The 67,643-nt window shown below is 31.6% G+C and overlaps 5 protein-coding genes and 1 non-coding gene across 11 annotated transcripts; 4 read left to right on the top strand and 2 right to left on the bottom strand.

Moving 5' to 3' along the window:
- Positions 1–2,927: 2,927 nt before the first annotated feature.
- On the top strand, positions 2,928–5,610 carry LOC107462681 (30S ribosomal protein 2, chloroplastic). The gene is made up of 4 exons (XM_016081309.3): positions 2,928–3,350; positions 4,405–4,506; positions 4,595–4,894; positions 5,281–5,610. The coding sequence occupies exons 1-4, from the start codon at positions 3,042–3,044 to the stop codon at positions 5,317–5,319; spliced, it is 750 nt and encodes a 249-aa protein (XP_015936795.1). The 5' UTR covers positions 2,928–3,041; the 3' UTR covers positions 5,320–5,610.
- A 6,846-nt stretch (positions 5,611–12,456) lies between these two features.
- LOC107462683 (uncharacterized) lies at positions 12,457–14,911 on the top strand. Its single transcript, XM_016081311.3, has 7 exons — positions 12,457–12,577; positions 12,728–12,797; positions 13,937–14,003; positions 14,124–14,246; positions 14,322–14,405; positions 14,487–14,573; positions 14,659–14,911. Exons 2-7 carry the CDS (start codon positions 12,730–12,732, stop codon positions 14,743–14,745), a joined length of 516 nt encoding a protein of 171 aa, XP_015936797.1. The 5' UTR covers positions 12,457–12,577; positions 12,728–12,729; the 3' UTR covers positions 14,746–14,911.
- Positions 14,912–19,893: 4,982 nt separating this feature from the next.
- LOC127741269 (photosystem II protein D1-like) lies at positions 19,894–20,271 on the bottom strand. The gene has a single exon (XM_052253392.1). The coding sequence runs from the start codon at positions 20,269–20,271 to the stop codon at positions 19,894–19,896; it is 378 nt and encodes a 125-aa protein (XP_052109352.1).
- A 5,215-nt stretch (positions 20,272–25,486) lies between these two features.
- On the top strand, positions 25,487–39,057 carry LOC107462662 (ABC transporter C family member 13). 6 transcript variants are annotated; one of them, XM_016081284.3, is made up of 32 exons: positions 25,487–25,571; positions 25,731–25,886; positions 25,980–26,111; positions 26,235–26,335; positions 26,645–26,708; positions 27,046–27,297; positions 28,202–28,271; positions 28,749–28,809; positions 29,597–29,684; positions 30,255–30,373; positions 31,596–31,713; positions 31,864–31,980; positions 32,104–32,184; positions 32,283–32,531; positions 32,771–32,872; positions 32,954–33,021; positions 33,127–33,258; positions 33,364–33,514; positions 33,722–34,005; positions 34,138–34,294; positions 34,675–34,850; positions 34,940–35,051; positions 35,157–35,210; positions 35,435–35,557; positions 36,111–36,209; positions 36,633–36,725; positions 36,812–36,922; positions 37,002–37,163; positions 37,252–37,439; positions 37,541–37,730; positions 37,892–38,059; positions 38,437–39,057. In XM_016081284.3, exons 2-32 carry the CDS (start codon positions 25,731–25,733, stop codon positions 38,515–38,517), a joined length of 4,059 nt encoding a protein of 1,352 aa, XP_015936770.3. In that variant the 5' UTR covers positions 25,487–25,571; the 3' UTR covers positions 38,518–39,057. The 6 variants fall into 6 exon arrangements, with proteins under 6 accessions (XP_015936770.3, XP_052108531.1, XP_052108534.1 ...); XM_052252571.1 differs by lacking the exons at positions 25,487–25,571; positions 25,731–25,886; positions 25,980–26,111; ... (3 more) ...; positions 28,202–28,271; positions 28,749–28,809 and adding exons at positions 30,744–30,841; positions 31,252–31,318 and having other exon boundaries at positions 28,816–29,684; XM_052252572.1 differs by lacking the exons at positions 25,487–25,571; positions 25,731–25,886; positions 25,980–26,111; ... (4 more) ...; positions 28,749–28,809; positions 29,597–29,684 and adding exons at positions 29,812–29,825; positions 30,744–30,841; positions 31,252–31,318.
- Positions 39,058–40,448: 1,391 nt separating this feature from the next.
- TRNAS-AGA (transfer RNA serine (anticodon AGA)) lies at positions 40,449–40,530 on the bottom strand. Its single transcript has one exon. It is a non-coding gene; the product is annotated as a tRNA-Ser (tRNA).
- Positions 40,531–43,559: 3,029 nt separating this feature from the next.
- LOC107462678 (protein SAWADEE HOMEODOMAIN HOMOLOG 2) lies at positions 43,560–47,912 on the top strand. Its single transcript, XM_016081306.3, has 9 exons — positions 43,560–43,877; positions 44,934–45,019; positions 45,147–45,195; positions 45,267–45,420; positions 45,851–45,914; positions 46,061–46,112; positions 46,603–46,746; positions 46,888–47,007; positions 47,465–47,912. Exons 1-9 carry the CDS (start codon positions 43,824–43,826, stop codon positions 47,786–47,788), a joined length of 1,047 nt encoding a protein of 348 aa, XP_015936792.1. The 5' UTR covers positions 43,560–43,823; the 3' UTR covers positions 47,789–47,912.
- The last annotated feature ends 19,731 nt before the right edge of the window (positions 47,913–67,643 follow it).

Below are 67,643 nucleotides of genomic sequence, written 5' to 3'. Positions count from 1 at the left end.
AGCACTTCTAAACCACTTATCCACAAGCTCTCAAGGCTTCAACACCTCCAAGAACAGATTTTTCACCACCAAATCCTTTTTCAAGCTTTTCAAAATCACCAATCAAGCTCCAATATTCACATATACACAACCTAAGCCACAATCATCATACCCATACACAACATCTCAAAACCCAAGCATCATAAAACAACAAAATACACTAGGGTTGAGAACCTTACCACACCCAAGATCCAAGGAGACAAGATTAACCTTCTCCTTCAAGAGAGTTGGGTCCTATAACATCAAAGAACCCAAAATCTCAACATTTCACCCATGAAACTCGAAAATAAGGGCTGAGATTTCGAACAGCAACACGTGGCTTACCTCAAGATTGGTTGTATGGGTTTTGTAGAGCTCTCCGCAGTGAACGCGTGGCCGCAAACGGAGCGGCAATCGGAGCTCTAGATCAAAAGTTATGGTGGTTTGAAGATCAACCAAGGGAGAGAACTTGGGAGAGTGTTCTTCCTCCCTTTCTCTCTAATTTCAGCTTGTGTGTGTAACAAATGAGGAGAGAGAGTGCTGAAAACTAGGGTTTTGGTTAAGTTATGTTGAGCCAAGGGCCCACTTTGGGTCCGTTTGGCCCGGTTTGGCCCGTTTGGTCCAATCTTGGTCCGAATTCTATAAAATTGGTACCAAAATTCTCGTCTCAATCTCCTCTATCATATTTAGCCATAAAAATCACATTTTAGACTTTCTAGAATAAATTCTCATTTATGAATTAATTAGCTGTTAATTAACTGGGTTTTACACGATCAGATGTCATTATTACAACTATGATAGCGTTGCACATGAATAATATCTTCTGATTTATTCACATGACATGAGAGCAATTTTTAATTTTTAAATTCAAATTTTTACTTATTAGTTCATTCTTTCTGTCTACTACTCTTCCTCTCCCATCCCTCTTCGTTACAAACTCAAATTTTAACTGTTTAAACAAATGAATAAGTGTGTATTGATTAGACGATTGTAAGACCCAAACTTTTTTAGGTTAGATTAGGAACTAGTTTTAATATATTTTAATGGACTAAAGTTTGATTTTCAAAAATTTTATTAAGAGTGATTTAATGAATCAGGTTTTGATAAACCAAATTTGAAATAAATTAAGATTTTATTTAATTTTATAATTATAAAGTATTTATCCAATTTATAAATTAAAGTTTTAGAAATTTAAAAATAACGAAGTTTTGACTATTTAAATTTAAATAATTGAAATTTTAGTTTGATTTTATGAATTGAAAGTGAATTAATTTATTTATCTCTAATTTTAAATTAGAATACTCAATTGAAAAAAACTTACAAGGTAACAAATAAATAGTATTTTTTCAAAGATAAGTAAATTGTATTATATTTGGTTTTCAATTACTAACCATATCCCTAATTTCATTGAAAATATCTACACTATCTTTTTTTCCAAAAAATTAAAATCTTAACTCTAACTTCGCTGTAAACACACACATCCACCGCTGAAAGAAAGAAAAGAAGAGGGGGAATTAGAAACTAGAAAGAGAGGAGAGTGGAAGGAAGAGGACGACGTCAGCGGAACTCGGTACCACCATCGCTGTCACTGTCGCGAAAGGGAGAGGGAGACACGTGAGAGAGACCGAACGCGAGGAGGGAGAAGCCTTCATCATTGCCGTTCTGTCGTGTCCTGTTTCATATCGTCGTCGTCGTGAGGTCTGTGTTGACGTCGCCGAAAGGAGATGCTAAGTGTCGCTTTTGTCGCCATTTCACCGTCGCCGTCGCGGAGGAAGAAGACACGTGAGAAGGAAAACGACGCTGAGCCGCTATCGCCGTTGCCATTCAAGCCACTGCTGCCGGAGGAGAGCAAGACGACGCAACGGGAAAGGAAGGAAGCCACCTGCGTTGCTGCCAAAGCCCCTGTAACACCGCCTAGGTAAGAAGCAAGGGTTGAGATTGTCCCACTTATTCCAGATTACGGGGGTAGGATGCAAAGGTTACGGTTTGGTCCCACTTGCTCCGTATTGTGGTGTTCTTGTCCAGGATTCGCTACCGACATATCGGATTTGGTTGTATAACCGACAGGTGATATCATCTGCCATAAGGCAGTCATGCATCATTTACATTTGTTTGACTTGTTTAGTTTTGCTACTTGTCATGGCTTGCTTAGTTGTGCATATTAAATGCCTATGTGCTAATTAAGTTGCTTGAATATACTTGTGTTTTATTTGCTTGTCTCTCTTGTATTTGAATTAGTGAGAAATCCTTCATACTGGTGGTAGTGACGCTAAGAGTTGTTTCTGATATGTACTGATGGATGTTGAGGTAGGATAGACTAAGTATTGTCTTATTTCTCTAAATTATGTATTGGATGAAAAGCAACGAGCGATATAAGTTTTTGGGTAGGAAGTCCTTAGGCAGATCTTTGGTCATTTTCATTTCTTTAAACTATTCAACTTATTGATTTGTAAATTAGAGGAGTTTTTTTATGAGCTTTTAAAGTAAATTTTCTCATAAAAATTTTTCAAAAGAATATTTTAAAGATAAACTGTTTTTAATTTTTTATAATGAAATTCTTTTTATTTGCAAGTATTTTTTTATTTTGATAATATTTTTTTCCATACTGAGAATCTACAAAAACGTGTTCTCACCTTTTTTTGAAGATATTGAGAGAGCGATTAAATTAAAATAGGAAATAATTTCAGAAATTTAGATAAATTTTTAATATTTGGGTTGTTTTATCTATAAAACCTCATCTTTAATAATTACAAATTAATTTTAATTTTTTTATGATTAAATTTATTGACATTATAATCTTTCATGGTCAGTTTTGTATTTTACTCTCTACTCTCAAATATTATTCACTTATTTATTTGAGTCTATATGGGTTAACCCGACTCAATTTTATGCTCCAGTACTCCACCAATAATCATTTCCGATACTAGAAGGATAAAAGGATAAAACCTCTGATGACGCTGCAAACAGCAAAAACCTCCATTCCTTCTTTGCTTTCCTAATTTCTTTTCATAATTCACACAACAATGGCTACCTCTATGCTCTCACCACCGAACCTTCTGTCCCTGGCAGCCCCATCACCAAGTTCCTCGTCCTCAACCTTATACTTTAAACCCGCCACCCATCTCTCGCAGCCATTTTCTCTGAAGTTGGTGCCTTCTAAACGCAATCGGAGACCCTTTGCGGTGGCCGCAGAGGAAGCCGCGGTCACTACATCGGTGGACCCTAAATCGGAGGCTGCAAGGAGGCTCTATGTTGGCAACATTCCTCGTACTGTCACCAACGATGAGCTCAAGAACATCGTTGAAGAGCATGGCGCTGTTGAGAAAGCTGAGGTATTTTCGTCTTTTCTTCACGGCTCAAGCATTCTTCATCTTTGTGAGCCAACTCGTGCATTCATAAATCTTTCCTGAGCTAAAATTGTCTACATTCTTTGAATTTACCTTTCCGTCATTTTGCATGTGAAGATTTACACTAACGAAATTGCAGTTATAGTCGAATATAGATTTCAGTTGTGTGTGATATGTTTATTGTTGGATATCATTTCGTTCAACTAAAATTCATACTTTCAATTGAATCGATTTTGAAGATATATAGTCCAAATAATTTATCTTATCAAGGTATTTGTCGGATCTAATTATCTTATAATAAAATTTGTAGGGACTTATTTATTCAATACACATTAAAAATTTTATTGAAAATGATAGAGGACCAATTTATCCGACAAGAGTACTTCTCAGGACTTCCAAAGTAATAAAATTTTGTTTACTCTTTATAGTAATCATTTTTGCTTTTGTGTATACACTTTTTTGGTTAGGAACTTCATATTTCTTGGTAATGTATGACTTCATATTTCTTGTTCAACATTTTTGTTGACTCCATGCTCATTTGCTTATTCAAATGAATCTGAAAATGGGGTAGCTTCTTTTTCTATTCAGTTTTAGGAGATAGACTTCTTTTACAAGATATAGATATTGTGAATTCTAATTGCAGGATTCAGATCCATATTGGTTTATTAAGTGTGACTTGAAGATTAAAAACAGATATTGTCAATTTGTGAGTAGTACTAGTAAGTAGTAACTAACAAGTCTCTAGAATAAAAACAATGAGACATCAACCATATGTTAAGCTTCTCAACAGAATGACTGTAAATTCATATTGACAATATGAATATAACATAACAATGCAATGAAGGACTTGCACTAAATCCGTGCTATCAAAATACTCAAAATTGTATGTTTATAGGTGCAATGTTCATGTATCCGTATGAAGTAATTTAAGAGCTTCATTTACATAGCCAGTTATTATATATATGGAGTCATTTGTCTCTGCATCACACCATGTGGGATTGCTCAGGTATGTCATTAACTTTCCGTGTCTTGTTCATAGGTTATGTATGATAAATACTCTGGACGGAGTCGTCGCTTTGCATTTGTTACGATGAAAACTGTTGAGGACGCAAATGCAGTTGTTGAGAAACTTAATGGCACTGTAAGTTATATTGCAGAATCCTTTTACCTTTTAAGGGAAAAAATCTCAAAAGACGCTGATTTCTTAAAGGACTCGTGTACTTTTACAGGAAATCGGAGGACGTGAGGTCAAGGTAAATATAACCGAAAAACCTTTATCAACAGTAGATACATCTTTCCTTCAGGCCGAGGAGTCCAACTTTGTTGACAGCCCCCACAAGGTATATGTGGGAAATCTGGCCAAGACAGTAACATCAGATACGCTTAAAACTTTTTTCTCTGAGAAGGGAAAAGTTCTTAGCGCCAAGGTCTCACGGGTTCCGGGGACCTCAAAATCGAGTGGCTATGGTTTTGTTAGTTTTTCTTCTGATGAAGATGTTGAAGCAGCAATCTTGTCTTTCAACAATGCCGTAAGTTTTTACTGCTTTTTTCTTTTATTTGCAAGCTGAATCATCCAAAAATGCTTTGCATATGCCATCTTAATAAAATGTAGAGGTTGAGTTCCTTCATCAAAAAATTCTACTAGTTGCATCTAACTAGAATTTTCTTTTCAGTTCATTGTATTCCCGAGTTATTGCATAAACAATACTAATCCTGTTCCTTTATCTGGTTATCTGTTACAATACAAGTTCTTTTCTCTTATTATCTTAAGATGACTTAATATCCTACCATGCTTTGATCTGGTCATTGGATTGGGTTTTGTAGATTGACATTAATGTGAATAGGTGATTATTTTGCTTCTAAATACTATAACTGACAGTGATTTGCTATTTGTCTAATGACCTGTTGAATGCAGTCACTAGAAGGGCAAAAAATTCGTGTGAATAAGGCTTAGAGAATTAATCAGCAGTGTTTTGATCCCAGGCAAGTACAGAGTATGTTGTTGTGTTAAGCTGAAGTCACAGAAGAATTCTATTATTTCCCCATCTTGTATAGCATAGACCTCATCATCTTCAGTTGTTAAGGTTCTCATAAGACATGAGAGTAGCGTAGCGGTCAAAATTTTCATTGCAGGTGGTGCGCCTTTACTCCTATGTATTGCAATCTCACTACTTTTTCATGATTTATGTTGCTCCTCCTTTATCTATGGGAAAAAAGAAAAATGTTGCTCCTTTCTCTGATTTAATATGGCTAGTCTTGACTCTTGATGATGATATATGCGCTTGGCTTATCCAGTTTCGTGCTTCCTGTCTGAGTTTGAATCCATTTGAAGATCTATATGCAAATGAAGAGTCCTTTATGTTGAACCATCCATAGGGATTTTTAAGTAATCCATATTATATTTTTACAAGGTTTGAAAATTGAACAGGTTGTTGAACCGATGCAGTTAAAGATTTAAAAATTTAAAGGTTAAATTGAGGTTTAATCAGGTCGAATCAAATATAATAAAATAATATATTAAAATATAAAGAACTTTGCTAGGTAGACAATGGCTTTTGTGACTCTAAAATTGATCCAATGAAATAAAAATATATTACACCTCAAATTACTTACCTAAATTTTAATATTAGGATAATCATTCGCATAATTAGTAAATTGAATATTTGATATATCAATTGTTCACATTGTTTATTTTTTTTCTCTACTTATACTTTTCTAAATATAAAATATATTTTAAAAAAAAATAATTGTATTTTATTATTTAAAACTTATTAGCTGTCAAACGATTGGATCGGTTAGACTAATTTATTGGTTTTTTTAAACTAATTTTTTAGTTTTTGACTGATTTATTCACAAATGGCTTTTTTCTTTGGAGTCCTGACTCCTGAATTAAACAGGTCAATTCGGTTTCATTCTTAAAGTTATGTATTTTTAAGTAGATTTTGATGGATGTGAACAAAAGATATTTAAATATAATTTGTTAATGAGTTATAACTCAAATGACATCAGTTTTCATATTTACTTAAAAGTTGTGGGTTTTAGTTTCTTTATTTTTTATAAAAAAAAGAAAGAGCTAATTTCAAATGAGTGGAGGAATAAACTAATTACTTAATCATTTTTGTTAAACTGTTAGTGGAGAAGAAGGAAAATGAATTTTTCTACTAAATCGTCTTTCATAATTTTTTAAACAAAGAAAAAAAATATATACATTCATTTTCAAAAATACAAAATACACTTAAAATTTTTGCTTTTGGGGAATTACCAGAATTATTAAGGTTACCATTAGAAGACCTCGTCACTATTTGAAAAGTAAAATAATGACTTCATTAAACCCATTATTTTGTGCCTAATAAACATCGATAGCAAAACCATTCTACGGAAAAAGATGACTTGAAAATATGACATATTAGGTTACGTTTGGTTCGTATTTTTATTTATTATTTTTATTTTAAGTAGTATTTTCTATTCAAGAATTTTGTAAAGAAAAAAAGGATAAGCATATAAAATAAAATGTTATTATTTTTACTTTTTTTTCTTACAAAACTTTAAAATCTTAAAATAAAAAAATATTGATAATGATAACAAAAAATAAAAAATAAATCAAATCGCCAAAAAATTTGATTATGGTTGTTTTAAGAGAGTAATCCTCCAAAATAGGTTTGGTGCGCAAATTCACAGCTAGGGCTATCCCGCCCCATGCAAGAACTACGCAAATTCGCAAAAATAAATAAATAAATATTTTTTATATTTTATTTTAACTAATAATTATCGTATATGTTGTATTATTTTTTTATTATTTAAGAAAATATGTTTAATATTATTTTAAAAATAAATATGTTTAAAAGAATAAAAAAAGATTTTATTGATTTTTTAAATAAAAATAAATTTTTAAAAATATATTTAATATTTAATCCGATCTGATTGGCAAATATGTGGATCGGATCGAATCGAATCGAAATTTTAGTTATATCCGATCCGATCAACATTCACCCCTAAATGTATTTTAAATTAAAAGCTTTTTCACGATACTTTCTTTTTTTTTCTTTACTCTAGAAGGTGAAAAAAGATTTAACCTCTATTGGCATTCTAACTCGGAATCGCCAAAAATCTTTCCTAATCAATTATCCTAAGATGAAAAATATACCATCAATATCTTGATTTCTATATAGGGACCTAAAAACTTAGACTTGAAACTTGTCATTAGTGATGAATGCTCGACTAGATGAAACATCGATAAATATTATTATTATTATGTTCAATTATTATATCGGTCTCTATAGTTTCACCAAATTTTTAACTAAATTTTATATTTTTTTTAATTAGTCCTTATACCATATTAGATTTTGTAATTAAATTTTTACTGTGATAAAAATATTGAAAGGGACGAAGAAGAAGAGAAAAAGAAGTGACAATGACAACCAACTTTGAGAGGCGCGTGAAGGCGCATTTCAGCTCTCAATGACCATAATTTTGGTTCCGTTGGACTCAGAAGGACAAGACAAAAAGAATAGATTATTTGGTGAGGTAAGAAAGTATTAAATCAGTCACAAGAACAAAAAAAAATTATGGATGAAAAATATTTGAATAAAAAAAAAGTATGATAATTTTTCCCGAAAAACTAATAGTTTATTCTTCTCAAGGAGGCTACCATGTTAAATTTCTGGGAGAAGAGTAAAATAAGAAGATAATATTATGTGTGAAGTTGTTGTGTTAGAGTTGTGACATGATACAAGTAGGGATATTACCAACTAATCTCATAAATATCCATCTACTAACTATTAGCCATTATTAACTTAACTCCCAACTACTAACGACTCTAATAATATTTTCATAATTATAATATTATCAACAATGCTAAGGAACCAAGAGGGTATCAGCCAAAAACCAGCCAAATGCCTCTGGGTGAATCCAAAACCTCTACGTGGATGGTACTTATGCTAGGCATTAGGATGTTTCTTCTACTAAGTATCAAAATATTTCTTTTTCATACTAAATGGATGTTCTTTTATATATTTTTTGAATTTTTTTGTATTGCAAATATGAATATTTCTATTTCTTTAAGAATTTCATAAATTTTTTTTTTAATTTTTATAGATATCTAATTATTTTTGTCAAAATATAATTGGATATTTCTTTTGTTAAACATTAGGATGTTTTTTTTCATATTAAATAAATATTTTTTTTATATTTTTATAATTGTTCATGATCTAAAATCTTCATTCACTTGAAACTATGGTAGATTATTTCGGCTGCTTGAAACCTTCACTCGCCATGGAGGAATCAACGCCTTTACTATGAAGTCTTTTATATTTCAACCTATCCGCAATGATGTATCTTCTAACTAGTTTCAAGCAAACAATTCCTGTAAATATGTGAAGAGAATAAGGTTGAATAAATACAAAATAACCTTCATTGTTGCAAATGAACATAGGTATATGATGCGATCAAGTACGATCAAGAAAAAGACAACCTGCAGGTTAAGTTCGTTCCCCGAGTAAATAGATAGATGTGAATTTATATAAATATGAGAGACTGAAAAAAGTGAGTCTCAATGAAAAAAAATACCATCAAAACTAAAACAAAATCTTCTGGAAACTAATCTTCAAGCTGATAGACTTCAAGAAACTCACTGTTAACTTTCATCATTAACTGATAAAAAATAGCAACTAAGAAAAAAATAACCAAATCAGCTCCAAAGATATAGGTATACAGATCAATTTCCCTTTTTCCACCACCAATGATAGAAACTACCGATATGGAAAATCAATTTCATTAAAAATGCTCACTTCTAACGAAGAGGGTCTGACGAGATGAGAGAGAGGAGTTTTATGTGTATGGTTGTTGGAAGTAGATATGTTAATATGAGAGAAAAAAAAGGTTTTATAGGTTTTAATTAAGTTTATTTAATTAATTTTAAATTTTTTAAATTTAAAATTAATTAATATAATTATAATTAATTAAGTTGTTTCATTTTTAGTTGATTAGGAGTTAGTTTCATGTACTTTTCCTAATATTATTCTATAGTTAATTTTGTGATGGAAATATACACATATATGTTATAATCTACTTAGAACTAATTTCATAGTATTTTTAGTAAAAATAAAAGAAAAATAATTTGTACGTAAGTTATTAGATATCTAAGTTGTAACTTCTATATGAGAGTATTTAGTGACATTTGTGTCGAGCATGTGAACGGATCCTTCATAATTTTGTCTACCATCATGTTTCGCCTTATCATCTTGGTGTCTAGGTAGCAAAGTATTATTTTTTCTTGCTGTCTTCTTGCACGTAGCCACTTTTACATATAAAAGAAAATATTTACTTTTCCTCTAACACTATAATATTGAAAAGCACCCACCAAAAGTTAAAATTTTTCAAAGTCAAGCATATATAAATAAAATTTAAACTTCTGCTACTTACCTAAATGGATAAGTGAATTGATCATTCGATCAATCTAAATTGACACACATTGTAAAGCTCTTCAATCACAACCAATGAGCCAGTTAGTAGCAATGTTTTAAAAATTGGACCAGATCGATCGATCGAACCAATTTAATTAGAAAACAATTCGATCCTCCTGTTAAAACCGTTGATGACAAAACCGCTAGAAAATTACTGAACCGGCCGATAACTTGCCGGTTGGACTGGTTTGAAAATCGAATGATTCATATGAAACGTTGTCGTTTTGATTTGTTAAGGGAAAAAAAATCTCCCACCCCCACTCGAGTTACCCCCTCAGTCCCTCACGCCACCAACACACTCAGGCTTCGTTTGGTTAGTGGGTGGCGATAAATAAGACACAGACACAAATACACAAAATGACATAGACACAATGACACATAAAATTTGAGAACTTGTTTGGTACTCAAGGACATAACACTATTTGTAATTTATCGTTTTAATAAAATGACAATGTTATCCCTGCCACAAACCATCAACACCACCTCTTTACCATTATTTCAGTTCAAATTACCAAGAATAAAACCACCATAACCACCTCTCTACCACTATTTCAATACAAATTACAACTATTAATAATAATAAACACATAATAAATTAAAAATTCAGATCCAATCTAATTTAATATATAAACACAATTTTCAATCAACATTTAAATGAAAAATAAATAAATAATATATGAATTAAAAAAATAGAGAACTAAATGGATCTGGCAACGTGAAAGAGAGGCGGAAGAATTGTAGAAGAGAAGCGGAGGCGAAATTGGAAGAGCCGGAGAGACCAAGGTAGATCTATGAGGCAGATTGAGAGAGAGAGAGAGGGAGGCACGACAGAGACGGCGACAGTGGATTTAGTAAAGGCAGTGGAGAGGAGGAGGAGGAGGAAGAGGAAGAGGAGAAGAGGCGGCAAGAAAGGACAAAGGAATGGAGGCGGTGGAGAGGGACAGAGAAGGTGAGACGGTGGTTGGGGTGGGAGGCATGGAGGAAGAAAGGAGGCAATGAGGAAGAAGGTGAGAAAGAAGAGAAAAAGAAGCGAATTAGGGTTAAAAGGAGAAGGGTATAAATGAAAATAAAAAAAGATAACAAGGATAAAAGTGAAAATAAAAAACCGTGTCTATATCTCAAATCTATGTCACAAGTTAAAGGTGAGACACAAAAAATATGTATTTTGTGTCCATGTGTGTGTCACCGTGTCTATGATAATTTTGTGTCTCATTAAACAAACAATATACATGTATCACCGTGTCCATGTCTCTGATGGACATGGACACCAACCAAACGGGCCGCCGGCTCATTCCAGCTTCCTGGACGAAACACACAGTAAGAGCAAGCCCTAGCTCCTTCCCAACCCAAAAATCCAGCTTCCTGGACGGAACCGTTTTCGCCGTTCGTCTCTGTCAGTGTCTCCGCGGCCTCTTCCTTCTCCTTCTCCGTGGCGTCTCCCCTTTCTAGCTCGGCACATCTTCTATTCCCAGGTGAAATCGCTGCTCGAGGCCTCCAGCTGGTGCCCGTGGTGTCTTCGTCGTCCCACCGTCGTGTCTTCGTCGTCCTGCCGGCGTCTTCCTGCTGCCAGTGGAAGGTTAGTGAAAATGTGATTTACTGATTTGAAGTTAGTGAAAAGTTGAGTCTGTTACTTTGTTTCAGGGATTTGAGGTTGAATTTGTGATTTGTGATTTCTTAGGTCTTTTGTAATGCTGCTGATTTGAGTTTGGAATTTGTGATTACTGATTTGAGGTTAGTGGAAAGTTGAGTCTGTGTTACTCTGTTTTAGGGATTTGAGGTTGAATTTGTGATTTGTGATTTCTTAGGTCTTTTGTAATGCTGCTGATTTGAGTTTGGAATTTGTGATTACTGATTTACTGATTTTAGGTTAGTGAAAAGTTAAGTTTGTGTTACTTTGTTTCAGGAATTTGAAGTTGAATTTGTAATTTGTGATTTTTTGGGGCTTTTGTAATACTGCTTATTTGAGTTTGGAATTTGTGATTACTGATTAGTGATTTGTTAAGCTGTTGTTGTTAACTTGCTATGCACTTATGCTGCTGTTTTGTTATGGACTTATGGCGCTGAGTGTTTTGAATTTTGAGTGATAAGTGATTTTTTATGCTGCTGTTTTGAATTAATTTAGGGGTGATTATTTGTTATGCTTCTGTTTTGAATTAATCTAGGAGTGATTAATGATTATTTCTAGTTGTACTGTTGCTATTTGCACCATTGGTCTTTTTACTATTTAACTTTTGAAACTGTATTTTGATAAGATCATATGAATTTAGTTGACATTTCATGTAATGTTTTAAATTTAGAAGATATTTAAGATTTATATTAGATTATAATTATATTTTATAATATTATTTATAATTTATTTATTATTTTGTTATGAAATGATTTTTTTGATTGAACCACTGATTGAATTGGTTGGATCAATAAACCAATAAACCAGTAGCTAGAATGATTTGATGACCGGTTTAGTTTTTCAAACCACTAGTATGGGTTTTTAATTTTTGGGACATGAAGTAGTGAGTTTTGTCAGTTGCCAATTGGATAAGATTTCGGAAAGCCCATTATACAAAAAATCAAATTAATGAAAAAAAAAAGTTAAATTACCAAAACACCCAATTTGAAAGTCTAGTTAGTACTGTAGTTTCTCAATGTGAAAGAACCTCAACAAAACGTCACTCTTATCGTTCGCAGCATCGGGTACGGCAGCCACAAGAGCCACGCCACCGTCACCGCCGGAGTCACCCTCACTGGAAGAAGGTATTATTACACTTTCTTCATTCTTTTATATTGGTTAAGAAGTTTTGGATTTTGAGCAGAGAGAATCTCACTTGACAGTTCTATAGCTGAAGCTTAATGGTCGTAACTTTTTGTGGCCTTCATTGCTCTCTCGTTCCAATTTCTTTGCAGATATGAAGGTGTTTAATATAAATGAAGCCACACTTTCTCTTGCACTTTACACCGATGTCACCAATTCCAAGTTAGTCTTTTTCTCTGGTTTTCTCTCTTATTCTAAAAACAATTATAAATTATGGAATATTAGCAACTTGTTATTGGAAAATTTTACTTGTTAGTTGTTAATGAAAGAAAGATATTATTGCATTTTTGACTTGTTTGACATTTGTATTTGTTCAAGTTATTGAGACTTTTCGTCACCCAACTATCAGAGAGGCATTGTTGTCTAAAAATACCATTTTGTTCCTTTATCTATTTAATTAGGTTAAATGGTTATTGGAGGTGCATGATTGGTCCAGTAAACATCATAGTAGCTATGATCGAATAGATCATAAGGGGCTTTGTTTTTATTTTTATTTTTTGGGTCTTGATTTCGCAGTGATATGTTTTCTTTGATAATTACAAAAACGATATCTTGTTTTCATTTGTATAAGGAAGAGTAATGTAACTTAGCACACAAGAGATAGAATTTGTTAGTTGTTAGGTAGTTAGTAATTTTCAGTTTGATGTTTCATACTAGATCAGTATATATAAGGCTGGTACTCTTATCTATGAGTACTTCCTTTCGATTTCCTTAGAACTCATTTCACATTTTGGGAACAAGAAGGAAAGTAATTAGTACAATGTAACAATTTTGTAATTAATAATGAAAACTTATCAACTTAAAAGAAAGCAACCCAAACCACATATCATAAGGTTGTGTTTGGATTTTCCTTTGAGACTAAAATACGCAATGGCAAGTCGAAGACAGAAAAATTGTGTGTCTCTCTTCACAACCAAATGAGCTTTTGTATTCTCTTTGTTTTTGTGTCAGAGGCAGTATTCAGACGCAGCCTAAGGAATAACTTCAACTGAAAGTTATAATTCATAGTAGTTAGAGTTCAATTTTCCACTTTTTCTTGTGATAGTAAGAGCGTTTAGTGAAACTAGTGTTGCGGCAGTTAGAAATGGTAATTTATAGACTAGTTGCTCCATTCTAACTGTTTTAGAATGGTACTTGCAATTTTTTTCTTATTTATTTCATACAATCAATCTGTAAAAGACTAAAAGTAAATATATGGAACACATTGTAAAATATTGCTATTTGTAATTCATTCTAAGGATTGGGATCCTGCTTCCCTTCCCTTCGATAAATTATATGATGGAATTCTTGTTTTCTCGTAGGGAGCTCTTGGAAAGTATGCAAGCTGGGACATTGGAGCCAGAAGTTGCATTCCTCAATGCTTTACTTGTATTGTTTCTTATATTTGTGCTTTATGTCATACCCAGCTCCATTTATAACCATGACTCTAGTGCTTTTATGTGCCATTTTACATCATTCTAATGTTCCAATTATTATCAACTGAACCAGATTCCAGATGTTTTTCCTCTTCTAGCTGCTGCGCACAAGACGCTTGTAGCTAAGTCACGGGATTCTTTGACCACACGCACTCTTCACTCAGAGCTTGTTTACAATTACTCAGGGTCCAAGCATGTAAGTATGCATTTGTATTTGATTCTGGTTCATTTTCCAATTAAGTAGGCTAACTTATGCTTGTATTGTTGATAGATTAGTGAATCTTTGAAACGATGTGGTATCTCAGATAACACGACGTACATCCTTGCTGCTAGATTTGATGCTACTCCTGATGAGGTCAGACAATTCTAAAATAACGTAGGACACCTTTTTTTTTCCTTTTAAGTGTAACTTTAGTGATCTCCGTGTCATCACTAGATAAAAGCCATTGAGAAGCTCATTAATGGAAAAGAGATTGAACTGGAGGAGCTGGAAGGAAGAGCAAACCAATCCCAGATACAAAAGGTTTGGCAGGGCACTGATTCTAATTTCTAATGGCTTTGTATCGTTTTCTTCAGACTATATGATATTCTAATTCGTTCCTTTTCAGCATTACAAGCTATCTGCCCCCGAACTTGGAGTTTCATCACTTGCAGATGCGATAACTTGCCGAATTGCTTCTCGTGATGCCTTGTGAGAACAATGACTGCGATCTCCATGTATGTTACAAGTTTTATGATCTCTCATTGATCTATTGTAGAATATTTAAAAGAAAGCTTTTAGCTTCGAATAGGTACCTTACCTCTCGATGTTTCCTACATTTGATATTTATTTTAATCAATCTTACTCGAGTTTCAGTAACATTTCTTATGGAAAATGGGAAATCCAAAGTAAGCTAGTTCAGCAATATAACCATTGGTTTGCACGCCTTAAATTTAAAACCATGATGACTAAAACGAATTTCTTGCATCAATCTCTTAGTTTATGCCCAGAATCCCCAGATAAGCATCCCGTGTATAATGTTACAGGCTATATATCCCTTGCAATGGAGTGTACCCCCTGAAACCATGGAACAATAGAAATGTCATTCTTACCTAAAATAGCTCCACACTAGTAATTATTATTACTTTCAAAATGGGAACCCACGTTTCATTGCTCAAAGTAGAAAGCGTTACTCATTTTTAAAGCTTTTGCTTATTGTGAAAGACTGGAAACGTGACAGACTGACAGTATTACATTCCTCTTACATTGAGTCTTGAAACTATATACATGAACATGATACATTAAACTATGCTTATATCGATCTTAGAGTCTTGTATATTCGTGCATTATAGGTTAAAAAAATAGGTTAAATTACATAGTTGGTCCCTACACTTTAAAAGTTTATAATTAGGTCTTTAAAGAGAATTAAAATTTGCAATTTAGTCCCCACCGTTTAAAAAATGTTTGATTTAACAGAATATTTTCAGTATATTCTCTATTTTAAACATGTGAGCTGCACATGTTTAACAATAGGGACTAATTTGTAATTTTAGTGAAAATATGAGAACCAACGGTGTAATTTAAACATTTGAAAATGACTAAAAACTTCCTAGGCTATCTGAATCCACCTCACCCCTCCCTAGTTCTCTCACTCTCACATTTTCACTTTTCAAAATGGAACTCCAATCTCAGCGTTCTCTATCTCTCACCTAGACTCACCATCGCGGTGCCTCTCGTCTCTGTCGTCGCGTCGAATCCCCTGATAAATTGAGTTGCTATTTTTATGTTGATTTGTTACTATTTTTTTCTTAGACATTGAATTGTTTGCTTTGAGCATGTTTGGGATTGGAAATGTTCTCTTCCATTTATTGGTGTTCAGTATTGGGATTGGAAGAGAAGAAAAAATCGCTGGATGAGAGAGGCGAGATGGAGGAAGGAGGCGAGATCCAACTTGTGAGCACAAATATGGTGGATTCAGCGCAGCGACAATGAACTGAGGTGAGAGACAGAGAGCGCTGGGGGTTGGGATGTCGTTTTGGAAAGTGAGAAAGTGAGAGTGAGAGAGCTGGAAAAGGGCGGGGTGGGTTCAAATAGCCTAGAAAATTTTTTGTCATTTTCAAATGGTTAAATTACACAGTTGGTCCCATACTTTCACTAAAATTGCAAATTGGTCCCTGTTGTCAAATATGTGCAGCTCACATGTTTAAAATAGAGAATATGCTGAGAATATTTTGTTAAATGAATACTTTTTGAACGGCGAAGACTAAATTACAAATTTTAATTCTCTTTAGAGACTCAATTATAAACTTTTAAAGTGTAGGGACCAATTTAGTCACCAAAAAAAAAAAGTGTAGGGACCAATTTACAATTTCACTGAAAGTATAGAGAACAACTGTGTAATTTAACCAAAAAAATATAAATATTAGATATGTATTTTCAAAAATATTTGAGATTAAATTTTGATGCGGTTCTTTATAAACATGATTAAAAAAATTAAAAAATAAGGTATTTTCATATTTGAAATTGATAATTTTTTACCAAGTGAATTTTTATGCAATTACTTTTTTGAATAGCTCTAGAAATTAAATTTTGTTCCAATTTTTTAGATCTATTTTTAAAATAATTATCAAATTATTTTAAAAAGGTTTAAATTCAATACACAAATTGTTCATCAAATATAAAAATTATTAGCCACTTATATAAGAAATGATGTTTTTATTTTTGTTATGTTTTGAAAATTTTGAAAATATTTTTATCTTTGTGATGTTTTCAAAGTAATTTTATCATCGCAAAAATCTTTGGAGAAGAATGAATGCTAGTTTTAGATATTCATTCATTCATTCAAGTTCAGAAGATTGTGTTGGAGTTATCACATATCAAACTTTTCCTTTATAGGTGCAAGTGGAACCGTGACATGGATGGCATGTGTGAGGCCATTTCATTGCCACTATTTACTAAAAGAAAGACAGCTCTGATTAACATGTGCATAGATTCATGAAACTTAACCTTATCTCATGTTTCAGGTTGCTTTAATTCTTTTTGTGTTATTGCAATACACATGATTCACTATGAATCTAGTTGTGGATGGTGTTGGAGTATCTCTATTGCTTGTCATCTTGTATAAAGTGAAAGAATTAAAGTAGTTGTTGTAGTGTTGTAGCACTTGTCCTCTATCTCCTTTTCTTCTTTTAACATAATGTTTCCGTCCGTTAAATCATGAACTAAGCTATTTTAAAAGTAATTCGTTAAAGATCTAAATTTTTTTATCGATATTAATTTGGGTTGGTTTAGTGGCATGCAATAATTTATTGGCCAATCACAAATTCTTAAATAGAGTTTAATACCGCGATAAATTAGTTTTTGGCCTGTCGGGTTAAAAAATACCGTGAGAAACAAAAAAAAAATCTTTAAAAATTTTTCATAGACTAATAAATTTCACACAAAGCGAAATTTAAATTATTAATATTTAAGTAGTTGAATAAATTTTTCTTTGACTAATTTGAATTAGTTTCTCTCTCCTTTCTATTGTAAATTCATGAGGAAAAATCATGATTATCTTATTATTTCTTCAACAAAAATATTTATTATGAACTAATTAACAAGAAGAATTTAATTTTAATGTGTTATCAGTATAATATGATTTTACACGTGCATCTAATTATATAATGTTAATCAATAAAAATATTTTTTATATATTAATTACGTGAATAGTTAGCCAAAAGAATGACTATAATTATACAAATATATAAAATATTTTATATTATCAGTGTATCAAAATTAAACTCCTAAAAATAATATCAATCTGCTGAAATAACAATGTCAAGGGTATCTTTGGTTTGAGATACATGTAAGAGGAGCTGGTCCATGAAAATCGATTGTCATTGTTACCCTCAAATCAAATACATTTCAAGAAAATAAAAGATTAAATGTGGGAGAAATATAATTTGTATAGTAATATTTTATTTTTATTTTTAGTATCTATTTATATTAAATTACAACAAGGTTGGGTTTATTTCAAAATTTTCAAAAGGCATTTTTATAACATCATTTTTTATGTAATTGTAGACTTTTTTTGGCAATTATTGTATGTCAAAAAATAGTTGTCAATTAAGAAAAAAATATGATGTTTGCCAAGTAAAAATTGGAACAAACCTACCCAATGAAGTTCGAATCAAATTAAGCTTTCTGGCCAATTATTTAAGTTGCGATTCTTTTTGGGTGAAATTATTATTAATTATATTTTTGTTTATAAAAATCAAATTAGATTGGTCTAGTGGTTAATTTATTAGTATCACTAATTGTATAATTGACAGCATTAATTTCTGTTAAACTATTTCCTCCTATTATAGTGCTAAGTGTTAAATATTTATTTATTTAATTTATACTGCAAAATTAATATTTTATTTTATTTAATATACTTGATAAATTAAGAGGGATATAAAAATTTGGTGTCCAATTCTTTTTTCCATTTTATCCCATTACTATAATCTAAGTTATCATTATTTTTACTATCATAAAACAGTTTATATGTGAAATTATTATTATTTCTATTATCTCATATATATTATTGGTACTCTTTTATCATATTATTATCATTATCTCCCCTTTTTTTTCATTCTCACTCTTTTCTGATTTTTTTTCCATTTATATTGACACGGATATTTACTATAAAATCCTATACGTGCTACAACAAACAAAAAAACATGCATACCAAACTTTCTTCTGTCAATTATTTACTTTTATTTTACTATTATATGTTACGTTTTATTTTTTAGGGTTAAATATTTTTTTATTTAATTTATACTATAAAAATAATATTTTATTTTATTTAATATACTTGATAAACGGACCCACTCTGTAATCAGTTGTTAGAATCAATAGGTCTTCAAATCGTTTATTTGAAAAAATTAAAACCCTTCTTATTGGATGGCTGTGATACTTTCAATCAATTGATTTGGGATGTCCCAGATCTGACGTGTCTCTGGAAGTGAGTAACAAACTTAGAATTTTGGGTATAGGGAATATTTCCCAACATATCTTCACAGACCAAGAACTACGAGATCGTCCCTTTCAATCTGGGGTGACGGCGGGATCGTACCATTCGAGCCTTTTTTTCATGCTTTTCCGGGGGTCTGGAGAACGAATGGATCGAATCGAATTGGAAAATGGAAAGATTTGTACAAGTTATACCCTTCGTCACCAATTAATGTTTGTATCAAAATTCTTTCTGGCATTATTTCATTCTGGGTATTTATAGAAATTCCTCGAAAGGTAATGGCATGATGAATCTATTTTGTCGCCTTTTTGCCTGTTAGACCACAAAGAAGCTATAATATCGCATTTAAGTTGGGCCAGCCTGTTTATGGGGTTCCATACTTTGGGATTTTATGTCCATAATGATGTCATGCTTGCTTTCACTCTACCGCTGAGTTATACCCCTTCCCTTGCCCCTATCGAGAAATAGAACTAACTAATCCTAAGGCAAAGGGTCGAGAAACTCAACGCCACTATTCTTGAACAACTTGGAGTCGGACCTTCTTTTCACACTATTACGGATATCATTCTAATGAATAATAATCAAATTTTAGTAAACAATTTCTACATAGTCTATTTAGTACTTAGTCTATTTATAAAGTATAACATTTTTATCAGTCTCTTTTTTTTATTTAATGAATAATGATATCTTCATTATATTGCTATTTTCGATTATTCCAATAATAAAATTTCGAAACATTAAAAAAAAGTAAGTGGACCTAACCCATTGAATCAGAACTATATCTACTATTCTGATATTCAAATTCGATATAAATGATATTTATCTTTTTTTTAAAAAAAAAACAAACTATCGAATCGAATATGAATCTCATTCATACAATATCGAAGGAATTTGCGGTTTTTTACTTAGATTAGCTCGGTTAATAATATCAGCCCATGTGTTAATTACACGACCTTGACTATCAACTACAGATTGGTTGAAATTGAAACCATTTAAATTGAAAGTCATAGTGCTAATGCCTAACGCAGTAAACCAGATACTTACTACAGGCCAAGCAGCTAGGAAGAAATGTAAAGAACGAGAATTGTTGAAACTAGCATATTGGAAGATCAATCGTCCAAAATAACCATGAGCAGCCACAATATTATAGGTTTCTTCCTCTTGACCGAATCTGTAACCTTCATTAGCAGATTCATTTTCTGTGGTTTCCCTAATCAAACTAGAAGTTACCAAGGAACCGTGCATTGTATTGAATAGGGTAAGAGGAATATAAAAATTTAGTGTCCAATTCTTTTTTTCATTTTATTCCATGTCCAATTCTTTTTTTCATTTTATTCCATCACTATAATCTAAGTTATCATTATTTTTAGAATTAAGTACAATTTTAGTCTTTAAAGTATAGACAAAAAATTTTATTTATTTTCATTTTTTTATATAAAATCATCCCTAAGGTTTAGCTTGATTTTTAAGTCATCCTTTTAAACAAAAATACTCTTTTATCCCCAATTTATCCCAATCTTCATCTTCTCCATTCACGGCAACGAAAAGGGTGCAGAAAGTAGACTAAGCAGGCTGGTAACAGTGACGCGGACAAACAAAGACGCAGACAAGAACAACGAGACGAAAAGACACATGGACGGCAGCAACCTAGGCGGAAAGAGACGCATGCGCCAGCGACACAGGCCGGCACATACGCTCGCGACAGCAACCTATGCCGTAATGTGTACATTTGACATAAAATGTCATAAATTTTGATTCATACACTCGAAAATCTACACTTTTACTGTTTTATGAATGGTATAATTTTTTATTACCGTAATGACTACCTCTCTAATACTGAATTACATTCTCATGACGAATTCACGACAGGAGGCTTTGCTACAACAATACTTAGAAATAATTTAAAAAAGGACAATGGTCTTAACATATAAATATACAAGTTATAAATTTGTAACAAATACATAAATATTAGGGTTAAATACTTTTTTCGTTCTTCAAGTTTGGGATGAAATCAAAATCACTCCTAATCTTTTTTTTGTTTGTTTGAATGATCTTCAATGTTAAATTTAGTATTAAAATGATCATTTTGAACATAATAAATTTTTTAAATGATACAAATAATATTTCTCTATTATCACCACCACCACCTCATCCGCTACTCCAAACTCCTCCCACTTGAAATAGAAACAAAAGAAAGGAAGAGAATAAAAGAAACACAGGCAACAAAAGAAGAGAGAAACAGAGAAGGAAAGAAAGATAAAAAAAAGGAAGAAGAGGGAGGTGATAACAGAAAAGAATGCGGCTGCCATCTCGCCTCGTGACTGTGAGAGAGAGACAAGACGAGAAAATGAGAGAGAGAGAACGAGAGAAGAGAAAAACAAAGAGGGAAAGAATGAAAAGGAAAGGAAGAAGAGGAAGGTGATGACGTAAAAGAGTGCAACTGCCGCCATCGCATCGTGACTGAGGTTGGAGCTACTCCTATCGACGTCGAGCTCCATCATCGTTGTCAAGCTCCTAATGGTGAGGGGCTCTGTTCTTCCCCCCTCTCTCTATGGTCTATTCCGTTGTTCCTCTCCTCATTAGCCACAATTGCTATAGCAACAACGACAGTGGCTTTGTCATTGCTTCTTTCTTATCTTTTTTCTCTTTTGTTCTTCTCTCTTCCCCACAACTTCTGTTTTTCACTCTCTTTCTATCTCTGCTTCTTTCTTAGACCAACTCACACTTTCTTCTTTTTTCGAGTTTTTTTTCTTTGTTTCTCTTGCTTTCTTCGTGTATTGTGTATGTTGGGTGTGAATTTAATAGATTATGGCAATATAAATGTACAATGACAATGATGAGATGAGAGGTGTGGTAGTGGATGCAGGGTAAAAGGTGGAGGGAGGTGGTGATGGTGTGAATAGTTGGAGTGAGGAGGATGAGAAAGATGTGATGATGAAGGATATTTTTGTTTGAAAATAAAAAAATGATGATTTTAAAATAAAATTCAACGTTAGAGACGATTTTGAATACAAAAAAAATTTCGAAGAAGATGAGAAAGATGTGATGATGAAGGATATTTTTGTTTGAAAATTAAAAAAAATGATGATTTTAAAATAAAATTCAACGTTAGAGACGATTTTGAATATAAAAAAATCTTAGAGATAATTTTAATTTTCACCCCAAATTTTAAGAACGAAAAAAATACTTAATTCTAAATAATATATATATATATGTGTATAAAGATGTCTATTAATAACAATTTTACATTTTACAAATCACATTATTAATTTATCTACAATATAAATAATGACAAGATTTCATTCTTTGTCGTATTAATCAAGTAATCCTTCCAAATTTAACTAAATTTACAATATTAATCTACTATATAAATGTCCAAATTATATATATGTCTTCATATATTTAAAAAAATTTGGTACTTGCATAATTTTCAAATTCAACACATACATAAAAGATGACTTTTTAAATAGATGTTAATTTATTAGTATATTTACTATCTTCGCAATATCTATTTCTATAGTGTCATCAACTTGTTCTTCGCCTTCATTTAGATCAATTACCTCATAATTGATTTTAAACTCCTACTCGTTATCATTATTGTAATCTTTTCATTTGAGTTTCAGTTGGTTTGAAATTGTTTAAATTTAATATATAGTTTGATGAATGACATTTGTGAGCGAGTTTTAATATAAATTAAAAATATCTCTTGCATATTGTTTCATCGGTTACATATATGGTTTGAAATAAAACAAACCCACCAAATACTGTGATAGAATATTTGTACAAAATACATGACACTCTTTTTAATATTTGAGAATCTATCTTTTCACAAATCACATATTTTAGTTCTTCAAATAAAAATGTAAAAAAAATATCAATATCATATGAATTTTGATATATAATATTTACTCCCCAAACATTTATAACAAACATGACCATCATAATATACTTTTAACATAACTTTATTGTCTATTTTAATTTTTTTATCCACGTTGAGAAAATTTTTCACTCGAACTTTTCTCTTCTCTTCTCTTCTCTGGAAGTAAAGGAAGAGAGCGTGAGGTGAGGCCAAGAAGAAGAGAGTTTTGTGCGATTGACAAAAGTGCTACCTATATATCTATAAATTAGACTGTTTAATTTGTGATTTTTTATTTAAATATTTTTTTAATTTCAAATTGAATCTACCGATTTCGTATTTTTAAAATAAAAAATAATTGTAAAATCGAACCTACCAATATCTGTACTTCAGAAATTTTAATTTTTTTATGTTAAAAAAATCAGACCGTCCGATTTTTCCTTTGAGTTTGTGCAGAGCAAAATTCTCTGATTTTATGATTTTAAATTAAAAGAATTCCAGTACACCTTGTTTTGTTTATGGATTGGATCCGATTCGCATATCTGCAGTGTTTATTCGAATCTGATTCGGAAATTACGGATATCGATCTAATACGCAAGACTTTTCGAATCGAATATGCACACTAATAGGATTGGATTGCGGATTTTAGATAGGTATTCGCATATCCGATCCGTATATATGCGGATCTGCAAAAATAAATAAATAAGTAAATAATTTTTTTATATTTTATTTTAACTAATAATTATCATATATATCATATTATTTTATTTTTATTATTTAAGAAAAAGTATGTTTAATAATATTTTAAGAATAAATATATTTAAAAGAATAAAAAAAAGATTTTATTGTTATTTTTTAATAAAAATAAAATTTTAAAAATATTTTTATGTTTTACAGATATATTCAAGATCCGATCCGATTTGATCGGCAAATATGCGGATCAAATTCAAGATAAAAAAATCGCACATATTAGATCCAATCATTTTAATGTTAATTAAATCAAAATCAAATAGAGAGATTTTGAATATATTCGAATCCGTGTTTACCCCTAGGTGTATCACACTCCTCCTCCGTGCAAGTGTATTAGGGGTGGAAACAGGACAGGCCAGGCCAGACTTTGTTCTTAACAGGTGTCTGGCCTGTCATATAGTTAATTGGTCCGAGTCTGGCCTGTAATCTGCTATAGTTTTTTTTTTTAAAGTACTAAGTTTAGTCTGTTATTCAGCCTGGTTTAGCTTGAAGCCTGTTAAAAAGTCTGATAAGTTTTTTTTTTTTACAAAAATAAAAATATCATTTAAAAAAATTATTTTTTAATAAACATATTTATATGTAATATGTGATATTTAATATTTATAAAAAATTTAAATTTTAAAGTATTTAAAATATAAAAAACTATTTATAATTAAATATAATAAATTTAAAATATCTCATAATTTTTTTAATAATAAAAAATTATTTATATATGTAATTATGTATTAACAGGTCCAAGCAAGTCTGACAGGTCTACAAGGCTAATTAGTGAGTTTGGACCTGACCTATTGATATAATAACACTTTTATAAGAATTTAAGGTTGTGCCTATTTTATAACAGATCAGGTCAGGTTAGACTACAGATTCTTGGTAGGTCGCCTAGCCTTTTTCCACTCTTAGAGTGCACAACTCACTAACTAAATTCATATAAAAAAAAAAACCGAAATTCAAAAAGTGATTGCACCAAAATTATTTATTGTAAAAAAAATAATTTCATTATGAAAAAGAGAAAAAGAAAAAGCTGTCAACTTTTTTTTTTTTTCATAGTTGCATGGCAACGATATAATGTCATACTAAAATGCAGGAAAGACACTTCGCTGTAGGAGAGGGTGAGTGAGCGATTCAATGATTCATTCAAAGTTCAAAGTTCAAACAAACAATCGGTGACTCTTCTCTTTCTACAATTCTGTGTTCTCTTCCATTCCATGGACGACTTCCTCGCTCTTATTTGCCCTAATTCTCCATTCGTACGCTTCTCTTTTCTCTTCACTCATTTCCCCTCTTAATTTTGCCCTTTTATCAAGGAACCAACGCTATTCCAATTCTGATGTTTAACAAGTAGCACCAGTGTGTGCCACATGCGTTTATTTTTCATTCTGAAGTCAACCCCCAAGTGACTGTGACTAGTTATTGCATCTACACTTTCAAATATACAAACTTTTTGTTTTGGTTTATTTTTCATAAAGGAACAATTTGAATCAGAGTTATAATATTCTGCGTCTTGCTATATCCTTATCTGATGCGAGGTTATAGAATTGAGGAATTATGTGCTTCTGAACATGTTTCTGTTCTGTAATTGAGCTTAGAATTAAGTTTCCTGTTGTGAAGACTGTGCAACTAGAGCAGCTTTTTTATTATTTTTTATTGGAGAAATGATTCCACTGTTAACGAACAATAGATTATGGATTAAAGATTGCAACTTTTTAAGATTATAATGGTTCATGCACTCATGACTTGCACTTTTTCCCTGTTTAACAGATATGGAATGGAAAGAGATACTCAGACTGTTTTGAAGACATATATCCTTATTTAGAAATTTCAGTTTTTTTTTTGTCCCTTAGCGATATTCGTTGGATTGAATATAGTGACTACTATTATTATTGTTGTGCTTGGATTTAAGCAGAAGAGTGGTCGAGGAGTTCAGGGATCAGATGTGCAGGTAATAGTTAAAAGTTGATTAGAAGTCACCTGAAGCTACCACCAAAAAAGAAAAGAGGATAAATCAATAAATCTTCATACTTATGATTTTTGTATTTTAACTTTTAAGGATGTACATAAGATATCTTCTTACGTTGATGTTTTTGCAATGAGTAAACAGATGACTGTTCCAGAGAAATCGGTTCTTTATTTTGTACCAGCTATTGGAGCATGCCTTTCAGTCCTGGAAATAATTTTTGTGTGGAAGAAAGAACATAATAGTCAGTTTGTTGGATATCATAAGTGGTTTTATAGCTGTTCTGAATTGATTGTGTGGGTAAGTTTGTTAGAGTTAAACTAGAGTGTTCTGTATAGTATAAGGCATGTGGTTTTATGCGATCTAAAACTTCACTTACAATCCTATATGTAGACAAATATCATTCTCTTCTCAAAGTGTGGCAGCAGTCATTACATAATCTTCAGTCGTGTTTTATGCTTCTGGTGGATTCTGAAACCAATTTTGGGGGTCTTCCGTTTGGTGACTACATTCCCATCATTGGAGGTACTATTAATTGATGCCATAGAATCTTCCGGGCATGTCAACTTTCTTTATTACTTTTGTTCCTTTAACAATGAATATTGCCAGTTGACTGCATGTGGAAATTTGGCTTAAATTTCGTTGCAGGTTTCAGTTTGCATCGTGGAAAGCTTAGTTGTTCTCTTGAGTATCACGTATGGCACAGCTATAAATGTGATTAGGGTGAAGAGAGAGTCTTTCAAAAGAAGGTATATACCTTCCTGTCATTCTTATCATAGTCGCTTTCTATTTTATATTTTTGATAAGCATTCAACATCAGATAAAATTTTGAAAGCGGGCATAATTGATTCTCTCTCTCTCTCTCTCTCTCACACACATTATGCCTTGCTGTCCTTGGTTATGAACATAGGTTGGATTGCATATTTGATCTAACTGTGGTAACAAGCAAAGGGATCACATTTGATTGACTATGTATTTATTCATATAGGAAGGATAGTTGAGTTCTGTTGCAAGAAGATATTGATATGTCTTTACTGAACCTAATATCATAATTTCAGTTTATTGGGAGATCCACTTCTTTCCTATGACTCGAGCCTTGAGGAGGGTGGCCATCATGACCTTGTGAGTTGATAGTTGAAAACTTTTAACTTAAGAGTTGTGTCATGTGAAGAGGAATATACTAGATAAATTGGACCACTTGTGTCTACTACCTCCAAACACTCTTTGCAGGACAGTGGAATGCATTTCATGCTCTAGACAATTTGCCTAAGACTTAGTTGGAACATTAATAAGATTTTAAAATTTTTGTTTTTGTATAGATAATTAAATTTATGGTTATGTTCAAATGAGATTTCACTTTTTTTGTTTGATCATCTGCTTTATTAATTTTATTTTCATATATTTAAAGGTTCATATGATCTTACTAATTTACTTTTGTTTTTATAATTCTCTCTTAAAGGAAACTAATGAGAGCATTTGGGATTTGATGACTTTCAAATTCATAGCGCCAGTAATGAACCGGGGGGTGGTAAAGCAATTAGACTCTGAAGATCTGCTGCAGATACCTACTAATATGGCTCCATCTTCTTGTCATGATATAATTTCATCCTGCTGGCGAGCTCAATTGACTAATGATGCTTCAAAGCCATCCTTGTTTAGAGCACTCTGTAGTGCCTATGGATGGTCATATCTCTACCTTGGTTTGTTAAAGGTAGTTTTTCGATAACAGAGTGTTTTCTTCTATGTTCGACATAAATCTAAGTTGTACAAAATTGATGCTTGTGCATTAGTATTTACGTACAACATTTACTCAAATAGGTTTAAGCTTCTTTAGACTGGTAACTGTGTAATCTAATTCTTCTAGCGAATGCTATCTTAAAATTGTCTGAAATTTTGAATGCCACCATAGTTTCTGTCTAGAGTACTTGTTTTGTCTGCTCTTCCGTAAAGATTTTCTTTAATAGAAGAGCAATGGTCATGACTTTGTGGGTCATTGGTCTGGACAGATAGTAGATTATATTATTCCTTGCAATTCCAGCTATGCCAATGGAAATACATTCATCTTATGCAAGGACACATGATGTATAGCATATTTTACATGCATCTAGACATCTTTATGGAAAATGTTTTTTAAACATCCAAATGTGCTACTTACGCCACCACCTTTAGACTTTAATTTGGCCCCTACTCCAACACTCAAATTCTTGTTTAATACCCTTAGAATTTGTTTGATATCCCATTGACACCCATTTTTGGATATTTATTTCTACCCTTTTAATAGTGTTGATACCTTGATCTGTTCTAAATTTATGGAAGCTACAAGGATTCATGTCAGCTTCAAAACAGAATTTATTAAATACAATGACATTTATTATCATGTATTCATGTCAATTTTAATGGTCCTGAAACCTAATCATATTTACTAATTAGATTAGTTTTGGGAAAATATTTAAGAAAATTATGTTTAGTTTCTCTCATTTGTTTTGAGCTATCTTTAACGAAGTATATGTCAATATTAAAATGTTCCACAAAGATACTTAAAAAATTAATCAAACAAAACCATTTTTTTAAAAATAATTATGCTCTATAACTACACAATATTCTACTTCTTCCAGGTGATTAATGATTGTATTGGTTTTGCGGGACCATTGCTTCTCAATAAGCTAATCCAGTTTCTTCAACAAGGTATTTCAACAATGAACAGTTTGTATTTATCCATTATGATCATTAAATTCTAACATAGATCTGTATTTTGACTCTTCTCTTATAATATTGATATTGATATTATCCTAAAACCATGCTGGTAAATTACTGCTGCTCTTCACATTTTCTTTAATCTTTCCTTTTGTGACTTCTGAAGCGTCAGATATCTAAACAAGAAATCAGGAATATATATATATAGGATTTTTGTTGTATTGTTCTTCATCAAATGATAAAAGTACGATCATTTAATGATAAAACTTTTATCGAAGTGACTAAAAGAATTGAACTAAGACCTTTTTATTTACGCAGCATGGAGAATTAAAATTGGTTAGTTTATATATAATGAAACAAGGATGGATATCCTGTACTTTTGTTCACATTTTTCCTTGCTTCTCATTAGTCAGTTTGTACAAACTATCGTAATAAAATGTTGGTTCCACTTTTCTTTACATCATTCAGGCTCAGTGACCTCTGATGGGTATTTACTTGCAGTATCCTTGGGCCTGACCTCTATAATTAAGTAAGGTTCTTTTTATCAATAACTCACTGTCTCCTCCCCCCACCAAAAACAATCCATCTTTTTTTATTTTCCTGTGCTATATGTTTGTAGGCATTTCTCTACTTGAATACTTCTTGTTGCTGTTTATTATGTTTCGCAAATGAGGAGTAAAGATTACAACGAGACACCTTTATGAGAATAAATTATTTTAGAACTCACTTGAAGTTTAATTATCCAGACACTAGGATCATTCTTAAAATATATAGGACATCAGTCTAATTGTTCAATAAAAATGAACAGCACAAAACTGCATACATTAGTTAACTCTTCATCTTTCTCCCATTATTAATTTGGTATTGTGCTACACAAGTGCATAAACACTAAACAGCATAAAAATAACAAAGCCTGAGAAGTGAAAAATATAAATGATTCATTATTTCTTTCAAAAGAAACAAAAAATTGTGTTTTGAAACATAAAACCATTTACAGGATTCTGCATTACAGCCCATATATTAGGGGTTTTAGTGATAAAAGCTAAGCTTCAAGGAGAGTGGTCAGAGGATAAAATTGCTTTCCTCCAAGCATGCTGAGATGAAAGGGAAAACCATGGTGGTTATAATGCAAAAAAATTTCTCAGCAAATAAAAAAAATATAAACTGCCTTATTGCAACTGTGTGGAATGAACACAAATGACACACTCAATGATCCAAAAGGAATTTCTTTGTATCTTAATGGATTGATATGGCCTCTATTAAGATCTTGTGCTGTATTTACCAATAATAATTAATAAGACAGTGTTCTGTTCTAGATCCTTTTTGGATACACAATATTCTTTTCGTCTTGCCAAATTGAAGCTAAAGCTGCGATCCAGCATCATGACTTTAATATATGACAAGGTATGCAGCTTTTCTCATTCTCAATAATTCCAAAATTATAGATTGTAAAATCAATTAGATCCCTTTGCATGTGTGTGTGTGTGTTTTTCCGATCCTAAACTCGGAAAAACAAGGAAGGTTATGACTTTAATATATGACAAGGTATGCAGCTTTTCTCATTCTCAATAATTCCAAAATTATAGATTGTAAAATCAATTAGATCCCTTTGCATGTGTGTGTGTGTTTTTCCGATCCTAAACTCAGAAAAACAAGGAAGGTTGTGTTAGGCCTGCAATAGCCCATGTAAAATTTTGTTACATCCCTATGCATGATCATGACACAATAATGTCTTTGGATCCATTAGGGTTGTGTTAGGTTTGCGATAGTCAACGTAAAATTTTGTTGCATCTCAATGCATGACCACGCCGCAATGACTCGTTAGATTCATGTAGCCAGCCCTACCTAGTGGGAAAAGACTTTTTTCAGTTTCAGTTTCTTACACTAATGTTATTATTGGTTTGCACATTCCATGATTTCGCTGATGATCATGATTTTCTAGTACTAATATATATATATTTCATGTGTTTCAAGTGTCTACGTGTGAACCTAGCAGAGCGTTCAAAATTCACAAATGGAGAAATTCAGACATTTATGTCAGTAGATGCTGACAGAACTGTCAACCTGTGTAATAGTTTCCATGATACATGGAGGTATTCTCTTCATTATTTCTTGATGCAAAATCTTTACTTAAAGTTATCTTTTTCATCGTCTATTTGAATTTCTTTTGTTCAACAGGCATGCCATCTTTTAGAAGATTCCTCTTTAACATTTTATATCTTTGGAAAATACTGTGTTTTCAAGTGTAATTAAATTTCCTCGTTTATTTATATTAAGTGTTAAGTACTTATGGATACTAGTTTTCTACTGCTTTAACATATTTAATGTTGGGATTTATGTAGATGTATTTGACATACATGACTGGGAAACCATCTTTTACAACTTAAAATCGATGTAAAATCATGTATACATTATTGAATCAAGTTTTATATAGATCATAAGCAGTGTAATTTTTTTTTTCAGCTTGCCTTTACAAATTGGAGTGGCACTTTATCTTTTATATACTCAAGTCAAATTTGCTTTTGTATCTGGATTAGCTATAACCATTTTACTGATACCAGGTAATACCACCCATAAAAAAATTTCAGTAACAGAGAAGCTACACGTGTTACATCAATCTTTTTAAGTTGATTCTTAGTTTACATCAGTGAGCTCAATAGCTGGAATGAATTCATAGTTTATTATAAGTGTTATCACTAACTGAGTTTGTTTCCTAAATCCTAAGCGGGAACTCTGTTCCAATTTGTTATCAATGAATGTGTATTTGGCTGTACCTTCAGGGAAGATTGCTTGATATTTCTTTTGATTTAACAATGTCTTAGACCTAGAAGCCAGTTTCCATTTCAGAAATGTATACTTGACTTTCAATTCCTTCTTTGAAAAGGTTTAATTTATGTATTTAAATTATCGTTGTTGTCACTGCTATTGTTTTCTTATTATTTTGAAAACTATGATATTTGAATTGATGTAGTGAATAAATGGATATCACAATTAATTGCAATTGCCACTGAACAAATGATGAAGGAGAAGGATGAAAGGTATCCATTGATTTCCTTTTCAATTGCTAAATGAACCTTTGGAGTTTCTAAAAGTTTTGGCATGTAATCTTTTCATATTTGTTACAAACATGATGCAATATTTTTCCAGTTGTTCCCTGCTTCTTTTTAGTTGTCAGATTTCCATGTTCTTGTTTTTCTGCATTCAGGATCAACAGTTTTCCATTCTCTAGCCAGTTGTAGCATGTTACAAAAATGGGTTAATATTTTTCAAAACTGTTGGTGCATATTTACAATCCTGAAATTGTGGTTCTTACAGGATTCGTAGAACAGGAGAACTTTTGACCTATATTCGCACTTTGAAGATGTATGGATGGGAACTTATTTTTTCTAGTTGGTTGATGGAGACAAGATCTTTGGAAGTGAAACACCTAGCTGTAATGCTTTAAATTTTGATTTTACATCTTTAGAGGTGAAACTGGAAAATTTTCATTGAAACCCACTGAGCTAGTGTTCAACAACGGCATAATTTAATTGATTACTTTCATATTTAATCTTGATCCTCGTGTTTTATCCTTTTTTTTTAGACTCGGAAGTACTTGGATGCATGGTGTGTATTCTTTTGGGCTACCACACCAACACTCTTTTCTATTTTCACATTTGGACTCTTCACACTGATGGGAAATCAACTTGATGCCGCAATGGTATTTTCAATTTTTTTTACCTAATCTTAATTGCAGACAAGTTTTTCTTCTTTTTAGTTTTGCATTCAATTATTTTTTTTCATCATCAAGAGTTTTGATTTGGTTGAAAAACCCTAATTGTAGGTTTTCACTTGTCTTGCTTTGTTTAACACACTGATATCGCCATTGAATTCATTTCCATGGGTGATTAATGGATTGATTGATGTGAGTATCCTTTATTCAGTGAAGATTTTACTCACAAAATTAGCTTATATTGTACACACTAATTGATGACACCAATGAAAGGATTCTCTTAATTGTAGGCCTTTATATCCTCTAGAAGGTTGAGTAGATTTCTTTCTTGTCCTGAGCATAGATCCAATGTGGGAGACACCGGTTCCAGTTCATCATCTTTCTTGAGTAAACAACCTGATTCTTCACAAAGATTGGCTATCATTGTCCAAGATGTATCTTGTACCTGGTCAAGCAGTGATGAACCACCATTAAATATGGTGTTGAATCATGTGACTCTAAGCCTGTCCAAGGGTTCCTTTGTTGCTATTATTGGAGAGGTTAGATTTTTACTTGAATTTAATCAAGATTTCTTAAGCCAATCATATGAAAACTGCATTATATTGGTAAGGCTGCTTGCAATCTTTTGTATATGTTAGTATCATCAACATTAACAATTCACAACATTATGTTAGTATCATCAACGGAATGGAAAGAAGTATGCACTTCATCTAAAATCTGAAGCACTACTCTAAATATATCTATTTCAGTATTTCACTTTTCAACTGCATTTGCTCAGGTTGGTTCTGGTAAATCTTCCTTGTTATATTCAGTTCTTGGAGAAGCGCAACTTGCTCATGGATATATTTACTGTGATGGATCCGTGGCATATGTACCACAGGTTGGTGAAATGATAATGACATTATTGACATAGTGCTTAGCCTTGGAATGAGTTTTCTTATGTCTTTCCCTCAAATTTCAGGTCCCCTGGATTTTATCTGGTACTGTACGTGACAACATACTATTTGGGAAAAGCTATGATCCCGTAAGGTATAATTGGCTTACTTCCTATCATAAATTTGACTTGATATTGATCTACCTGAGCTTTACAAACTTGTTTTGAACGTAAAGAACTAATTATCATAGCTTAAACAGGTATAGAGATACACTACAGGCATGTGCATTAGATGTTGATATTGAATTGATGGTTGGACATGACATGGTGTATATTGGAGAGAAGGGACTAAATTTATCTGGTGGACAGAGAGCTCGACTTGCTTTGGCGAGGTGATGACTTGATGATGTTCTTTCCTTTTACTCTACTAGTTCATTTGTGCTCTTTTTATTATTTAATTATTATCAAGAAAAATGTTCTGATAGTTCGGAAATTAGCAGGGCAGTGTATGATGGCTCAGATGTTATTATGCTTGATGATGTTCTGAGTGCAGTTGATGCACAAGTTGCTCACTGGATTTTACACAATGCCATTCTTGGCCCTCTTATGCAAGGAAAAACTATATTGCTCTGTACTCACAATGTGCAGGTTTGTTCTCTCTTTTACGATTGTTATTTATTTGCTCAAATTACATTGGTTTTGTCAAGCATTTTGGCAAAATTCTGATTAAATGATATTTAAGCTGACACTTTAAGCTATAGCTGAGGAGAGTATTTTCAGATGAAGTATTGTATATTTTTTATTAAAATAAAAATGTAAACATTAGCATATTGACATATCTAAATTCATATGCAGGCAATATCTTTAGCTGACGTGGTTGTTGTAATGGACAAGGGGCATGTAAAATGGTTGGGAAGTTCAGCTGCCTTTCCAATTTCTTCATACACAAGATTCTCCCCATCGAATGATCTTGATTTAACTTCAAAAAATCACAGAGAATCTTGCAGCTCAGATTCTTCATCCAAACCTAAGGAGCAATCTCTTCCTGAAAAAGAAATTGTGCATTCTCCGGAGATAGCAGAGGAGATAGTTGAAGTTGAGTTAAGGAAAGAGGGAAAAGTTGAAATTGGAGTGTATAAGTGAGTAATAGATCGTAAATTGATGATACGAGTGATGTTCAGGGAGCTTATGTTGTCAGTTTTATGGATTAACTACTGTGCTCTTTGGATAATAATTCCAATTGTTGGTTAACAGTTTAGTGCAATTTGCAGGAACTATGCTGTCTTCATTGGTCAGTTTGTTACAGTTGCTATATGCCTGTCAGCTATCTTCATGCAAGCATCTCGGAATGGAAATGATTTATGGCTATCATATTGGGTTGATACAACAGAAACTGGTCAAACAGCGCACTCTGTGTCCTTCTATCTGGTGGGTAGCTAATCTGTGATACTAGTTTTTCGTAATGGATTTCTCTTTGTGGACTATGACTGATACAACTACATATTTTCTGGCATCGAATGTCTAATCCAAAAAGCACAACAAAGTAGTTTCTTTCTTTCTTTCTTTCTTTCTTTCTTTCTTTTCCTTCAAATTTCCTTTTATTATTCTAGTATGGTGTTACAGAAAGAAGTAGTTAAATGAAACTAGCTTGTTAGAAGTTCACTTTAAAGCATAATTGAAAATTCATGATCTCTTTACTGTATATAATATTGAACCATTTGGTTATGTAGTGAATCAAATATAACCTTATCCCATCAGGTACTGATATTATAGCTTCCTAATCTCTGAGTGTGAAATTAATGTTGCAGGCTATACTATGTCTATTTTGTGCTGTGAATTCTTTTTTCACATTGGTGAGGGCATTCTCTTTTGCGTTTGGTGGATTACAAGCAGCAATTAAGGTACACAATAGACTGCTTAGCAAGCTTATCAATGCACCTGTGCGATTCTTTGATCAGACCCCGGGTGGAAGAATACTGAACAGGTTAGAATCAGAGGTCTTCAGACCATAACAGATTATATTAACATGAAATTTTCTTTAACATGTTTCGTGATTTATATTTTTTCATGCAGATTATCTTCAGATCTTTATACAATTGATGATTCTCTTCCATTCATTATGAACATTCTCCTGGCTAATTTTATAGGCCTGTTGGGCATTGCAATCATTTTGTCATATGTACAGGTATCCCTAATTGTTTTTCTTATTTCACTAACATTTTATGAAAATTTGAAATTCGTATTAGCCTTCCTCATCGTCGAAGTAATTTTATCTTTTCATTTTCTGTAGGTCTTCTTCCTAGTCCTCCTATTGCCATTGTGGTATATCTACAGTAAACTACAGGTATTTGTTGTTCTTGTTTTTCATTTCCTTGATCTATCTACTTTCTTTGCTTTTAATGCACCTATAAGGATTGATGTTATTGTATTGTATAATTTGGAATTCTTCATAAAAAAAGGTAGTTTTTTAAACTTCAGATCAATTATGATCTGTTTACAAATATAACTGTGTGTATTCATAATCTTGGTATGATATACATTGTTCAACTGATTTTAGTGTGCCTTCAGTTCTTCTACAGATCCACATCAAGAGAATTACGCCGATTGGACAGTGTTTCTCGTTCTCCAATATATACATCTTTCTCAGAAACACTTGATGGAACTTCAACTATAAGGGCTTTCAAATCCGAGGTAAATATATACACCATATCAAAGTTTAATGATAATAATAATCACATGATGAGGGGGAGCAATTGTTAAACATTGGATCATGTGGGGAGAGGGTTTTGAAGAAGAATGTACATCAGAAAAAAAAAAGAAAAAAGAAAAGAAAAACTGAATTAAAGGACAAACAGCAGTACATTTATCATATCACATCAATGAGTCCATATGAGAAATGGCTATTTGTAAATTCTTACTTCTTATCATAGCCATGAAGAACATAAAATTTTGTGCGTGGAATAGACCTGCTGAGACAAGAGATAATATTTTTCTGTTTTATTGTTTCACATAAAATTCCTGCTTTGATGCATGTCAATTTGTTTTTCCTTTTTCCCCATTTTTTTGGGACTTTCAATACAGTTTGTCATCCATATTTTGATTTGGGTGACTTATATTCCAGTTTATTATTAGGAAGTTTTGTTTTCTGAAGGGATTTGTTGCTTGCCCTATGTGTAGTGATTTTTATACTAGCCTTGACTTTTGTGCAATGAGTTAACTATAACAAAATGGGAACTATGGACAGGACTTTTTCTTTGCCAAATTTATTGAACACATCACATTGTATCAAAAGACTTCATACACAGAGACCGTAGCAAGTTTATGGCTTTCCTTGCGTCTTCAGGTAGGTCTTTGCCTTAAATATGTTTTGCAACATTTCAAGCAAAGAAAATGCAGCAATAAACCTACGATTTATGCCTTATATAAGATTTATTAATGTAGAATTTAAATAAGCTAGTGGATTAATATTTATTATTTTTACTCAATGTGTAATAGTAACAAATGTGAGATTAGTCTACTTGATAAGTACTTTGCTCTCTTATTAAGTTATCTTGGGTTCAAGTATAAGGAATAGCAAGAAGTTATTTCAATAAATATTTTACTGCTTAATTAGTGAGGGGAGTTAAGGGCTATAATGGGGAAAAAAAAGTTGTGCGCCAAATTTCTCTCAATTCCCTTTTGTATATAAAAGGTTAGGTTTGAACTTATGAAATCTATAATCTCAAGTTCTCATTCTCAATTGCTTGTAATCTTGAACTTCTTCCAGTTATTAGGTGCATTTATCATCTCATTCATAGCTTTGATGGCTGTTGTTGGATCTCATAGAAGTCTGCCTATCAACTTTGGTACCCCAGGGCTGGTCTGTTGATTACCCTTTTATTAATCTTTGATTAGATCAGCCAATTAATACAAAATTAAACATATCACAATTATTTATTCTGACAGGTAGGATTGGCCCTCTCATATGCAGCTCCTATCGTATCCTTGTTGGGGAGTTTTTTAACAAGTTTCACTGAAACAGAAAAGGAGATGGTTTCAGTTGAAAGAGCACTTCAAGTACGAAAAGACTTGTTTCATTTTCTAGAGACGTGTTTTGATTTATTTTGCAGAAACTAACATTCGTTAACATATCTAGTACATGGACATTCCTCAAGAAGAACAAGGTGGATGCTTAAATGTGAATCCAGATTGGCCTAACCTAGGAGTTATTGAATTCCAGAATGTCACTTTGAAATATATGCCATCTTTGGCACCTGCAATCTGCAATCTTAGTTTTACTATTGCTGGAGGGACACAGGTTAGTTAGTGATACTTGAATATGCAATGAAAGTTTCTATGATTATTAAGCCCGTCATTCTTCATACTTTTTACATGGCATGAATCAGGTTGGAATAATTGGAAGAACAGGTGCTGGAAAGTCTAGTGTGTTAAATGCCCTTTTCCGCCTGACCCCAATATATTCAGGCTCCATTTTAGTTGATGGCATGGACATTAAAAATGTTCCTGTCAGAGAACTGCGTACACATTTGGCTATTGTGCCTCAGAGTCCGTTCTTGTTCAATGGATCATTAAGGTACAGAACTGGAATGTCTTTGCATTTGATGATTCTGATGCAAATTATTAATTGCACAATGTCATGTCTGCTAAATTTTTCAACGTGTTTCAAAACTCCAGGGAGAACCTAGATCCATTTAAGATGAGTGACGACTTAAAAATTTGGGATGCTTTGGAGAAGTGCCATGTGAAAGAGGAAGTAGAAGAAGCTGGAGGGCTGGATATTCTTGTAAAGGAAGGAGGTATATCGTTTTCCGTTGGCCAGAGGCAGCTTCTTTGCCTTGCACGTGCGCTTCTTAAATCTTCAAAAGTACGGGTGACGATTCAAGAGAAGTGGTTATAGTTTGAATTTCCATCATAACAGAGTAATTTTGCTGTTAATGAAGGATGATAGTGTCTTCCTTGAGAAACAAACTATACATCATACAAAGGCATAACAACGAGGTTATTTTTGTATTCTTGTCCTTGTAGGTTCTCTGTTTGGATGAATGCACTGCCAATGTGGACATTCAAACTGCTTCGCTGCTCCACACCACCATATCCAGCAAGTGCAAAGGCATGACAGTGATCACAATTGCTCACAGGATTTCAACTGTCTTAAATATGGATAGCATTCTAATTTTAGACCATGGCAACCTGGTATGTTTCATTTTCTTTTATTCTGCATCTCATCTCATAGATATGATCTATGACAAAGCACTATACTGACATTTGATCTATGTAATTGACCCCACCCCAGTTACAAAGATAAGATTTAGCTGTTCTTGTATGTTTCACATGTCAAAAGGGTAATAAGCAGCTTAAGGTTATTTTTTACCGAACTTGTTGATTTATTACTTGATTAGTTCATGGTTCAACATTACTTAGTATGTAGCTCCTATAATTCCAAAAACTTTGCAAATCTCTTTACAGTGTGCTTTCCATGGGACAAGCAACAATTTTTAGCTACTTGAGCAGGTTCTTGTTAACCCACCTCATTGAATAACATCATTTTCCCTTGTGTTGTGTCTGTGTAGGCTGAACAAGGAAATCCAAAGGTTCTTCTGAATGATGAGTCCTCATTATTTTCCAGTTTTGTTAAAGCTTCATCAATGTAACTGACCATCAAAGGTGGCCACTAACACTAGTTGATTAGATCAAACAACTTCAACTATGGTTTTGACGTTGGTCTCCAGTATGCGAATGCGTTGCTGTTGAGGCCATTATTTAACATCACAAATCATCAGTAGTGTGTGCTAGAAACTAATCTCTGCCGTGATGGTGTTTCGGCTGTTGTCTTTGTTGGTCAATTTCCTGTTGAACATCAGAACTGAGGTTGCCTGTATCTTAATGAACTCTGATGCAAGACCATAGATCATTGCTAATCCTATGAAAGTTCTGTCTGGATCAGTTTAAGCTCCAACAGAAAGCAAGAAAAAGAAGCAAAAGGATGAAGATACTCAGCTACCAGCTACGCTGCAGTTGAATCATAGCTTTGGGTGGGCGCCCCTTAAAAGATTCTGGTTAGGGGACCTCTCCAATGGTTATTGTGTTGCTTAAATTCTGTATTAGAACTTTAAAATGTAAAAACAGTTTTTGACAGTTACAATAAGATCAATACAAGGTGCTCACGTACTCTTGTAAAGTTTTAGCAGTTACTGTAACTATGTTAAATATGTTCCAAAGTTTTTCGACTGTCAAAGAAAGAGTATAATTTGCAATTGCAAAAGAAGAATGCTTATTAGCTTAAGCATATTGATGCTGAACTTTGGTATTATAACAACACCAAAGTTTTATCTCAGTAGATGAGACATCCATTTATGATCCGTGGTGTAGAAATTCGACAAAACTTTTTAAGTTTTAAAACCTCAGTCTACCTCTTTTATCGGGTTTTAGATTGGGATTGGACTTGTCAAATAAAAAGTCAACGTTTATATGTCTAACTCAATCTTACGGGTTAATAATGGTTGCCAGTCAAGTCATATTTTGTAGCATTGTGACATATCTAATAACAAATGGCAGTGTTTTAGAGAGCATTGCATTGTGATTTTTGTTTGCAAATCATGACATATATGGTATAACATTCCTACTTTGATATTTTGCCATATTGATTTAACATCTATCTATCTATTTTTATTATACGAAAGTTTACACCTAAATTCTTCTATATTGTGTTTAAGCCAAATTTCTTCTATTAACAATACCATGTTAACAATTTTACTTGACAAAATTTGAAAATTAATCAATCATTTTTTAGTAAAAAATTTAAAAAAATTTGTATCTATTATTATTCAATTAAAACGTAAAGTCTTAATTAAATACAATAAATATACATATATATATATATTAAAAGTGTCATAATAATAATTATAAAAATTTTCAGTTATAAATATTAAAATTCTACAACTTAAATATGTTAATACTCTTATTACTATATTATTTGGTCTATTTATGCATGTTATATAAGATTTTATTACTCTTTATTTCTTAATATTTCATACCAATTACCGAAAACTCCTTTAAGTTTAAATTTGTCACATTTTCTTATTAAATACATTCAAATATATTATGATTATAAAATTAATTCATAATTTTATACTTATATTTTTTGTATTTTTTATTCTCATTCATTTTTCTAAATCCAAGTTTAAATTTGGCACATCTTTTTACTAAATATATTGAAATATATCATAATTATAAAAATAATTTATATTTTTGGTATTTTTCATTCTTATTTATTTTTCCAAAGAACACTATATAAAAAGACAAAATATGACGATTAAAGCAAATATAAAAATGAAAGCAACAAATAAAGATGTAATTTTATACAATTTTAATATAAAAGGTCTATATCTTTTTAAAAATAGTTGAATTTAAATTTTAAAAATAATAAATATATTTTAATTTATATTACGTTTTAGTTGAATGATTATATAAAATTATATATAAATTATTAAGTAAATATTTTAGAAAATATTTTTAATATAAAACAATCTAAATTAAATATTAGTTTATATGTTATCTAGTCAGTTTTTAATTAGATAAAAAACGTGAACGGCAGGATTCGAACCTGCGCGGGCAAAGCCCACATGATTTCTAGTCATGCCCGATAACCACTCCGGCACGTCCACCATGTTGTTTTGAAATCACAAATCATATGTGCTGTATAATAAGCTAAAATAAGTGAAAGAAACCTACACCTTTTTTCCCGAAGTTTTTTGTTATACAATATTAAGTGTATTAATAAGCAGGATTCACTCCTATATTTGTCGTATATAAAATTAATAAAAATAAAATTAATTAAGATGACAAGTAATTTATAACTTAATTAAGAGATCATGCGTCAAACATTGGAAATAGCAAGATTTTTTTTTTAAATTATAGATAACGAAGGATGTTATTTTTAAAAAAATTGGATATCAATTTTTTTTGTATTTTTATTAGAGTCTTATTACAAATATAAGTATTTTTTATAATTAAATCTAACTAAGTTGATTCAACTCAACAAAAATCACTCATATAATGTGCGTGTAAATCATACATTTTTTTTGTGTTTTTTTTGTGTGTTTTTTTTTTGTGTTATTGTAGCATTTTTTTATTTTTTTTTGATTTTTTTCTATTTTTTTTCTTAGAGTGGAAACAAGAAAAATTACAAAAAAGTAAAACAAAAAAATGATAAAGAAAAAAATTGTTTAAAAAAACATAAAACAAAAAAATAATATTAAAATTTCTTAGCTATGACATAGAAAATTTTTTAACCATGACATAATAAAATTTTAAATCAACTAAAACTTGTTTGATTACTTCTTTTTTTTCGTGCAGAATTTGTGTGTTATTGTTTGTACAATTACATTTTTGCTTCAAAAAATTTTCTGCTTATTGTTGAATATAATAAACCAAAAAGTAAAATAATAATAAATTATAGAATTCTGTACAAAACTAAAAACACAAAAAATTTTACTGAAAAACGCAATAATTTTGTTAAAAAAAAATGTCTACATTAGTGTTGCATTTTTTTTTGGCTACTTCTTATTATTTTCTTTTTTTGTGTGTGAAATTTCTGTGTTATTATTTATAAAATTTTGTATTTTTATTTAAATTGTTTTTGTATTTATTGTCTAAAAGAATAAACCAAAAAATAAAATAAAAATTATAAAATTCTGAACAAAACTAAACATAAATTTTGCTAAAAAAACATAAAGATATTTTTTAATGTTGTAATTTTTTTTGCAACTTGTTTTTGCTGTTACTTCATTTTTGTTATGCATTTGTTTCGTTTTTTTGCCTTCTTGGTCTTATTCTTTTGAAAGAGAAAGAGAGATATAGAGAAAAATAGAAGAAAAATACGTACTTAAAATACTTAGTTAAACTTAGTTAATTGTCAAGTATTATTATTCTCATTATATACTATACAATATGACTTGCTATAATAATTTATTTTTTTCTTGTAAAATTATGTCATTATAATAAATAACTAATACAAAAGATTTTGCAATCCATGAAAATTATTTATAGTTTATGTATCAATACCAAAACTCAACACGAATACTAAAGTTATTGAATTAAAAGATGATGAGTAAGTTCAACTTATAAGAATGAGCCGATATTTGTATAAAAAAATTGCAAAAAATTGAAGTGATAGTATCATTTATCTATATATTTTTATTATATAAAAGTGTATATCGATTTTTTATATAATGATTTTAAATAATTATAGTATTCTTTCTAATGATATCATATATCAATTCTAAATACATGATAATAGATGGCAATTAGTTAACCATTTTTAAGCAAAATAAAAATTTATCATTTTAACCTCCTTAAGTAATTAATTAAATTTATTATTTATCATTATTTAATCTAAATATTAAGTATTGATTATGTTACAAGAATGAATGCTACAATAGAACTTTACTGCAGTTGAGAATCTCAATAAAATTGCTAAGAACAGTAGCAGTTAACTTTTCGTAAAAAATACAATATGAAAAAGAGAGAATAATCACACAGAACCAAATTGATTTTATTTTATCACTTCTACTTACATTACATACATTGTACTAGATATATATACATACACTCACTAGAACAGAGAAGCTAATATAGCTGCTGAGATGGACAAAACAAAATAACAAAATATCCACTTTTATTAACTATCAACTAATATTAGCTAAAATTGGTTAACAAACTATTTTTTATTTACAGTCTTACCCTCAATACTCTCTCAAACATAGTGAGGGATGAGTCTTTATCCTAAATTTGTTCTTAAATTTGGTGAAGAGGATAATTAAGAGAAATTTTCTTAACAAATCTGCTACTTAGTCAAGCGCAGAGATATAAATCACATAAAATTGTTTAAAATTAATCAATTCTCTGATAATATAAAAATCTATCCCAAATACTTGCATCTGTTGTATATTACAAGATTCACAGCAAATAAATATGTATTATTATTGTCACAATAAATTGTTGGAGATATTATTTGTGAGACTCTCAATTCTCTTAATAAATGTTCATGATCTCAGTTTGAGCTGAGACTATCACTCTATATTCTGTTTCAGTTGTAAATCTGCTAATCTTGAATTGTTTGCCACTCTTCCAAGCTATTAAATTTGTGTCAAGGTAGATATAATAATTAGTAGTCGACCTCCTATCATCTAAGTCCGAAGTCCAGTCCGAATATGCAAAAGATAAGATACGATAGTCAATGCATTTGAAAAAATATTGAACCTTCATGAAGTGTATTTTGTAAATATCTAAGTATCCTCTTGACTGCCTTCTAATGTTGAATGGTTGGTGAGTGCATAAATTAAAAAACTTTATTCACAACAAATGTTAGATCTGGTCTTATAATTATGAGATATTGTAAAACTCATATAATGAATCTGTATCGCTTAGAATCTTTATAAAGATCTGAATCGCTTTTGCTCATCTTTAAAAATGTCATCACATGTATAGGCATAAAATCTGTATTGCTTAAAATCTTTATAAGAATTTTATTCGTTTTCGTTTTTTTTTAATATTTTTATTTTTGCTATTAAAAATTTACTAAACATACTAAAAATAAAAAAATCTTTTGTATTAATTTTTTTTATCGTCTGTATGGGAAAAGCCGTTCCCCGTTAAGTAGTTTCCTGTTTCCACCCCAACCAACTGTTCTGTAAAAAGATCTTTCTCTCTCTCTCTCTCTCTCTCTCTCTCCACACAACAAGCGCCTCTTTTTTCATGCTCTCTCTGTCCCCCCACCCCACTACTTCAAACTCAAATTTCTTCTTCTTCTTCTTCTCATTCTTCTTCTTCTTCTAATTATTATTATTATACCTACCTAACCGAAATTATCCACTTTTTTTTTCCCTCTTCTTGGTCTCCTTCTTCCGTACACAAATTGCATAGCAGAAATTGTGCCACAAAAGGCACAAAAGTTCTCATGGGTCGCCCACCCAGCAATGGAGGCCCTGCCTTTCGCTTCACTTCATCTGAGGTGCTCATTTTATCTTATTTTTCCCTCCAAAAATTCTCTCTATTCCACGCATGAACATGTTTATTTCTATGGTGAACTTTTGGATGTTTTGAATTCGAAGTTCTCACATGGGTTAGTGAAGTTCTGTTCCATACTTCTTTCGTTTTCGAGTATTGGGTACCTGTTTTCAAGCTAAATTTTGAATCCTGTGCAGTATTAACGAAGTGGTTAGCTTTACCTTCATATGCAAGTACCTACTTGCTTACTTTTAGGGTTCTGTATATATTTCATTTTTTCCCTAATAAATATTAAATACATGATAACTAAATTACTAACTAATACAGCCAGCAGTGGATTTTGAAATACGCATGCATGGAGTTCGTATTGGGAAATTTTTTTATTTGAAAACATCTATGTCTTCAAAGAAAGCATTCCTTATTAGAAGAATTTCGTAATGTTTTATAGGCTGGATCACATGATGATATCCTCTGCACACTGTTGCAGAAGCTAAATGCCACATTCTATTTCATTTTCAATTTGCTATTCAGTGAAACTTTGTCCGAAATAGAGGGAAAATCTTACTTTTCTTTATTGTGTCATTCAATTCAAATGTTAGACTACTAAATATCAATAAACACATGAAAGTAGACTAGGGGCTTTCCATGTGTTTCTGATGGGATTGTAGTTGTTTTCCTTAAGGGTGTGTGTGGTTCAAGTATTACTTTGTTATAAAGATTCCATTCCCATGGGAATCAAAGATACCCAAGGAGAAAGTGGGAATTGAAATTATGGTATTCTCATTCTCTGAAATCAAATTTGGTTAGGAATAGCTTTTCAAACTTTGAACCAAATAAGGGAATATGATATTCCCATCTTAAAATTTCTAGGAATCATTTATAATTCCTCCAACCACACACACCCTAAAAACCTCACTTTAACAGCTTCTGATCGATGCAAAATAAGGGACTAATCTTATTAGAATTGCAGAAGTGAGACAATATGAGGCTTCACCACTAGTGGCATATGGAATATTTTCTATTTACAATGCTGCCATAAACTGTTGTTTTGACTGTATAGGTTGCAGAAATGGAAACTATTTTGCATGAGCACAATAATGCAATGCCGGCACGCGATGTTCTTGCTGCTATTGCAGAGAAGTTCAGGTGTGTCATACCTTTCTTGGCTCTTATCTTTAGTTCTTGAAGGAATATTAGTATTCGGTACTATTCAGTTTGCTCTAGTACATTAAGATTAATGAAATGAGTTCCTTTATTTTTCAATAATTTGCAGTGAATCACCGGGTCGTTGTAAAGACAAGATTACTGTTCAGATGAGACAAGTACGATAATCATATTTTGTTGTGAGACGACTCTTTCCTATGCTGTTATCTTAGCTTTCATCTATTTTCAGGTGTGGAATTGGTTTCAAAATAAGCGATATGCTATAAGGGCAAAATTAAACAAGTCTCTAGTAAAGTTAGATATCACACCAATGACCAAGGCCAGTTCAGCCGTGGTAAAGAATATTCATCAACCAACAGCCGCTACAATTCCAACTGCTTCAGGTAGAACCATGCCACCTTTTTTATGCTTCAACAGATATTATATGGTCCAAGACTAGTAATAATGTTAACATTTGGCTAAATATATATCTTGAGGTCTGAATGTGTGTTATATGAACATCTCCACTCTATGTCTCTGAATACATATGTCACAGTAACGTAACTTTTTAATGTCAACGATACTATGCTTCTTGCAAAGATGTTAATTTTTTTAAGTCATGACTGAGCAGAAAGAAAACTCGGAGTTTGCTCGTGATGATCTTGGGTTAGAGTTTCATTTATTTTCTGATTATAATCTTTAATAGTCGTTGGAGAAAAACTTATTAAGCAAATGATATCCTACTACATCAAGTGTCTATGCTTGTATGCTCTTATTATTCGATTTATTTGCTTATGTACACTTTTTTCGTTTTTCTGCTTATTCCAACTGCAGGAAAAGTTACTCAAGAAAGCTCAGCCACGGAATTTGAAGCTAAATCTGGAAGGGATAGAGCATGGTCAGGATTTTTTCCCTGTTCATTTTTAGGATCTTCGGTTTCCTATTTTCCCTCTAAATTGTTTTAGGATCTTCTGTTTCTTATTTTCCCTCTAAATTGTTTTGTATCCGTGGGAACTGACTTATGGCTTTTTATTTTCTCTGTAGGTATGACGTTGCTAACTTTATAATGCACAGATATTTGGAGAGCGGTGATCCGGTAATTTTAGTTTGAGATTCTTTAAATTCACAAGCTTTGTTGAGAAATGTTGGTCTTTTTATTTTCATGGGTTAATTTCCCTTTTCCCTTAATATATAAACTTGATGATCTAGTGAATGTACTACTTTTATATTTCCAAATGCATGTTCACGGAATATCAAGACTATGTAGGGGATTTGGTATGCTGTAAAACATTCTTAGCAATTGCTCTTTTGGACTGGTTGATTTTGCTGCACTAAACCATCAAAGATCGGTTTTTCTTGGTTGCATGACTGATTTTTGCATACAAGTTCCAAGATGTTTGTAAAGGTTGTAATGTTTTTACTTGTAAACAAATGAATTGATTTGATTCTCAATTTTCTGGTCGCTCATTAATGATTATGCAAATATCTGGAGTTGCGTCATGAACTCTTTCATAACAGGAAGTGACTATTTTCTTGCGGCTTATGCCTTTATAGTTCCTTAATGGTAGTAATATGTTCACTTTCAGGAAGTGCTGGTAAGATTTTCTGGTTTTGGACCTGCGGAAGATGAGTGGGTAAATGTCCGAAAGAATGTCAGGCCACGCTCTCTGCCATGTGAATCAGCAGAATGTGTTGCAGTCCTTCCTGGGGATCTTATACTATGTTTTCAGGTGTGAGGCTCTGACTTGACATGACATCATTAGAAACATAATTGCGGTTATTTTTATTGTCTATTATCGTCCTATTTTACTTCTTGGACACTCACCCTATCTGGTAATCATTCTTTTATGTTTTTGTTTTCGACATCTCAGGAAGGTAAAGAACAGGCCCTTTATTTTGATGCCCATGTACTTGATGCTCAAAGGCGGAGGCATGATGTAAGAGGTTGCCGTTGTAGATTTTTGGTTCGTTATGATCATGATCAGTCAGAGGTATTAATATTTTTTTGTGGTTCCATCTTGTGGGATTTGTGTGTTTTTATGCTACGATCGTTAGTGTTCATGTTAAGATCCATGATTGATCAGCGAAACGGATAAGATACAGTACTAGAATATAAAGAACGGATAAGAGAATAATGTTATATTACTTAGATGGTGGAGACTCATGCAATTGTGTTCATACGAAGTTTGATAGTTAAGAACCGTTAAATAATTTGACATGTCCGACTAAATTGCTATCTAACGACTTCAACTATCAACTTCACATGAAGACAACTACATATGAGTTTATCTTTTTGGATTACCGAGATGATTTGTGTACAAATATCAAACTAAATCAAATATAAATGAAAGGTGTTGTTGTATAGTGCTACTTAGCAATTAGTTCATATTATGTTCATGATCAATTTTGTTTATTCATCATCCACATCCACTTGTGTTCTCTTCACAGGAAATTGTGCAACTTAGGAAGATTTGTCGCAGGCCGGAAACCGATTTCAGGTTACAACAGCTTCATGCCGTGCCGGAGATGAAGAGTGGCATCGATCCAGCACCTGTTCATGCTGTCAGGGTTACTACTTCGGCCGAATCACAGAAACAACAGAATGCAAACACTCCAATGTCAACATTAGCACAAAGTATAAGTAAAGTCGAAACATCTAGTGATGTTACGGCAGGAAGCGTGTTCCCGGTCAGTGCTGCTACATTCGCAACCAACGTTGCTTCAAGCAGTGTTCATGGTGCCTCTAGTCACAGCATGGCCGAAGGAAAATAAAGCATGCTTATTCTAATCCTCTCCCATTACTGGGTTTATTTTTTCTTCCCTCAAAATGATTATTGACATTTATGTAAGAATTTTATGATAATTCAATTAATGTTAGTAGGGAGAAAAAAGAAAAGCACACGTTATCATAGTACAGTAATTTTTTGCGTTAAAAAGTGCATGTTTATATCAGTGAAACGCACCATTTTTCGTATTTTTAATTTAAAAACAAAATATTAAAATGAATATATTTTTCAAAATCCCCAGATAATTTGCAACTTGCGAGCCCCAATTTTACCCGATTTTCGTCTTAAGAGCAGAATTCCTTCTGAACCTACGACAGTTCTTGCCTTCTTGGACATGGTGGGCATTTTCCGTTCCTCCGTGGAAATTTTCAATATCACCAAATATTATTGAAGTTCTTACTTTCCATTGAACTATTCCCTTTATAATCTCGAAAAGATGCACTACATTCTTGGCAATTTACTCGATCTGATGGAAATTCAACTTTATGTTCGTTAGTAACACCATTTGGAGTAACAATTTTTTCCAGTTTAATCATTGCTCAGAGCCTCAGACTATAGCAAACAACCAATTTAAAGTTTTACTGGTAACAATCCAGAATTTTAGTTAATACCTACAATATTATTGATATTATGTGAAAATAATAATTAATATTAAATAAAAATTTAATTTTGATGTATTGTCAATGTAAAATAATTTTACATATACATCCAACTACACAGCACATTAGTAAAAATAACTATTTTTTTATTGACCGTATAAATAATCATTTAAAAGAATGAATGTGATTGAATGACCGTATAAAATTATATACAATGTATAAAAATTAAATTATAAATAATTTGATATATTTAATTAAATTATATTTATAAAAAAAATTGGACATTAGAGAATTTCCTCAAACCAAGGCTGAACCACCAATGTCCATCCTAGTTTGGGCAAAGAGAGATAAAAAGGGCATAACAAATAACGAAAACGGTTTATCTAAAATGTTTAACAATCCCACTACCTATACATTTTTTATAATAAATAATATATATTAGTATTTTTTAATAATTATACACATATTTTCTTTATTTATTAATTATAAAATAATTTAAATACATAATTAATTTATCTTTAATATTTTTCTTTTAATATAATTGAGATAATTCTTATATTTCTTGATAATTTACATTTTCATATGTTAGAGCGTACATATATAAAGAGAAGTGTTTTATGCTAGTATTGTGTGTGTTCTGTCTCAGATCATGCTCTCTCTATTTATATATATACAGTTAATATTTTCAAACTTTATTAAGATAATCCATCATGAGAACTTTAACCTTCTACTATTGAAAAACTGAACTACTCATATTATAAAAAAAATCACATATCATTAAATAGACATCAATATTACAATACTCCTCTTTAGATGTCTATTTAGGATTATACCTTATTAAAATCTTATTAAAAAAATTTAATAAAAAAAAATTTTAGTAAAAGAAAAAGAATACAATATTTTTTGTGATGAGAAATGCCTCGTTAAAAACTTTATCAAGAAAAATCCAATAAGGATAAAAACCTGACAAAAAAAAAAAAGAGAGTACAACTCCCCTCTTGATGTCATTATTTAATATCTCAAAATCTGCGCATCCCAATCTAATGTACCAATCTTTTAAAGGAAAATTTTGGAAGTGACTTTGTAAATAGATCTGTCAAATTATTGCTTGAGCGGATCTGTTAGACATCAATTGTTCTTTGATTTTTGATGGTTTATCAGTGGCTAAGAGAAGGGGGGTTGAATCTTAGCCCCTTTTTTGCTTAGTAACTCTTGTTGTCCTTTAGAACACTTGAGGAGATATTTCTTGTTTTTGTCTCGTGCCTAGTCAGGAGACTTTTTCGTTTTGTCTCGTGACCAGCCAGGAGATATTTTTTAGTTATGTCTCATATGCAGCAGAATCAAGAATGGAGTAGAAGAGAGAGAAAATTACACCAAGATATATCCTAGTTCAGCTGCAAAGTGTAATGCAGCCTACATCCAGTCTCCATCACAACAATGATGGAATTTCACTATAATCATCCTTGATTACAAACACCAATTCTCCCAGGAACTACCCTTCCTATCCGGGACAAGTCTAAAATCTAAACCCCAATCCTGAACTTGACTTGGTCACTTACCAAACTTTCAACTGCAAAGTGCTAACCCAACTTGCAAGGGAATTCCCACAGAATCATGATACACAACACATATGTACAAAGGACCTCTAAGGACATCTATGGCTTTTTCTTTTAATTTTGCACTCTCTGCCTTTTTCTGGTTTATGGCTTTTTTATACAAACCTCACTGTTTGCCTTTTTTCATGAGACTCAAGACAGACAAAATTAAATAGAAAAATACAAAACAGAATACATTAAAAGAGAAGAACTTCTGTTAACTTAGGTAGCTATGTGAACACTGTGCCTTGCACTCTCACTCCTTGCTCCTTGCTTCAAGCCCTGAATGTTCTCCCTTATTTATAGAAGGGGAAGCCTCCACGGTTGAAGTGTTGAACCAAGTTAAACTCTTCTTCTTCATGCAAACCGGTTCGGCCAAAGAGAGAGAAGAGATAACCGAATGCAATAACCAACATGCAATTACCTCTAGGTCTTCCTTGGTCACCAATCTTCATCAATTCAAGCCTTCCATCTTGCCTTGCACTCCAAGATGGATCCCTAGCCCTTGATGAGTTATGATGATGACAGCTTCATCTGCCCTAACTTCTGCCTTCTCCATCACGTAGCTATTGTAGCTACCTTCTGTGGTGGTTGAGCAAAGTCAGAAACAAGCCATACCTCCAAGGATCTTCTCCTTGCTGACCGAGATCTTCTTCATCCATTTTTGGTTTGAAGAGCTTGAGGTTACTTCACCAAATCTTACCATTCTTGGTGAAGATTTCAGCCACAATATACTTTTTGTTTTCTTCTTCTTGCCATTATTACAATGGTCTTGTTGCTTGTTTCTTCTTCCTTTCGGTAGCTAGGCTTAGCTTCCATTCTTTCTCTGTGAGGTGACCGAAGGAGTAGAAGAAGTGATGAGAGAGAAGAGAGAAAAATCAAAGTTATGAGTAATGAGTGTTATCACAAATGAATTAATTAAGATCAACTCCCCATGCTTTGTGTAGTAGCGTGTAAGCTACATTAAAGCCATCAAATCACTTTTCTCTTTCTCTTTCATATATCCAATGCAAGTCAATTCAAGTTTAATTGAATTTGAAGTCCATTACAATTGAAAGTGGGATCCGTTGAAAGCAATGAAACTTTGCTTTCTTTGCTTAATGGTTTCGGACCAAGCTTTGGTCTTGGTAGCAAAGTTTTAATTGGGCTAGTAGTAATAGTAATCCATTCTGGCCCAATTAACCACAAATTATTTCAGCCACTCAATATAACATTTTTTGCTCAAAGATGAATGAACTGGGCCTGTTTCCCAAGCTATTGGCCCAATTAGCATAACCATAATTTCAGCCATCATAATCACAACAAATTAATATCAAGGCTGAGTATATGGATTCATGTTGGGCTAGCCAATTTTTCGGCCCAACAACAAAATCTGCATAGCAAAATTATTTAAATTAGCAATTATCAAATTAATAATTTTGCAATTAATTGTTTTAATAATGTTTGATCATCATCAAATTAGATTAGAGTTTTTCAAACTCATCAATTTTGAAGGTCATGAGTGAAGAAGAATTTGGGAGAAATATCTTTGTTCTATCACCTTTGATGCTTAAGTTGAACAATGCATGATATATTATCTTCAAACAGAATATTTAGAACTATTTTTTGATCAGTCAATTCACATGATGATAGGATATATTGGATTAAAATCCTGAACTAAGAATACTCGCGACTTGTTGAAGGATTACTATGTGTTCATAACACGCGGTGGAAGAAAAGAAAGTAATCCTAAAGATCTATTTTGTGTTTAAATTTTATTCCAATAATAATATATGAATAGATAAGATCTAAATACATGTATACGCTAGTAAAAATGACTTTCTCCTTTGATGGTACAAATGTGCTATGCGTATCCACATCCGAGACCAATCTTTGCTGTCAATTCCTTGACCAATGAACATCTGATCTAAATTGAGAAACCTCTTGCAACTCTTTGCATGCCATAAAATTCTTCTCAAAGAATTAGGCTCACATACATTTATGTGTGTAGAGGTAAAAGAATAAAACTCTTGTGTTTTATTCTCACCTCTTTTCTCTACTCTTGGCATATATATATATATATATATATAGCATGAGATTTGTTATTGATATTTTAAACTTGAATCTTTTAAATTTATGAATCATATCATAACTCAATTTGAAACAGAATCAGTTAGGATCTCATCTAAATTTAGAATTCAAGTTTAGAAATAAAATAACTAATTATTCTCAAATCTCATTTAATATTCTCAATTATCATATTATTATTATATTCTTGGTACTAGCAAAGAATATAATAATATTCTATTTGAATTAATATAATTATTTATTTGATCAAATCAAAATAATAGTTAAATAATTCTACAGCAAAAATTAAAACATTCGTTAGTGTGTGACCTCATAGGTTCAATACTAAGCGGGTAGTAAATTAGTCATGCTAAATTTACTAATCATGGTTGGGGTCTAGCAACACTCCTCAACGACCTGATAGTATGAAGTAATCTATTTTTACTAAGAACCTCATAAGAACAAAGTATAATTCCTCCCATCTTTCCAGCTCTTGGTTAACCCTTAGAGTATGGTTTAATTGTCAAACTCTAACTTGTTATCATCATTATAATGAACTATGAATGATATAAGAAACTCATTTCTTCATTCATTCAATCCCTTTGGCCAAGGTTTTATTCATCTCAGTCATTATAATCATAGAGCTCAAACTCTTTACCAAGAGTTGATGGATTCCTTATTGACTAATCATTAATTCTACAAGTATTTAAATCATACCCAATATCCATTCAACTAGCATCCTAGGGTATTAGGTGTCCGGAATCAAAGTATAATAAATACATTGTTAACTACTATGATAGTCGCAGGTCAAAGGAAACTCTATTACCATGTTCATCTTGAGAATATCTTATTTACAAATATGCGGTAATTATAACCATTAGGAATTCTCAAAATGAGTCAGTTCAATAGTCATGTCTTTGTATGCATCATCTATATATATAATTTACACTATCACAATGATAAATCTCTAAACTTAATCAAGAACCTTATTATATTAACATTTTAATATAATAACAATAATAAATTATTTGACACATGATTGATTGGATTGTGGTCATACTACTTATTCCCAACACTTGCTTCATGTATCGCTAGTATTTTATCATGATTAAAAGATGTTGTAGCTATCGTCTGTTTTGTAGACCTCCATGATATAGCTGTATCACCATATGTGAATAGGCATCTTGTTTAAGATCTTTCTTTGTGTGGATCAGACAAGTATCCTGCATCTTCATAGCTAACTAATTGTGATTTGGATTCATATGGATAAAATAGTCCCATATCAACTGTTCCATGAAGATATCGAAAAATTTGTTTGATTTCATTCCAATGTCTTCTGATTGGAGAGAAATTATACCTTGCTAGTAAATTCATAGCAAATGATATGTCAGGTCGTGTAATATTAGCAAGATACATTAGTGCTCCAATTGCACTGAAATATGATACTTCAAGACCAAAGATATCTTCATTTTCTTCTTTAGGATAGAATTGATCATTTTTCACATCTAAAGATCTTACTATCATTGGAGTATTTAATGGATGTGACTTATCCATATAAAATCTCTTCAAGATCTTTTATGTATAAGTTGTTTGATGAATAAAGATCTCATTGTTTGTGTGTTCGATCTGCATGCCGAGACAAAATTTAGTCTTTTCGAGATCTTTCATCTCAAACTCTTCTTTTAAAACTTTTATAATCGTTGAAATCCCTTCAGGGATTGCAATGATATTTAAATCATCAACGTACACAGCAATTATAATGAATCTATATGCATATTTCTTTATAAAAAAATATGGTAAATATCATCATTTTTGAATCCCTTTTTAGCCAAGTACTCAATAAGACGATTAAAGCACATTCATCCAAATTGCTTTAGACCATATAAAGATTTTTACAATTTGACTGAGTATAACCCTTGCGAATATTCATTGGACGGTTTAGATATCTTTATTCTTTTAAGATTTTTCATATAAATATCACGATCTAATAATCTTTATAAATAAGTTGTCAACACATCCATTAGATGCATGTATAGTTTACGGTATACAGATAAACTGATCAAATAACGCAATGTTATTGTATTTACTACAAAGAAATATATTTCTTTATAATTTATACTGGGTCTTTATGAAAAATCTTGTGCTACAAGTCGAGCTTTATAGTGTATAACTTCATTTTTCTCATTTCATTTGCTCACAAATACCCATCTATATCCAACAGATTTTAAATCTTCTGGTGTATGAACTACATGTCCAAAGATTTTACATTTTACAATTGAGTCTGACTCAACCTTTATAGCTTCTTCCCATTTTGGCCAATCATTTCTTTCTCGACATTCTTTGATTGTTCTTGACTTTAGATCCTTACTTTCATGCATGACGTGTAATGCCATATTATATGCAAATATTTCATTGATTTGTTTTATTTTGATTTTATTTTTTCCCTGTATAGACATAATTTATCAAGATCTCATTATTTTCACACTTTTCAGGTACCTGAACGTCTTCTGACATTAAAACTATATCAGAATTTTGGATAATTACTGGTGTCCTTTCTATGTCTTTATCTTTTTCAACAGGAGTACCATTTGTCTTGATAATATCAAATGCCTCTCTTTTTTTCCGAGAATTTTTATTTTTGGAACCAATTAGTCTACCACGCTTTCTAGTATGTACTTGTTTCATTAGCCATTTGTCCAACTAGAACATCAGAATATTTTCAGCTGGTATGCAGGATTTGATTATTCTCTTTGTATCAGAAAATGCATTAGATAATTCATTTGCTATTCTTTGCAAATATAAAATCTCTTGAATTTTTAGTTCACATCGTTCTGATCGTGGGTCTAAATGCATTAACAATGATGCATTCTAATTAAGTTCTTTCTCGAATAGCTTATTCACTATAGCGGGAGAATTATATCCCATATAAATCTCCAATTTTTTAGAGATCCCATTTTGGTGAGAGAAGGTGAGATAATTGAAACATATATTGCACACACAAATATTCTCAAATGGTAAATATTTGGCTATCGGCCAAAAGCTAATTGCAGGAGAGAGAATTAATGGTAACTTGTTGGCCTCAAATGAATAAGTGTTGCAGCATGTAAAATTGTATACCCCCAAACAAAAATAGAGAGATTTGTTCTCATGAGAAAGGGTCTAGTAGTTAATTGGAGACATTTAATAAGTGATTCTACTAACCTATTTTGTGTGTGAACATGAGCTACTGGATGTTCAACACTTATTCTGTTAATCATACAATAAGCATCAAAAGCTTGGATAGTGAATTCACTAATATTATTAAGGCGAATTATTTTGATTGGATTTTCTGAAAAATGTGTTTTTAATCGAATAATTTGAGCAAGTAATCTCGCAATTGCCAGGTTATGAGAAGATAATAATAAGTACACGTGTTACCATCTCAATGATGCGTCTATTAGGACCATAAAGTATCTAAAGGATCCATATGGTGGATGAATTGGTCCATACATATCTCATTGAATTCTTTCTAAGAATTTAGAGGACTCAAATCTAATCTTTACTGGAGATGTCTTTACAATTAACTTTCTCTGAGAACATGCAACACAACAAAATTCACTAGATTGAAGAATTCTCTAACTCTTCAGTGAATGTCCATGGGAGTTTTTAATAATTCTCCATATCATAATTTTTTCAAGATGACCCAATCGATCATGCCAAATTATTAATTCATTTGAGTTAGTAAATTTCTGGTTTACAATGACATGTAATTCAAATGCACTGATTTTAGTATACTAAAGAAAATCTCATGTTTTAAGCTATTCAAACTGTGATGTTAATGGTTTGATGAACCAAGAGAGAGAAAGAGTGAAATTTGAGAGAGAGAAAAATTGGTTCTTCTCATTTTAAAAATTTCAAATGAATGAAAATAGAAAATTTTAAAAAATATTTTGTGGTTAACCTTATATACTCCTTATGTACTCCTACTATAATTAATTACCATCAATATTAAACTAATAAAAAAATAATCTAGGTAACACCTTTCCACAAGCTATAATTGTATAAATCTAACAATCCTCGTTTGGAAACATTAATAAGAAAAGGACTTGATGGCAGAGCTTTGGTAAGAATACCAACAAGTTGGTCTCTGAAACAAACTAGCATAAGATGAATGAGATCAGACAAATATTTTTCACGAACAATGTGGCAGTCCACTTCAATGTGTTTAGTTCTTTCGTGAAATATGGAATTATTGGCAATATGAATGGCTGACTGGTCACAGAATAGAGTGATAGACTTTTGAAGCAACAAACCAATAAAATCCATTAAAAAATAACCAACTAGCTTCACAAGTGGCAACAGAGACCTATATTCAGCTTCTGCAGAGGACTTGGCAAGGGTGGTTTGCTTCTTACTCTTTCAGCTAAGGAGAGAGTTCCCAAGTATGAAGCAATAACCGAAAATGGAGTTATGAATATTGGCACAGGTAGCCTAGTCAACAAATCTGGTGAGATGCAGATCAGAAGTAGAGAAAAATATTAGACCAATTACAGGTCTGCGTTTTAAATATTGAAGTATGCGTAAAGCAGCCTGTAGGTGAGAAGTGGTTGCACAGTCCAAAAACAGGCTCCAACGTCCTACAACATAAGAGATATCGGGTTTAGTGTTTGTGAAGTAAAGGAGTCGGCTAATGAGATGTCTGTAAGTAGTGTTGTCTGTTAAAATAATACCTACTTCTTTGAGAGTTTCTGACTATAATCAAATAGAGTAGAGAGAGGCTTACAATCTAGATAACCAAGATTCTTGAGAAGGTCTATGGGATACTTTTGCTGATAAATGTGAATTCTAGAGATAGACCGTGCTACTTCCATTCCCAAGAAGTACTTAAGATCACTAAGATCCTTTATTTTAAATTTGTCATCCAAAATTTGCTTGATAGAATTGATTTCACTGATGTCATCCCCGATTAAAACTAAGTCATCCACATATACTAGGATGACAATGAAGCTTTTGGATTGTTTCTTGATGAAGAGGGAATGATCATAAAAAAAATGCTTACGACCAATATCAACAAGAGTCTGAGTGAGCTTAATGTTCCATTGTCTGCTTGCTTGCTTAAGTCCATATAGAGACTTTTGTAATTTACAAACCAACCTAGTTGTGACACAGCCAAATCAGGTGGTATCCTCGTATAAACTTTCTTGTCCAAATCTCTGTGAAGGAAGATAGCATTGACGTCCAGCCTGTTTCAAATGGAATTTCTTTGCCGCTGCTAATGCTAACATTACTCGTAAAGTAGTCATTTTGACAACTGGACTAAAAGTATCACCAAAATATACTCCTTGTACTTGAGTGAATCTTTTTGCAACTAGCCTGGCTTTGTGCCTTTCTATGGTGTCATCGGGGTTAAATTTACCCAAAAAACCCATTTGCAACCTACAGTCTTCTTGCCTTTTTGTATTTCAGTGAGACACCGAGTTCTATTCTGTTTGTATTGCCTTTCTCCAACATTCATGTGTAGCTTCTTCCTCATAAGTGTTAGGTTTTAGATTTGAGGTGATGGCTAGAGAAAGGAACTTATATTTTGGGATTAGTTTATCATATGACAAGTGTTGTGAGATAGAATATAAAGAATTAAAGTTGGCAAAGTTGCTAGAGTGAGCTGCATGGGTTATCATACAATGGTAGTCCTTCAAATAAGCAGGCAATTTTTTTACTCTTTTAGATTATCTAGTTATGCAGTCATGTGTGATGTCATAGTTTTGTGATGCAGGTGCATTGTTCGTGTGTGGTGTGGTAATGGGTGCAATGGTGGGTGAGAAAATTGGTGAGTATATTGAGTTTGAGAAATGTTCATTTGAATCTGTAAGTGTGGTATGTATGGATGATTGCAAATGATGTGTGGATGATGTATCATTGAAAAAGATCAATGCATTGTGGAGTGTGAGTGAGTGTCGTATAAATGTTAGTGCTAGTGGAATGTGAAAATGGAAAATGAGTTTTGTAGAAGGCCAGGTTACATTTCTAGAGATGAATTCGTTTGATTTTAAATCAATAAGTCAAAAATCCTTTGTTCCAAATTTAAAATCGAGAAAAGTTATTTTCCGGACTCTTGGGTCTAATTTGTTCTTGAATTTGTTAATGTGGCGGCATATACAAGAGAACCAAATACTCTTAGATATGGAGGGTTAGGTAAGTTACCATACAAAAGTTTATAAGGACTAACATTATCTAGTTTAATGTTGGGCAGCCTATTAATGAGGTGAATAGCGTAAGCAACTGCGTATTGTCGAAAACAATGTGAAATTCCTAATTGAAATAACAGTGCTTTAGCAACACTTAAAATGTGCTGGTATTTTTGCTCTATAGTCCCATTTTGCTATGGTGTTTTTACACAAGAAATTTGGTATAAAATGCCAGTTGATGCAAAAAAAAATTTAGAGTGAATTCTGGCCCATTATTAGTCCTTATAAGCTTAACTTGTTTTCAAATTCTACTTTAACAAAATTCACAAAATTAATAACCAATTGTGATGCCTTAGATTTGGTTTTCATAAAAAAAATTCAAGTAAATCTGCTCTTATCATCCACCATAGTAAAAAAATACCTATGTCTTTTATTGAAAGGGACAGAAATGGGACCCCAGATATCAAAATAATCTTCTATTTCAGTTGTACTAATATCAAAAGATAATTTTTTTTGTTTTACAAAATGACATAAGTCACAAGGAATTTTTGAAATAATACAATCTACAAAAGGATAATATTTCTTCAGTAAAATCAGTTTATGCATAGGAATGTGTCCTAATTTAAGATGCCAAATATTTTTGTGCTCAGTGTAAAAGTGTTGCGGGATGAATAGTAGTCGTAGTTATCGCCAATAAAGTTTGATTTGTTGGAGGAGGGAAAAGTGAGAGAATTATAATTCTCTACTCATTGTATATAACCCTTCTCTACGCTTAGCAATGTCAATCATCTTCGATGTAGATCGATCTTGTATCTCACAACATTTATCATCGATTAACAGTTGACAATGTAAGTTTGAGATTAATTTTAACACAGAGATCAATTTAAAATCGAAAGAGAAAATGTACAAAATATTTTTGAAAAAAAGCTTTTAGAGAACGTGATTATGCCAATGATGGTGCTGACAGTTTTGGTCTCATTTGGCAATATCACATTGATTTGAGCAATATTTTGAAAGCTTGCAAAATTTTTTAAGTCAAAAGTCACATGATCTATTGCATTGGAGTCAATGACCCACAGTGAAAATTTTGGAGTGATAATGCTCATAATTCTTGCATTAAAATGTAATGCATTGGTTATACCTGGAGTGAAGGTCTGAATGAAATTAGTCAAAATTTGGTTTGCATTATGAGATTGTTGCTACATACTTTCTTCTTTGATCAACTCTAACAAGGCAAATCTTTGTTCTGGAGTAAACTCAGATCTTGATATTTCAGTGTTCTCTTGGAGACAATTGAGCTGGGATTGTTTGTCACTGAGTATATCATCATACTCCTCAGTGATCACGTGATCGATTGTGGTGTTATGTTGCTGCTGTTGTTAAAATGGAAGGAGTACCTATGCTTCTTATAGCACACATTTTTTGTATGACCTTGCTTGTTGCAATGAGAGCATGCTATTGTAGCTCCACGACCTCTATTACTTGGACTTTTTTTAGGATGGAGAAAATAAGGGTTTGATTGATCTTAAATCAAACTTGTTGCTCTTTGAAATTTGAGATTGAAGATTCGTTAGTTGATGGAAGAAATTGGCATTGCTCTGGTTGTCAAAACTAACACCCAAGGATCTATTTACCATGTCCATCATTTTGAGAAATCAATGAATCACAAAGTAATAAGGATTCATATTTTCTTCTTCCTTCCAACTCGTTGATCGAAACAACTATGTTTACCAAGAAAGAATATTGCGAAATAGCCTTTCATCAAACTCTATTGGATGAGTTTGAAGGAAAAGGTAAAAAAGTGGAAAAGAAAATGTCGAAAAAAATTCATAACTTTTTAATTCGATATACAACTTGTTGCTATCTACGCTCACCGCACCAATAAAAAAACTCATGTCTTACTCTATTCAAGCTCTGATGTTAGGAGAAAGAGTGAAAGTTGAGAGAGAAAAAAATTGGTTCTTCTCATTTTGAAAATTTTAAATTAATAAAAATAGAAAACTAAATTATTTTTTGGTTAACTTTATGTACTCCTACTATAGTTAATTACCATCAACATTAAACTAATAAAAAAATAATCTAGGTAACATGGACTATAACCCAGAAGAAAGTGAGGATAACTTTTTTAATATAACTTTTTCATTTGAATAATGACTTGTGATATCTAAGTACTCATGATTTTTTTCATTCATTGTTTCAATTTAATATCTATTTTGGAAAATATCTTTAAAACTCAACAAGTTTCTTAGAGATTTAATACATAATAGTGCACTATTTATTATGAATTTTATTCTTTCGAAAAATAAAATTATAGCTCTTTCCAAACCTTCTATCACATTGCCTAAGCAAATAATGGTATTAACCATTGTTCTGAAAATCGAACCAGACCGGTCGGTTCGATCGGATTAACCGAGAACCGGTCATCTGTCCGGGTCGATTGATGTGAAAAATTGTCCTGCAAAAAATCGGTCAAACCGGCGATTAACCGGTAAACCGCATAAACCGTTCGGTTTTTTCTGGTTCAGTACTATTACGGTAAACCGCATAAACCGTTCGGTTTTTTCTGGTTCAGTACTATTACGGTAAACCGCATAAACCGTTCGGTTTTTTCTGGTTCAGTACTATTACGGTAAACCGCATAAGCTTGCTCGGAACTGTTGGCAGCAGCGCTGCGAAGGGCTTCTCCGTTGTCGTCTCTACTCGAGTTGTTGGTGCCCATCTCTCTCTTCGAGTCATCTCTCTTCGAGTTCTCTCTATCCGAGGCTACGAGCTCTTTCTGTCTCTCTCTCTCTCTCTGCGATGTCTTTCTCTGATCGGTTGTGGAGTATTCGCCGCGCCGTCACCTTCCTCCCTCGCCGCCGATAAGCACTACTGCCTCAATTTATTTTGTTAATTTTATTTATTCTGATTTTTGAGTTGTTGGCTGTTGATTTTTCAGATTCTGCGTTGTTGATGAACATTGTTAATGCTAGAATTTTTTTCGATTCTGAGTTGTTTATGTTAATTCTGAGTTGTTTATGTTGGTTTTTCTGATTGAGTTGTTAATTTTGGTTGCTGATTTTGTCTGATTCTGAATTATTGATGGTGGTACAGTAAACTTGTTTTTCATCACTTCTCATCTTTCAGTAGCACAAATATATTTCTTTCAGTAGCATAAATAATTGTTGTTTTTCATTGCTGTCTTCTGTATTTAATTTCTGTTGATTGCTGCTGTCTTTTGCTTTTTAGCTTTTAATTTTGTTAAATTAAATGAATTAATCAAGTTTTTTTTTCTTTTTTGTAAGTTTTAAATTATGTTTTTGTTCTATTGTTAATTTGTTAATGTAATTCGATTTCGTAATCTGTTTGTTTGTTCAAATTATGATTATGTTTGTTCAAAATTTAAATTATGATTATGTTTGCAAATTCAATGGTTAGTGCTTATTAGTGATTTATTTCAATTGTTTGTTATTTTTTATTATTAGGTTATAGATTGAAATTTTAAATTTTAAATTTTATTAGGTTAAATTTTATTAAAATTTAAATATTTAAAATTATATATTAAATTTTTAATAATTTTATTTAATATTTAATTAAACCGGTTGAACTTCGGTTGAATTCCGGTCGAACCATTAAACCTGTGAACCAGTCGTCTCACCGGTTTATTGACCGGTCCGATTTTCGCAACCTTGGTATTAACACATTCTTCTTTTGGTATAAGATGAATAAAATATATATTACTTTTAATAATGGTAAGTAAACTTGCACTATCTGCAAGACAAATATCTTTATTATATGTCATTGCTATTTTTTTCAAAGACAAATAATAATAATAATAATAATAATAATAATAATAATAATAATAAGATCACAAAATAAATAAAGGTGTATGCACAGTAAAATTGTATTCTTGAATGGAACTGTTTGTTTAAGTAACACTATACAAAAGAATAGTATCATATACTAAAAATATTATTATTATTATTATTATTACTATTATTATTTTATAATTTGTGACATATTTAATGATTTTTTAAAATTTTTTAAACATAAATATTAATATTTTATTAAACATTATTTATATACATCATACTTGAAACTCAAATGCCTAAGAAAAAACTTAACAAGTTTTTTATATTATTTTATGACATAAGTACTTAACGAATTCAAATATTAAACTTTTTTATCATTGATGAAATGACCAATATTTTCTTCAACATTCTCAAAGAAATCATATACTTCATAATTTGTGGTATAATTTTCAGCAACATCCTTTAAAACAAAATTTGTCTCCTCTCATTTGTCATCTTTCTTTAAAGATTCTTGATAAAGATCAACTAAGTGTCTTGAGGTACGACAGGTATGTGACCAATGACATTTTTCACCGCAACGGAAACATTTATTCTCTATTGATTTATTTTACTCATTATTTTTTTCTTTATCCCAATTCTAGTGAGATCATTTCTTGTGAAAATAATTTTTCTTCCTCCCGTCATTTTTCTTCTTACCAAAGTCTTATCATTTACCTCTTATGGGGTTATAATTTGCCGCATTTACTTCAGGAAATAGGCCGGCGCCAACTGTACGCCCATCATGATTTATTAAAAGTAATTCATTATTTCGTTTAGTAACAAGAGCACAAAAAATTATATCTGAATATTTTTTAAATTCTTTTTTTCAATACTGCAGCTGCCTGTTGCAAGAGCACTTTCGAGGCATAGAAAGTTAAGAAAGTTTTTTCTAACATGTCATTATCATATCTTTTTTCCACATAATTTCGTTTGTGAGATAATTCGGAACATGGTTGAATTGTATTCATTTATGAATTTAAAATTCTGTAGACACAAATGCATCCATTTATATCAAGTTTGAGGAAGTATCACTGACATTTGATGATTATACCTTTCTTCAAGATTCTTCCAAAGATCTGTAGAATCTTTTAATGTGAGATACTCATTTTTCAGACTTTCATCAAGATGACGACGAAGGAAGATCATGACTTTAACTTTATCTTTTGGAAAATTTTTATTATCATATTTAATGATATCTCCAAAATCTGTTGAATCAAAATGGATTTTAACATCTAATATTCATGATAAGTAGTTATCTCCAAATATATTATGACCATTAAGTTCAAGATGAAAGAGTTTTGATATATGTAAATTTATTACATGTGTCTTCCTAAATTTTTATCAAAGCATCGTGCTGATAACGTATATCCCCTACAAATATTCATTGGATCATTTAGATATCTTTAGTCCTTTAGAAACTTTTATATAGATATCACGATCTAGTGATCCGTATAAATAGGTTGTTACCACATCCATTAGATGTATATGTAGTTTATGGTATACGGATAAACTGATCAAATAATACAATATTATTGCATCTACTACAGGAGAATATGTTTCTTCATAATCTATACCGGGCCTTTGTGAAAAACTTTGCACCACAAGTCGAGTTTTGTAGCGTACAACTTCATTCTTCTCATTTTGTTTTCTCACAAATACCAATTTGTATCCAACAGGTTTTACATCTTCTCGTGTACGGACTATAGGGCAAAAGACTTCATGTTTTACAAGTGAGTCTAACTCAACTTTCATAGCTTCTTCCCATTTTGGCCAATCATTTTTTTGTCGATATTCTTTGACTGTTCTTGGCTCAAGATCCTTACTTTCATGAATGATATTTAATGCCACATTATATGCAAATATTTCATTGATAATTGTCTTATTTCGGTTCTATTTTTTCCCTATAAAGACATAATTTATCGAGATCTTGTCATTTTCACAATTTTCAGGTATTTGAAACGTCTTCTGGCATTAAAATTATATCAAAATTTTGGACAACTGCAGGTGTCTCTACTATGTCTTTTTCAACAGCTTTTTCTTTTTCAATTGGAATAGTATATACCTCTTTTCTTTTTCGAGAATTTTTGTCTTTAGAACCGACAGGCCTACCACGCTTCTGACGTAAATTTGTTTTTAGTGGCCATTTGTTTGACTGGGAGATCAATTCGAATTGGAGCATTTTCAGCTGGTATATAGGATTTAGTTATCCTTTTCATATCAGAAAATGTATCAGGCAATTCATTTATTATTATTTACAAATGTATAATCTTTTGAACTTCTAGTTCACATTGCCCTAATCGAGGATCTAAATGCATCAAGGATGATGCATTCCAATTAAGTTCCTTTTCATAAAGCTTATTCTCTCCCCCTAATTTTGAAAATTTTGATAATCAAAATGATAATCCGCAACTCGGACTTTAAATACATCTTCAGTTTGTATCTCAAGATACCTCACTATAGAGGGAGAATCATATCCAACATATATCGCTAATTTTTTTTTAGAATTCCATTTTGGTGCGAAAAAGGTGGTGCAATGGAAACATATATCGCATACCCGAATATTCTTAAATGGAAAATATTTGGCTGCTGGCCAAAAGCTAATTGCATAGGAGAAAACTGATGATAACTTGTTGGCCTCAAACGAATAAGTATTGCGGCATGTAAAATAGCATGCCCCTAAATCGAGGTTGGGAGATTTGTTCTCATAAGTAAGGGTCTAGAAATTAACTGTAGGCGTTTAATAAATGATTATACTAACCCATTTTGTGTGTGAACATTAGCTACTGGATGTTCAATGCTTACTCCATTAGCCAAACAATAAGCATAAATGGTTTCGAAAGTAAATTCACCAGCATTATCAAGATGAATTGCTTTGATTGGATTTTTTGGAAACTGTGCTTTTAATCGAATCATTTGAGCAAGTAATCTCGTAAATGCCATGTTGTAAGAAGATAATAAGCACCTATGTGACCATCTCGAAGATGTGTCTATTAGGACGTTAAAATATCTAAAAGATCCGCACTGTAGATGAATATGTCCACATATATCACTTTAAATCTTTTTTAGGAATTTAGGGAACTCAAATTCAATCTTTACTGGTGATGACCTTAAAATTAGTTTTTCTTGAAAACATGCAACACAACATATTCACTAGATTTAAGAATCTTCTGGTTCTTTAGTGAATGTCCATGGGTGTTTTCAATAATTCTCTGCATCATGGTTATTCTTGGATGACCCAATTGATCATGCCTATTTATAAATTCATTTGGGCTAGTAAACTTCGAGTTTACAATGACATGTGATTTAATTGTACTAATTTAAGTATAATATAATTCAGATGAAAATGAGGGTAACTTTTCTAATATAACTTTTTATTTTTGAATCATGAGTTGTGATACATAAGTACTCATGATTTTTCTCGTCCATTGTTTCAATATGATATTCATTCCGGCGAATATCTTTAAAACTCAACAAGTTTCTCAGATACTTGGTAGACAATAATGCATTATTTATTATGAATTTTGTTCCTCCGAAAAATAAAATTATAGCTCTTTTGGAGTCTTTTATCACATTGTTTGAGCCAATAATAATATTAACATATTCTTTTTTTGGTACAAGATGAATAAAATATATATTACTTTTGAGAATGGTATGCGAACTTGCACTATCCGCAAGGCAAACATCTTCATTATATATCCTTGTCATTTTCTTCAAAGACAAATAATAATAAAAAAATGAGTAGTAGTACATACATAGTAAAATTATATTTCTGATTGAAATTATTTTTCTAAAAAATACTGTACATAAAAATAGTGTCATATACTAACATTTTTATCATTATTACTATTATTATTATTATTATTTTAAATCTTAACACATTTAATAATTTTAAAATTCTTAAACATAAACATTAATATTTTATTAAACATTATTTATATACATCATACTTGAAATTTAAATAGTAAATACATTGAAAATAAAACTTAACAAGAAACTTTTTACATTATTTATTTACATGATTACTTTAACAAACCCACATATTAAATTTTTCCATCATTGATCAAATGGCTAATATTTCCTTTAGGATCCTCAAAAAAATCAGATACTTCATAATGAATAGTGTAATTTTCAGCAACATCCTTTGAAAATGCTTGATAAAGAACGAATAGGTGCTTCATAATGAGTGGTGTAATTTTCAACAACATCCTTTGAAAATGCTTGATAAAGAACGAATAGGTGCCTTGGGGTACGACAGGTACGCGACCAATGGCCCTTTCCGCCACGATAGAAAATATTTATCCTCTATTGATTTATTTTGCCCATTGTTTGTTTCTTTATCCCACTTCTGACGAGATCCTTTCTTGTGAACATAATTTTTCTTCCTTCCATAATTTTTCTTGTTACCAAAACCTTGCCATTTACCTCTTTTGGGGTAATGATTTACCGCATTTACTTCAGGAAATGGGACGGCACCAGTTGTGCGTACTTCATGATTTTTTAAAACCAACTCATTGTTGCGTTCAACAACAAGAAGACAAGAAATTAGCTCAAAATATTTTTTAATTTTTTTCTCGATACTGCTGCTGTAGCCTGTAGGAGCACATTCGAGATATGGAAGGTCGATAAATTTTTCTCTAACATGTCGTTATCAATTATCTTTTCTCCACATAATTTCATTCTTGAGGTAATTTGGAACGTTGCTGAATTGTATTCATTTATGGATTTAAAATCATGTAGACGTAAGTGCGTCCACTCATATCAGGCTTGAGAAAGTATCACTGTCTTTTGATGATTATACCTTTTTTCAAGATTTTTTCACAGATCTGCGAGATCTTTTAGTGTGAGATATTCATTTTTCAATCCTTCGTCAAAATGACGACGAAAGAAGATCATTGTTTTGACTTTATTCCTTTGGGATGCATTATTTTCAGTCTTAATGGTATTTCCAAGATCCATTAAATCAAGATGAATTTCATCATCTAGTATCCATGATAAGTAGTTGTTTTCAGATATATCAAGAGCATTAAATTCAAAATGAAAGAGTTTCGACATAATAAAAATTTATTACCTGAGTCTTCTTAATTTGATCGTGCTCATAACGTATTGTGAAATAAATAAATAATAAAAAAAATAAATATAAAATAAAAAATATAAATAAAAAATTCTATTATTAATATTTACTATAATTAATATCAAAGAGAATGAAAATGATTATTGATGGTGTGTCATATCTTTTACACTACAGGACAAGGGTGAATGGCAGCGATTTATTTGCCGAATTGCGGCAGTTTATACTCGTGCAAATTTTTATTTTAAATTTTAGAAAAACAGTACCGTCTATATTAAAATTTTACACCATTCAAATAAACTTAATTAGAGGAATGGTTTGGTCATCATCTACATTATAACAAAATTGAGCCTTTTCAAACTTTATAAAAATAAAAAATTTAGCCATCTATATTAAAAAAAAAATCACGTATCATTAAAATTAAATGGGCATCCATATTAACACTAGATATTTTTCAATATTTAATGCATATGTAATAACATGACTATGAAGGATCAGGAGATGAATAACGATTCATCAATAACCGTTTAAACAGCAAC

Source organism: Arachis duranensis, chromosome 8 (genome assembly GCF_000817695.3).
Source record: "Arachis duranensis cultivar V14167 chromosome 8, aradu.V14167.gnm2.J7QH, whole genome shotgun sequence".
Taxonomy (NCBI): domain Eukaryota; kingdom Viridiplantae; phylum Streptophyta; class Magnoliopsida; order Fabales; family Fabaceae; genus Arachis; species Arachis duranensis.
Note: the sequence above shows the minus strand (reverse complement) of the source record. Positions and strands in the feature narration are given on the sequence as shown.

Coding starts and splice junctions, on each gene's coding strand:
- LOC107462683 (XM_016081311.3), top strand. CDS start 12,730: ATGAAGGTGTTTAATATAAATGAAGCCACACTTTCTCTTGCACTTTAC. Junction 14,004..14,123: donor CATTCCTCAATGCTTTACTT/GTATTGTTTCTT, acceptor CAACTGAACCAG/ATTCCAGATGTTTTTCCTCT. Junction 14,247..14,321: donor ATTACTCAGGGTCCAAGCAT/GTAAGTATGCAT, acceptor TATTGTTGATAG/ATTAGTGAATCTTTGAAACG.
- LOC107462662 (XM_016081284.3), top strand. CDS start 25,731: ATGACTGTTCCAGAGAAATCGGTTCTTTATTTTGTACCAGCTATTGGA. Junction 25,887..25,979: donor GTTCTGAATTGATTGTGTGG/GTAAGTTTGTTA, acceptor TCCTATATGTAG/ACAAATATCATTCTCTTCTC. Junction 34,851..34,939: donor GGTGGAAGAATACTGAACAG/GTTAGAATCAGA, acceptor TTTTTCATGCAG/ATTATCTTCAGATCTTTATA.
- LOC107462681 (XM_016081309.3), top strand. CDS start 3,042: ATGGCTACCTCTATGCTCTCACCACCGAACCTTCTGTCCCTGGCAGCC. Junction 4,507..4,594: donor TTGAGAAACTTAATGGCACT/GTAAGTTATATT, acceptor GTACTTTTACAG/GAAATCGGAGGACGTGAGGT. Junction 4,895..5,280: donor TCTTGTCTTTCAACAATGCC/GTAAGTTTTTAC, acceptor TGTTGAATGCAG/TCACTAGAAGGGCAAAAAAT.
- LOC107462678 (XM_016081306.3), top strand. CDS start 43,824: ATGGGTCGCCCACCCAGCAATGGAGGCCCTGCCTTTCGCTTCACTTCA. Junction 45,915..46,060: donor TCTGGAAGGGATAGAGCATG/GTCAGGATTTTT, acceptor TTTTCTCTGTAG/GTATGACGTTGCTAACTTTA. Junction 47,008..47,464: donor ATGATCATGATCAGTCAGAG/GTATTAATATTT, acceptor TTCTCTTCACAG/GAAATTGTGCAACTTAGGAA.
- LOC127741269 (XM_052253392.1), bottom strand. CDS start 20,271: ATGCACGGTTCCTTGGTAACTTCTAGTTTGATTAGGGAAACCACAGAA.